The sequence below is a fragment of the Triticum urartu genome, chromosome 1A (genome assembly GCF_056163025.1).
Source record: "Triticum urartu cultivar PI428250 chromosome 1A, HENAU_Tu73, whole genome shotgun sequence".
In the NCBI taxonomy this organism is placed as follows: Eukaryota; Viridiplantae; Streptophyta; class Magnoliopsida; order Poales; family Poaceae; genus Triticum; species Triticum urartu.
Genome location: NC_141873.1, coordinates 230,222,440 through 230,294,528, shown reverse-complemented (window position 1 = coordinate 230,294,528; position 72,089 = coordinate 230,222,440). Strand labels below are relative to the sequence as shown.

Genomic DNA, 72,089 nt, shown 5'->3' with positions numbered 1-72,089 from the left:
TTCCAATGATCCAACTTCTATTCTTTCGTTCCGGAGGCAGTGTGTTGTTGACCTCATCAAGTATCCTCTCATCTTGTCAAATTCTTGTTAATTCCTTCCATTTACAGTCGAAGTTCTGTCCAAATTATATCATTCTAATTCCTTCTCTATCTTGTTTTAACAGGAGGGGTTTCAATATCTATCTTGGCACTTAACCTCAAGGTTTTTTGCAATGTTCTTTGTTCCTCTTTTCTAACGGAGTGTTTTGAACTTTGTTCATCTTCGTTGCTTTCTTCCTTTCAATTTGTTCAACCTCTCAAGGTTCATGGTTTCACTTGTTTGTCCAAGAAGCAACTTTGTTTTACCTCTTCCTTTTCCGCTTCTCTCCGGTGCCATCCCTAGGATCTCTGGTCGAGATCCTCTTGTAGTGGTGGAGTGTTGTGACGCCCCAAGACCGGAGCTTCAGACGCCTTCCATGTTTTCCGAGTTTTGTCGTGTGAGTTGTTGGTTTGTGGCATTCATCATTGCATCATTCGCATTGCATCATGTCATCATGTCTTTTAGTTTTGTAAAACTCAACTAAATAAAATGCATAGACCTTTGATCTATTTAAATCGAGGGAAGGGTGACTTCTCTTTATAACATATCCTCCCAATAGTAGGGAGCTATATTAAATATTTCTTTAATTTGAAATTCACCATAACACACTTGCAAAAATCCCAATGCCTTTGTTATCACAACTCTTGGCCTCTAACTTTTCCATATATCCTTTCGTCATTTTCCGGAGCTCCACCTAAATTCCCAACATTTTTGGGCACTTCGAAAAACCTGTCCTAGTTCGAACCTTTTTAATTAAATTCAAAGGAATTTGAATTTAATCTTTCAATCATGAACTTTTCTATTTTCTCGGAACAAGCACATTTTTGTGAGTCTGGGAAAATTATCCCCGTGCCCAAATTCCTTCTCCAACCTTTTTTTCTCGCATTTTCTTTGATATTTGTTGTTTTTGGCAAATAAAGAGAATTTAAGAGAGAGGGAGAGGAGTAGTGCAGCAGCCCAACTGGGCCTCCCTAGGCCAAATCCAACAAGGCCCATCCCTCTCCTAGGCTAGCCGCACCTTAAACCTAGCCCGATCCATCTCCCTCCCCGATCCCATCTCTTCCTCACCCGTCTCCCTCTCCCTCCCGTAGTGCCGCCAAAGAGAGAGTGTAGCAGCGCCTCCTGCCCGATTCCCCAACGCCGCCCGTGCGGGAGTTCCTCGTCTCCACCACCCGATCCGGCCTCCGCCGTCCTTGCCCGTTCCGGGCCGGATCCTGCCGGCAGGGCCTCGTTCCCGCCTCTGTTTTCCTCCACCACCATCGCCTCTGGGTGCTGCACTGGAGTTCCACCTTGTTGGAGCAGCCCAGTGGACCAGGACGCCCCTGCTGCACCTCTCCTTTCTTCCCCTGGTTCCCTTTCTCTTTGACTCTCTCTCTCTCCCGACTCAAATCGCTCCCTCTCTCGTCTCTGTAACAGGAAGCCCTGAGGAGCCTCCCTCGTCCCTGACGCTGGCAAGCTCGCTGATGTCCTTGCGCTGCAACGCTCCAGCGCCCACCTCCGCACACCTACCTCGTCGGACCCCTACCCCTGCTCCATCTCCATGCCAAGGCCGTATGCCTCTGCTCATGGCAAACCTCCTCCTGCAGCTCTGCATTGCTTGTGCCTCCTCCTCGGGCAGAGAAGCTCTTGTCTGAGCCGTCCCCTTCGGTCATCCCGGTTGCTACCGCCGCTGCCTTAAACTTCGTTGGTGCAGCTCGTTTCCAATGAATGGCAGCCTGAGGTTTACCTCCACGCCAAGTACCACGACCGGCAAGACCGAGAACGCCAAGCACCCCTTCGAGCTATCAAGACCGCAAGCGCCAAGTAACACGACGACCCTCAAAGACTTCGGATTCGACAAGTCCGATGACGCTCTTGTGCAACTATGTTGCCGAGACCGGGACCGGCAAGACCGACGACACGGAAACGCCAAGTACCCCTACGCGCGAAGACGCCTAAGACCGTTTCGGGTTTCATCAAGTACCGCTACCGATGACTCGAACACTTATGAAAACGTGTTCCACTACCACCACCGAGATTGCGAGAACCTCTACCGACAACCTCGGAGTGTGAACGACGATCGTTGTCGAAGACCCGTACCTCTACCGCTTCCCGGACATGAACGACTACCTCCACTACGAACATGGCGAGAACGTCTACTTCCTCTACTTTTCACCGAACGTGAATCGTCCCGTTTGCACTCTTCGAAGGTATAACCACCAAGACGACCTCCCGTGGACCGTATGCATGTGTTGTATGAGATGCATCCTATGTTTGCCCCATGTCCGAATGGTCACTCATTTCCATGCCACTAACCCATGGGAACCCAGTAGTCGGGAGCACCCCACCATCTTGCTCAACTCGCTCACGCCCTATCTTTTTCACCGGCATATCAATCGAATTACCGGAACCAGAACGTTGCCATGGCATCATTTTCGTTATCGTCGCCGTGGCACCCTTTCTTTCTGCCACGATGACAAAATGCTTCATAATATGCTTGTCAACATTTTCATAAAACTTGCACATGTCATTCGCATCATGATAACAACTTTTAAAATGTTCATTTTGTTGTTGCATTAAATTGCTAATGCACATGAGGACTTACCGGAATTATTGTTTGTTATATCCGGCCTCATTTAAACTTGTCTAGATAGGTAGTTTTCTTATGCTTCATCTCTTGCCATGTTTAATAACATTTAATATTGTTGGGTACATAAACGAGATCGAACTAAATAATCAAATGCGGTGTTTCATCAATATGCAACTCGTTGCATATTGAGCTCCACGTTACTTGTAGTGTTGTTTGTACACTTTGCCATGCCATGCATAATTAAACCGGACATGCATCATACTTGATTGTGCATCATGCCATGTTTATGTGATGGTTATTTACTTTGTTGCTTGCTTCTTTCCGGGTTGCTTCTCTCGTTAGCTTTGGTTTCGTTCCGGAGTTGTGAGGATCCGTTCGACTACGTCCGTTTGTCTTCTTCGTGGACTCGTTCTTCTTCCTTGCGGGATATCAGGCAAGATGACCATACCCTCGAAATCACTTCTGTCTTTGCTTGCTAGTTGCTCGCTCTATTGCTATGCCGCGACACCTTGCAGGATCACTTCATGGACTCGTTCTTCTTCCTTGCCGGATCTCAGGCATGATAACAACATTTAAAAATGGTTATATTTGTTGTTGCATTAAATTGCTAATGCACATGAGGATTTACCGGAATTGTTGTTTGATGTTTCCGGCCTAATTTAAAATGCCTAGCTGTGTATTTTACTCATGCTTCACCTCTTGCCATGCTTAACAACATTTAATATTGTTGGGTACCTAAACGAGAGTGAACTAAATAAGTCATGTGGTGTTCCTTCAATATGCAACTCGTTGCATATTGCGCTCCACTTAATTTGTAGTATTGTTTGTCCCTTTTGCCATGCCAAGCCTCATTAAACCGGACATGCATCATACTTGATTGTGCATCATGCAATGTTTATGTGATGGTTGTTTACTGTGTTGCTTGCTTCTTTCCGGGTAGCTTCTCTCATTTGCTTCGGTTTCGTTCCCGAGTTGTGAGGATCCGTTTGACTACATCCATTTGTCTTCTTCGTGGACTCGTTCTTCTTCCTTGCGGGATTTCAGGCAAGATGACCATACCCTTGAAATCACTTCTATCTTTGCTTGCTAGTTGATCGCTCTATTGCTATGCCACAACACCTACCACTTGCTTTATCATGCCTCCCATATTGCCAGGCCAAGCCTCTAACCCACCTTTCCTAGCAAACCGTTGTTTGGCTATGTTACCGCTTTGCTTAGCCCCTCTTATAGCTTTGTTAGTTGCAGGTGAAGATGGAGTTTGTTCCATGTTGGAACATGGTTATCGTTTGGGATATCATCATTATTATCTCTTGTTTACTTTAATGCACCTATATACTTGGTAAAGGGTGGAAGGCTCGGCCTTATGCCTGGTGTTTTGTTCCACTCTTGCCGCCCTAGTTTCCGTCATACCGGTGTTATGTTCCTTGATTTTGCGTTCTTTACGCGGTTGGGTGTTATGGAAACCCCTTGACAGTTCGCTTTGAATAAAAATCCTCCAGCAAGGCCCAACCTTGGTTTTACCATTTGCCTCACCACCACCTATACTTTTCCCTTGGGAGTCGCGCTCTCGAGGGTCATCTTTATTTTAAGCCCCCCGGGCCAGTGCTTCTCTAAGTGTTGGTCCTAACTAGAGTCCTTTGCAGCGCCACCTCAGGGAAACTTGAGGGATGGTTTTAGTTGTACGGAGTGCTCATCCGGTGTACCCCTGAGAACGAGATATGTGCAACTCCTATCGGGACTCGGCACATCGGGCGGTCTTGCTGGTCTTGTTTTACCATTGTCGAAATGTCTTATAACCGGGATTCCGAGACTGATCGGGTCTTCCCGGGAGAAGGAATATCCTTCGTTGACCATGAGAGCTTGTGATGGGCTAAGTTAGGACACCCATGCAGGGTTTTGAACTTTATAAAGCCGTGCCAGCGGTTATGGACAGATGGGAATTTGTTAATATCCGGTTGTAGAGAACTTGACGCTTAACTTAATTAAAATGAATCAACTGCGTGTGTAGACGTGATGGTCTCTTTTCGGCGGAGTCGAAGAAGAGAACACGTTCTTGTGTTATGCTTGAACGTAAGTAGCTTCAGAATCACTTCTTGATCACTTATAGCTTCTCGACTGTGCGTTGCTTCTCTTCTCGCTCTCTTTTGCGTATGTTAGCCACCATATATGCTAGTGCTTGCTGCAACTCCACCTCACTACCCTTTCCTACCCTTAAGCTTAAATAGTCTTGATCTCGCGGGTGTGAGATTGCTGAGTCCTCGTGGCTCATAGATACTGCCAAACAGTTGCAGGTGCTGATGATACCAGTGCAGGTGACGCAACCGAGCTCAAGTGGGATTTCGATGAAGATCTTTGTCATTGTTATTTGTCTTGTCTGGTTGATCAGTAGTGGAGCCCAGTTGGGACGATCGGGGATCTAGCATTTGGGGTTTTCTTCTTTTACTTTGGTTCGGTAGTCGGACCTTGATTGTAATCTGGATGATGTATGTTTAACTTGTATTTGTGTGAAGTGGCGATTGTAAGCCGACTCTTTACCCCTTTCTTATTCAGTACATGGGATGTGTGAAGATTACCCCTCTTGTGACAAGCCTACCATGCGGCTATGCCTCTAAGTCGTGCCCCGACACGTGGGAGATATAGCTGCATTGTGGGTGTTACATCCGTCCTGCTATCTATTGGGCCGGACTGATGGGCTGTGAAGACATGAAGGCCGAAGACAGTACCTGAGTCCGGATTGGACTCTCCTTGGCGTGGAAGGCAAGTTTGGCGACCGACTATAAAGATTCCTTCTTATGTAACCGAATCTATGTAAACCCTAGATCCCCCCCGGTGTCTATATAAACCGAAGGGGTTTGTCTAGAAAGGATACATTCATTACCATAGTCATACAGGCTAGGCTTCTAGGGTTTAGCCATTACGATCTCATGGTAGATAAACTCTTATAACACCCACATTCATTAATATCAATCAAGCAAGACATAGGGTATTACCTCCATAGAGAGGCCCCGAACCTGGGTAAACATTGTGTCCCCTGTCTCCTGTTACCATCGATCCTAGTGTGACGCCCCAAGACCGGAGCTTCATATGCCTTCCATGTTTTCCGGGTTTCGTCGTGTGTTTTGTTTTGCTTGTTGCATTCATCTTTGTATCATGTGCATTGCATCATGTCTTTTTGCACCTCTTCTTAAAACTCAACTAAATAAAATGCATAGATCTTTGATCTATTTAAATTGAGGGAACTCACCTGGTGATTTCTCTGTATAACTTATCCTCCCAATATATTAGGGAGCTATAAAAAATATTCCATTCTTTAGGAATCGACCATAACACACTAGAAAATTATCCCAATGCCTTTGTATCTCAAGTCTTGGTCTCCAACCTTGCCATATATCTCTTTCATCATTTTCCGGAGCTCCATCAAAAATCCGAACATTTTTGGACCTTCCCAACCCTCACTTCCTATTCAAACCATTTGAATTAAATCCAAATGTGTTTCAATTTAATTCCGCAATCTTGCCACTTCTATTTTTCTGTGATCATGCTTATTTTTATGAGTCCAGGAAATTTGTCATCCTGCTCAAATTCTTTCCCTAACCTCCCTCTTTCTTTTTCTTCCCCTTAAATTGTTTTCTACTAAAGAAAATAGGAAGAGGATAGAGAGATAGCTCCTGCCAAGCCGGCCCAACCATCCCCGCGGCCCACCTAGGTCGAGCCAGCCTGCTTAAGGCCCACCTGCATCGTGACCTAGCCGGCCCGAGGCCCAGCCGCTACACCCCCTCACCCCTTGATCCCAACTCTCTCCCTCCGCCGCCAGCGCCCGATCCCCTCGCTCATCTCTCCCCTTCCTCCTCCTCTGGCGCCACCCCTCTCCCTCACTCACTCATCTCCCTCGACAGCCCCTTCCTTCTCCCCCGCGCCTCCATCGCCACCCTCGGCCGCTGTGCCACCTCGCCGTCCTTCAGCTCATCGTCGCACCGTTGCCGTCTTCGGCTCCACGCGGGTGAGCGCCACTGCCAAGGCTGCTCCTTCTGCCGCGCGCTACCCCAAAGCCACGCCGGTCCTCCTGTCCCGCAGCAAAGCACCCCGGCGCCCATCTCCTGTGCCTCCCCGATCAGGAACTCCGCCTTCCCTGCGCCCGTGCTTTGCTGACCGGAGGCGTCATCCTCGACCGTCGCCAACACCGCTGCCCCGCCTATGTCCTTTGCTCCGACCGTCTCGTGCACTCCCTTCGTATGCGTGCCCAGGGTCGCGTCAGAGCCGTCTCCCAGGCCAAGCTGCTGCCATGCTCCGGCACTGCCCTCTGCTTCCGTCGAGCCGCGCCGCTCTGCTACACCCCCTCTCCTGCCTTGACTCCACCGCCTGGACGTGCTCTGCCATCTGCCATCTCCAGATTGCTCCCGCCTGCAGCTGCTTATGACCCGGCCACAAACCTCCAAGGCCATCGTTCAACGTTGAGACCTCTGCCCTGGAGTACCTCAAGTTCGTCTATATGAAACTGCAAAGTACCTCTACGCTCGGATACGCCAAGACCGTCCAGGATTTTCCAAGTACCGGTTCGAGTACGACTACCGCCGAAACCCCGAGGACATCGAGTATGACTACACAGGATGATGCATCAAGTTCCACGGCTGTCTACATGGAAGTACCACTACCGTCACCGTGGATTCGTCAAGACCCGTATACCACTACCGCCTCCGAAGAACCGTGTAACGATACGTCAAGTTTGACTACGACTCATGAACAACTTCGCGGGATTCCTCGGACGCCAAGTTCAACAATGCGTCAAGTTCCTCGTTGTGACCCCGAACATCTACGGACAAACTTGTGCGTCTAAGAACATGAACGCCTACCGATGACCCTCCAAGTTCGTCCACGATTGCTATGTACCACTACCATCGACGAGAACCACTACTTCCACTACGGCATGTACAACTACCATCGCGAGAACGTCTACTTCCACCACTTCCACTACGAACTTGTTCCGCTCTGTAATTGCACTTTTGGAAGGTATAACCGCCGGAACGATGCCCGTGAATGAATGAATGCATGTTGTATGAGATGCACCCTTGTTCGCCTCGAGTCCGAATTGTTGGTGCACGTTGCCCCTCTTTTGCCTTGTCATCGACATGTGGGAACCCGGTTACCGGGATCACCCCACCATCTTGCATGACACGCTCATGTCACTTTTCCTTTTGCACCGGTATCTCCATGAGCTACCGGAACCGGTATGTTGCCGTGGCACCATTTTCGGATTCATTGCCGTGACACCCCTTTCGTTTCCGCCACGATGACTAATGCTTCATAAAATGCTCTTATCAATATTTTCATAAAACTTGCATAAACTTGCATATGTCATCCACATCATGATAACAACATTTAAAAATGGTTATATTTGTTGTTGCATTAAATTGCTAATGCACATGAGGATTTACCGGAATTGTTGTTTGATGTTTCCGGCCTCATTTAAAATGCCTAGCTGTGTATTTTACTCGTGCTTCACCTCTTGCCATGCTTAACAACATTTAATATTGTTGGGTACCTAAACGAGAGTGAACTAAATAAGTCATGTGGTGTTCCGTCAATATGCAACTCGTTGCATATTAAGCTCCACTTAATTTGTAGTATTGTTTGTCCCTTTTTGCCATGCCATGCCTCATTAAACCGGACATGCATCATACTTGATTGTGCATCATGCCATGTTTATGTGATGGTTGTTTACTATGTTGCTTGGTTCTTTCCGGGTTGCTTCTCTCGTTTGCTTCCGTTCATGAGTTGTGAGGATCCGTTCAACTACGTCCATTTGTCTTCTTCGTGGACTCGTTCTTCTTCCTTGCGGGATTTCAGGCAAGATGACCATACCCTTGAAATCACTTCTATCTTTGCTTGCTAGTTGATCACTCTATTGCTATGCCGCGACACCTACCACTTGCTTTATCATGCCTCCCATATTCCCATGCCAAGCCTCTGACCCACCTTTCCTAGCAAACCGTTGTTTGGCTATGTTACCACTTTGCTTAGCCCCTCTTATAGCTTTGTTAGTTGCAGGTGAAGATGGAGTTTGTTCCATGTTGGAACATGGTTATCGTTTGGGATATCATCATTGTTATCTCTTGTCTACTTTAATGCACCTATATACTTGGTAAAGGGTGGAAGGCTCGGCCTTATGCCTGGTGTTTTGTTCCACTCTTGCCGCCCTAGTTTCCGTCATACCGGTGTTATGTTCCTTAATTTTGCGTTCCTTACGCGGTTGTGTGTTATGGGAACCCCTTGACAGTTTGCTTTACATAAAACTCCTCCAGCAAGGCCCAACCTTGGTTTTACCATTTGCCACCTAAGCCTTTTTCCCTTGGTTTCTGCAGACTCAAGGGTCATCTTTATTTAAACCCCCGGGCCAGTGCTCCTCTGAGTGTTGGTCAAAACTAGAGCACTGTGCAGGGCCGTCCCTTGGCAACTTGGGTTACGTTGGCTCCTGTACGCTTATCTTATCCGGTGTGCCCTGAGAACGAGATATGTGCAGCTCCTATCGGGATTTGTCGGCACAGCGGGTGGTCTTGCTGGTCTTGTTTTACCATTGTCGAGATGTCTTGTAACTGGGATTCCAAGTCTGATCGGGTCTTCCTGGGAGAAGGAATATCCTTCGTTGACCCTGAGAGCTTGTGATGGGCTAAGTTGGGACACCCCTGCAAGGTTTTGAACTTTCGAAAGCCGTGCCCGCGGTTATGGGCAGATGGGAATTTGTTAATGTTCGGTTGTAGAGAACTTGAAACTTAACTTAACTAAAATGCATTAACAGCGTGTGTAGCCGTGATGGTCTCTTTCCGGCGGAGTCCGGGAAGTGAACACGGTTCTTGTGTTATGTTTGAACGTAAGTAGTTTCAGGATCACTTCTTGATCACTTCTAGTCCATGACCATTGCTTTGCTTCTCTTCCCGCTCTCATTTGCGTATGTTAGCCACCATATATGCTAGTGCTTGCTGCAGCTCCACCTCACTACCCTATCCTACCTATATGCTTAAATAGTCTTGATCTCGCGGGTGTGAGATTGCTGAGTCCTTGTGGCTCACAGATACTTCCAAACAGTTTCAGGTGCCGATGATGCCAGTATAGGTGACGCAACCCATCTCAAGTGGGAGCTCGATAAACATCGTGTTCGTTGTGTTGTTTCGTTTCCAGTTGATCAGTAGTGGAGCCCAGTCAGGGCGATCGGGGATCTAGCATTAGGGGATGTCTTTCTTTATTTGGTTCCATAGTCAGACCTTGATTGTATTCTGGATGATGTAATGCTATATTTATGTATTGTGTGAAGTGGCGATTGTAAGCCGACTCTCTATCCCTTTCATATTCAGTACATGGGATGTGTAAAGATTACCCCTCTTGCGACATGCCTACTATGCGGTTATGCCTCTAAGTCGTGCTCCGACACGTGGGAGATATAGCCACATCCTGGGTGTTACACCTAGACGCACAGTTCGGGACCCCCTACCCGAGATCCGCCGGTTTTGACACCGACAGCAGTGCCACTATTTTTTCCAAAATTGATCTTAAAAGTGGTTGCTATCAAATCCGCATACAAGAGGGTGATGAATGGAAAACCGCTTTCAAAACAAAGTTTGGTTTGTATGAGTGGTTAGTCATGCCTATGGGTTTATCAGAAGCACCGGGTACTTTCATGCGTCTTATGAATTATGTGTTTCGCCCTTACATTGGTGAGTTTGTTGTGGTCTACTTCGACAATATCTTTGTTTATAGCAAATCTCTCAAAGATCTTGTCACCCATGTTTGAACCATTTTGCAAACTCTTCGAAAAGAGCGTCTCTATGCTAACATGGAAAATGCCTTTTTGGCATTGATAAGCTTGTTTTCTTGGGTTTTGTTGTGTCCTCTAAGGGTGTTCATGTTGATGACTCTAAGATCAATGCTATTAAAACTTGGCCACAACCAACCAACTTGCAACATGTGTGTAGATTCCGTGGTTTAGCTGGTTTCTACCGTAGATTTGTGAAGTACTTTAGCACCATTGCTTCACCTTTGCATGCTTTGAGCAAGAAGAATGCACCCTTTGTTTGGGGACCATCGCAAGATACCGCATTCAATGAGCTTAAGAATTTGCTTACTCATGCTCCCGTGCTTGCTTTACCCAATTTTGACAAACCCTTTGAGATTAATTGCGATGCTAGTGGTAATGGCATAGGAGGTGTGTTAATGCATGATAAGCGCCCAATATCTTTAGTGAGAAACTTTCCAGAGCGCAACTCGATTACCCCATCTATGACAAAGAGCTTTATGCTTTAGTGCGAGTTTTGCATGAATGGGAACATTATCTTCGCCCTCATGAATTTATCATTCATACCGATCATGAAACGCTTAAATATCTTAAGGGTCAAACTAAGTTGAACAAGCGTCATGCTAAATGGAGTTAATTCATTGAGTCTTTTCCTTATGTCATCAAGTACATTAAAGGTAAGGAAAATGTTGTGGCGGACGCTCTTTCCCGCATATGCATGCTTGTTACTCACCTTGAATTGGATGTCATTGGCTTTGAGCACATAAAAGACTTGTATGCACATGATCCTACTTTTGCTATTCCTTATGCCAAATGTCCGACGCATACCTCTTGGGATCATTATTACATCAAAGATGGATATCTTATGGGAGCTAACAAACTTTGCAACCCCAAGTCTTCTCTTCGTTTGTTGCTTTTGCAAGAATCTCATGGAGGAGGACTAATGGGACATTTTGGACGCGACAAGACTTTTGCTATGCTCTCAAAGAACTATTATTGGCCCAAGATGTTTCGTGATATCAACCGCTTCACCAACCGATGCTCTACATGTCGCAAAGCTAAGTCTAAAGCTCAATCCCATGGCCTTTATATGCCTCTCCCAATTCCATATCAACCATGGGAAGATATCAACATGGATTTTGTACTTTGATTGCCTAGAACTAAAAATGGAAAGGATTCGGTATTTGTTGTTGTGGATCGATTCTCTAAGATAGCACATTTCATTCCTTGCAACAAGATAGACGATGCTTCACATATTGCCAATCTCTTTTGTAGGGAAATACTTCATCTACATGGAGGGCCAAAGACGATAGTCTCGGACCTCGACGTCAAGTTCCTAAGCTACTTTTGGAAAACATTATGCGCCAAGCTTGGAATCAAGCTACTCTTCTCCACGACTTACCACCCACAAACCGATGGCCAAACGGAGGTGACCAACCGCACACTTGCCGCTCTACTTTGCGTGCTAATCAAGAAGAACATCAAGGAGTGGGAGTAGTGTCTACCTATCGCCGAGTTCGCCTACAACCGCGCAAGACACTCAACTACCGGCAAGTCCCCTTTCGAGGTCATCTACGGATTCAACCCATTGTCACCATTGGACATTCTTCCTCTACCACTCCAAGAGCCCATCAATATGGACACAAGTGCATGTGTGAACCATCTCAAGAAGGTGCATGAAGATACAAGGCACACCATCAAGCTCCAAGTACAACGACTTGCGACCAAGCTCAACATCAACAAGCACCCCATGGTATTCAACATTGGTGATCTGGTGTGGCTACACCTTCGCAAGGACCGCTTCCCTACCGAATGCAAGTCCAAACTCCTACCACGAGCGGATGGACCCTTCAAGGTGCTTGCACGCTACAACAACAACGCTTACAAGATCGACCTCCCACGCGACAAGTACAACGTGAGCGACGTCTTCAATGTCAAGGATCTCTCGCCCTACCATGGTGATGAAGAATTCGATCCGAGGTCGGATCTTTCCCAAGGGGGGGGAGATGATGTGGAGCATCCCAAGACCATCCCCATGGACCTATCTACGTCTCCCACGACACCACTTGGACCAATGACAAGAGCACGAGCAAAGGCTATCGAAGATAAGGTGAACTCGCTCATTTCCGAACTACCACCTTCGGCACATGATACATGGCTACTACCTCAAACGGATACACTATGTGTGCTCAGGTACTTGGAGGAAAGCCACGGAACATTTACATCCTACGGACAATACGACGAGGACACCGAGCGCGAAGGGCAAGAAGAAGAGCTGCCCGGAAGCTAAAGCCACCGGATGACCGGTCTAGCTCAAACGTCCGTCCCCTGAAGGTCACATCAGTCCAAGGAATCCAGGCCATCAAAGGGTACAGTGGCCGGACGTTCGACCAGGTCCGGACGATCGACACCTCCCAGGCCTCGGACAACCGAGCCTCTCCGGACGACCGTTGCCTCACCACCCGAGCGGAAACAATGGAAATCCGAGGAAGACCGGACGTCCGACGCCACGGCGACATAACCTAATCTGCGGAAGTCCGAAGATCTACGGACATACGGACCGTCCCGAGCCTCCGGACGTCCGACCCCTAGTTGTGTCCAGTTGCGGGCTGAGGCCCATGTAGCACCTCACTTCGCCCCCCCCCCCCCCCCCCCCCCGTCTGCACTAAGACTATAAATAGACCTCCTCCTCATCCTAGTTAGGGTTAGCATTGTGATAGCTCATATTAGAGATAGAGCCTCGCTCACCCACATTGGATCTACTCCACGAGAGAGACCGCGGCCCCTCTACGAAGAAGATCCCCTTGGATTCAAGACCTCCTTTTGGGTGGCCCCATCAAGACCTCCTTTGGAGAAGAACCGGTTACCGTGTATCGTCCCTTGTTGATCATGGATCATGTATCTCCTTTTGTGTTCATGGATCTAGCACATGTGTGATCATACTTGTTGGTTTGAGTGTTTCTCTTGTGTTCCCCTTTTGTGATTTCCCTTCGTGTTCCTCGCGGGATCCGCTCCTTTCATGAAAGATCGGCCACCTAGGATTCCTCCCTACATCATGTCACATACTCTAAGACTTCTCCCACTGCGTCCATGCCAAGATACTGACCTTATAACCCTAGGTACCCTACCTGGTGTGTGTATAAGCCATAGGGTTTAGCCTGTAGAGGGGATATCAAAACAATCTCATTCACCTACCCCTGGAGCTAGAACACATATGATGATCTTGAGGTAGATCAACTATTTACTCGATACATCTATATCAATATAAACAAGAGCAAAACGTACTGTTTTACCTCCATCAAGAGGGCCCAAACCCGGTAAACATTGTCTCCTTGTTCCTGTTACCATTTGTCCGAGATCCATAGCTCAGGACCACCTACCCCTTGGTCTACCAGTTTCCACACCGACACTGGTGCTTTCATTGAGAGTTATCTTGTGAGATCAACAAAAGGATCGATGGCTCATCCGCAGATGAACTACAACAACGACAATGGGAACATTTACGCCCCTCGCCAATACTTTGTGTTCGGCAGCATGATCTTCTGCGCCGACTCAGCTGGCCATTTGGCCTCCGTGGAGAACTACGCCTCAGGTCAGATCGTGACCTTTGGAGACCTAGAGTACACCGCGGATTCCCACGCCGAACTCATCTAGTCAGGCTAGACACCCGACCAAGTTGAGGACCTGTCCGGCACCGGAGGTACGTATCCGTTCTCCTTCGAGGTCATTGGATCTGACTCCCTGGCATCACTGGAAAATCCTAATGTAACGGCTCACGGCAATCTCCCCTTGACCACCCATCTGGGCTCAAACCCGGCCCCTATCTTTGAAACTGCGTCGGACATAGAACCGACCTTGGCGCGGGATCTATGATCACTCTCAGATCCTCTCCACGCCAAAAACATGCCAAGTTATATGCCACGCATACTTCAAGTCAGCCCCGCTTATAGTGAGTCCATGAACTCCGAAGAATTATCTCGCCTGAACGAGATGCTTGATCGTATCCAGAGCATGTCTATCTCGGATGACAGGCTTCGCTTTATGACAAGATCGGATTTAATGTCGTCAACGGGGAAATTTATATACCATCCTCCACCCACCTAGTTGCCACGATCGATGACTTAACCAATGTGTTGGACTACGAAGAGGCCACAAACATGGACGAAGATGTCGATGGCCCCATAGAACACACTTCGCCCTTGGTAAACACTGGCAAGTGGACTACAACATCCACCTATGATGTCTACATGGTTGACACTCCCAGATCCCCTCCAAGATGTTGGTGCAGATGCAGAAGGGGTACCAACAAAGAACCCAGTGGCAACAACGTCAACATTGATAATGGCGACGCAACAGCTGGCGACGCCGATAACCATGGAGAGGACTTTCAAGCCTCCCTAGTATGGATCAATAGTCCTGAAGGAAATCCCGAGGACTTGGATCCCGACGACCTCTTTTAAGGGGCCGGCGACAATTATATGTCGGAGTCCGAAGAAGACGAGAGCCTCGGCACCGAGGACTACATTGTCCCTAAAGACCCTTCAAACAAGTGGGCTTCTGGCGACACCTCATCACCACCGCTTGAAGCATGAGATGCAAGCAGCGGTTGTTACAAGACAATAAAGATCACTGAAGGAAAAGTGGGTCGAAGTACTCTTGGCCAAAAAAAATCTCAAAGACCGACGTCATAGCGCACCAAAATCATACCCTCGGCGGTGTCCACTGCCGGAGTTCAATGACGAACTAGTCGCTGATGTGCCTGGCCGACCACTAGAGGTCAGGATAGACCAGTGCGGGAAAACCTCAACACATGACCGGCTCCACGCCGTTATGGCAAGGACCCCGTGGATTACCTAGACCCTCATGATGTTCGACGTCACACTTAGGAAAATCGAGCACCTCCTCGGTCCATCTACGGGTGAAGGGGACGTGTGCCCATCGGGCCTGATGGCTATGATGCCTGGTTACATAGGAATGACCATGCCCGCGATCAAGCCTACACACGGCCCTCTCCCGACCTCCGATGAGATACTACTCGGTTCTGGGGTCTAGCCCACCTGATCTGTTTTATAGATAGGGTAATGGAACATCAATTTGAAGAAGGGTTTAAACCCATCAATATAGAATCATACGATGGCACTATAGACCCAGCAGTATGGATTGATGATTTCCTTCTCCATATATCCATGGCTAATAGAGATGACCTCCATGCCATCAAATACCTACCGCTTAGGTTAAAGGGACCGACTGGGCATTGGCTTAATAGCCTGCCTCCTCACTCTATTGGTAGCTGGGAAGCCCTTGAGGATGCCTTTCGGGAAAATTTCCAAGGCACTTGCGTCCGACCTCCGGACGATGATGATCTCAGCCGTGTCACTCAGCAGCTAGGGCTGAAAACGAGTCAAGTTTGAGCTAGTTGGATTAGGCTCACCTCAACTTATACTAAAACTCGCGTGAGCTCAAACCGAGCGAAGCTCAAGGTTGAGTTGTGGAAAGTGGCCCGTGCACAGCTCATAACAATCTCGAGTTGGTCACGAGCTAATTTTGAGCTAAATAAGATGATGTCTTTTAATAATCTAAGATAAATTTTTAAACAAGGTAGGAATAACACAACATAAGAAATCATTATATAACTCAACTTATTCTCTGTCAAATGAAGGTTAGTACTTAAAAGCAAGAGATCATGGATAAACTAGGAAGAGAAGAAACAAATGTGCATCTGGTCTCAATTTATTTTGCCAAATAACATGATATTTAACACATGGTTGATCACATGACATATTGGGCCTAAATTTTCTCCATAAGTAAGCTTCCATGTTTTGTAGTCGGTTAAATTGAGAAAAAACGTACACAACATATATGGTAATAATTTTTTTACTATCCATACTGTAATAAATTTTCCTGTTTCTTTTTAGTAGATATCAAAATTGTAATATCGAGTTAAAACTGAGCAAGCCAACATTTTCTCAGGATCAGCTCATTTCCTCATCGAGCTATATAAAGTGTTCATAATCAACATATTTCTTTTCGAGCTGATCTCGAGTTGAGCCAAAACACGAGTTGATCTCGAGCGGCTCGTGAATCTCAAGCTTTTCATGCAGCCCTATCAGCAGCCAGGTGAATCAGCCTAGAAGTTCTGGAATAGGTTGCTAACTGAAAAAATAGATCATAGACTGCTTTGACGTCGAACCACTTCTGCATTCATAAATAATATCCGAGCTGAATGGCTTTCCCGCCAGCTCGGCCAGGATAACCCGAGGACCATGTCAGCCCTTCCTTCGCTAATGAGCCGTGATAGAGGCTAAGGTGTCCCATCTTTCGATGAGATGGTGGCTATCGTTTTTAGTGGAGTAGACTTTGAAGATCCAACAATGAACATGCGAAGATGTTGCACCTTAGCCATCGCTAAACCAACTCCGAGAGGTTATTGACCATGCCGGAGGACGATCAACCTGACCACGAGGGTATGTTTCCTACGTGCAAACAAACAACAATCAAGAAACTAAAATTGCAATCTGGATATTGCGAATATAAGAGGAAAGCTTTATTAATGAAGGTGGGGTTCTGTGACGTCTTTGTCTGGTCGTAGAACACAAACAAAGTACGTGAAGTTGCAGCTATGGAAAACTCTAATCTAAACAAAACCCTAAGTCCAAACGGTGCCTTAATGGTTGTATTTGTAGGGGGAAAGAGAGGGGATTTCGTCCCCTAGGGCAAGGCATGACTAAAAGACCTCCCGAGTCGTTTCCACTACAATACGGACTCTAAAAAATAGCCTATATGTAGTATTTCGAAATTACATGGGCCTGGCCCAAAAATAAGGTGGCGCGGCACCTATATTAAGCTATAGACGAAATTTGTAAAAGGTCATCTTGTATATTTCATACATGCACTTGTATGTCATCATGGTGGCTCCAAAATGCTGAAAACTCCACCAGAAACTCTGTTTTTGTTCCCCTTGTGCATGCCATCATCTCCATGCTTGATCATACTCCAACGTTCATCCTTCTTGTCCATGCCAGGCCCTTCATTTGAAAGCAAAAGAAATGTATCCAATTTAGGCAGTATCATATTCTCATGAACATTTGAATCATTACCAAGAAACGAAAGTACCTGGTAATTTAGTTGTCATGCGCGAGCTCTAGTAATTGGTACCATGTATGTAACAGCAGGGGTGTGAGTGTAATTATGGAAGTGATGTCCTCATCATCCTCACCTTCTTGAAGTGAAGTTGTCCTCGATGGAATCTCATCTTCCTTACCCAAGTAAGGCTTCAAATCTGGGACTAACCCCAAAATCTGCAGGCAACTCAAGTTTATATGCATTATCATTTATTTTCTCTAACACCTTAAAAGGACCATCAAAACGTGGCATTAGCTTTGATTTACGCATCAGGAAACCTATCCTTACGCAAGTGTAACCGAACAAGATCTCCAGGTGCAAACGCAACATGTTTTCTTTCCTTGTCTCCAGCAAGTTTATATTTAGCATTCATACGCTCAATGTTTTCCTTAGTTAACTCATGCATTTTGAAGTTCAATTCAACACGTTGTTTAGCATCAAAATTAACCTTCTCTGAAGATGGAAGAGGCAACAAATCAATAAGTGCACGAGGTAGCAAACCATATAGAACTTTAGAGGGGCACATCTTAGTAGTAGAATGCAGCGATCGATTATAAGAAAATTCAGTATGAGGCAAACATTCTTCTCACATTTTCAAGTTATTCTTCAAAACAGCCCTAAGCATAGTAGACAATGTTCTATTGACTATTTCGGTTTGTCCACCAGTTTGGGGTGACATGTAGTACTAAAAAGCAGTTTAGTCCCCAACTTAGCCCATAAACATCTCCAAAAGTAGTTAAGAAACTTAGTATCATGATCTAAAACAATAGTATTTGGCACACCATGAAGCGAATAATTTCACGAAAGAACAAACCAGCAACATTAGCAGCATCATCGCTTTTATGACATGTTATGAAGTGTGGAATTTTCAAACATCTATCCATGACAAGAAATATACCATCCCTCCCCTTCTTTGTTTGAGGTAAACCTAAAATAAATTCCATAGATATATCCTCCCAAGGAACACTAGGTACAGGCAAATGCATATATAAACCAAGAGGATTGAGTCATGACTTAGCTTTTTGACATGTAGTGCAGCGAGCAACAAAACGCTCAACATCCCGTCTCATCTTTGGCCAAAAGAAATGTGTAGCAAGTATGTCCTCCGTCTTCTTCATGCCAAAGTGTCCCATTAATCCTCCTCCATGCGCCTCCTGCAACAACAAAAGATGAACGGAGCTAGCTGGAATGCATAGCTTGTTACTACGGAACACAAATCCATTGTTAACGACGAACTTGTTCCATGTTCTTCCTTCTTGACAATTCTGCATTACATATCTAAAATCAGCATCATGTACATATTGATCTATGATGGTTTACAAACCAAATATTTTAAAGTCAAGTTGTGAAATCATAGTATAGCGACGAGATAGTGCATCAACAATAACATTTTCTTTACCCTTCTTGTGCTTAATAAAATAAGGGAAAGTCTCAATGAATTCAACCATTTAGCATGTCTACGATTCATTTTAGCTTGACTTTTAATATGTTCAAAGATTCATGATCAGAATGTATAAAAAATTATTTGGGCCATAAATAATGTTGCCATGTTTCTAAAGTCCGAACAAGAGCATATAATTCGTTATCATAAGTAGAATAATTCAGACTAGGCCCACTCAATTTTTCAGAAAAGCATGCAACAGGTTTGCCATCTTGTAATAACACACCTCCTAATCCAATTGCACTAGCATCACATTCAAGATCAAAAGTCTTATTAAAATTAGGAAGTTGGAGTAATGGAGCATGTGTCAACTTATCTTTCAATACTGTGTAGGCTTCTTCCTGTGTGGTACCCCAAACAAAAGGCACATCCTTATTTCTAAGCTCATTGAGAGGAGCATCAATGGTACTGAAATCTCTCACAAAAATGACTATAGAAACCGGTGAGGCCAAGAAAACTCCTCACTTGTGTGACCGTTTTGGGCTGCGGCCAACTCTCAATAGCTTCAATCTTGGCTTTATCAACTCCAATTCTCTATGGAGTAACAACATAGGCTAGAAAAGGTACTCGCGCGGTGCAAAAGGTGCACTTCCCAAGGTTACCAAACAAACGTGCATCGCATAGAGCAATAAATATACCACACAAATGTTCCAAATGTTCCTCCAAAGATCTGCTGTAAATCAGTATATCATCAAAGTAAAGTACCACAAATCGTCCAATGAAAACATGTAAAAATTTGTTCATTAATCTCATGAAAGTACTAGGTGCATTAGTTAACCCAAAAGGCATGACTAACCACTCATATAATCCAAACTTAGTTTTAAATGTTGTTTTCCATTCATCTCCCAATTTCATACGAATTTGATGGTATCCACTACACAAGTCAACTTTGGAGAATATTGTAGAGCCACTCAATTCATCAAGCATATCATCTACCCTAGGAATAGGATGAGGATAGCGAATGGTAATATTGTTAATGCCTCTATAATCAACACACATACACGATGTACCATCCTTTTTGGCACTGGTGTAATAGGAACAACACAAGGACTAAGGGATTCACGTATATAACCTTTGTCGAGCATCTCCTGTACTTGACGCATAATCTCCTTCGTCTCCTCTGGATTGGTACTGTATGGTGCACAGTTTGGCAATGAAGCACCGGAAATTAAGTCAATATGATGTTCAATCCCTCGAATAGGCGGTAATCCCGGTGGTACGTCTTGTGGAAAGACGTCAGCGAACTCCTGCAAAATTTTAGTGACAGTAGGAGGCAAATAGGAAGGTGCATCCTTGAATGAAAATAACGCCTCTTTGCACACAAAAGCATAGCAAACATATTTGCTGAAATCTAGATCATCAATATTAGATTTGGTGGCAAGTAGACACCCACTTTTCAATTTAATTTCAGAGGCAACACTAGATGGTTTATTATTAGGCTTCATTTGTTGCTCAAATTCATTAGCCATAAGATGATTTTCACTCTTATTTTTCTCCTATTTTGCTTTACTAGCTCTATTAATATCATCTTTCAAAATGGAATCAGGAGACATAGGAAGCAAAGTAATATGTTTATCCTTATGAACAAGAGTATACTGATTGTTTCTAGTATGGTGTACATAATATTTATCTAATTTCCATGGTCTACCAAGTAATAACGAACATGCTTGCATGGGTACCACATCAAAATCAACATAATCAACATATGTACTGATATTAAAATGCACACGAACAGTACATGTTACCTTAACCTTGTCACTGTTGTTGAACCATTGGATGTACAAAGGACGTGGATGTGGTCTCGTGGTGAGAGACAGTTTCTCCACCGTGTACATGCTAGCCAAGTTGTTGCAGCTCCCTCCATCCATGATGACGCGAATAGAATGTTCCTTCACAACTCTCTTTGTATGGAACAAATTGTGCCTCTGATTTTGCTCAAGTTGTGTAACCCTCACACTCAAAACACGTTGAGCAACTAAACATTCATACCTGTCGGCATCTTCAGCAGCCATGTATTGCATCTCTTGTTCGGAATCATCTCCACCGTGTTCTTCACTTATAATAAGAGCCAAAGTCTCATCATAGTCAATAGCGGACTCATACCCACCATCCTCAGTAGCAATGATCACACGCTTAGATGGGCATTCTCTTGCATAATAACCTCCACCCTTGCAATGACGACAAATAATATCAAGTGTTTGCCCTGTTGATGCCATGGATGAAGAAGAGCTTTGTGCAGGCCCGGAAGGTGTGCTCTCCGCAGATAGTGGTGGTTGTGCCTGCTTTCTATTATCACGGATTGAGGTGGCAGATGACGGAGGTGCCGGTGTAGCAGAACATGTGGAAGTAGAGGATGGGCGCGATGTCCATGATGAAGGTTCACCTGAAGAAAAGTTAGTCCACGCCAATGCCTGTCGATCCTGCACTTCACGTTCAGCTTTGCAAGCAAGATGGAATAAACTAGTGATATTGTTATACTCCTGATACTCTAAAATGGTCTGAATCTCTCTATTTAACCCACCCATGAAACGTGCAAGCATAGCTTCATTTTCCTCAACAATACCACATCTAATCATGTCAGTTTGTAATTCCTGGTAATATTCTTCTACAGAATTTTCCATGTCTTTAACGCTACAATTTTTGTAGTAAATCACATTGATAATATGGTGGAACCCAACGAGTATGCATAGCAGCTTTTAAAGCAGCCCAAGTAGTTGGGGTATTATTCGAATATAATCTATGTTGTTCAGACCACCACACACAAGCAAAACTAGTGAAAGCACAAAGAGCAGCAGCAACACGTCTCTCCTCGGGCTATTGTAAACATGTAAAACATTGTTCAGTTTCTAACTCACAAGTAAGATATATATCATGAACATATCTACCCTCAAATGGTGGAATATTCAATTTTAGTTTAGGGAGATGGTTAGGATCTCGTACCTGAGGTGGTGGTGCAGCCCTACCGTTGCGATTATATTCATGTGGATGACCGGGTGGTGGTGCTGGTGGTTGCACATAGTTCTGATTTTGATCAGCCTCATCCTCATAACCGCTCTCATAAACGTCCTCCTCGGCAGTAGCAGTAACAGCGACGACACCAGAATTTTGTCCTTCCTCAAGAGGAACTCGCCTCGCTCGGTGGAGGTAGACGCGCAAGCAATTCAGTGAACTTGGCATCCAACTTGGTGTCAATTGTCTTCTCAATGTCATCAATCCTTGCTAATGCCTTGCCAAAACTGGTCATCACATCTTCTAGCTATTGACCCAACATTTCTTGGAATTTATCATGGAGCTCCTTGTTTGTCATGTTCTCCTAGTCCAACTCATCCGCCTATGATCCTAGCATGGTCAGGAGCAAGAGAAACACACAAGAATATGATCCTACAGACTACTAGGAAGTGGTGTGGTGGTGTTGTGGGGTCACAAATCCGTCAAGCGAATCTCAAATTATTACCAGTTCTTACCAAGCAGCATGTGGTGATCGGCAATCGTTGTAGTCAAAACTCTCAAAGCTTGGCTAGAGCGATTACCAAGTGGTGTCAATCGCACGATGTAGAATATGTGGAGCTGGGAAGGCTTAATATATGGTAGAAAAAAGGTCAGCAATAATCAATGCGGATATGCAAAGTTGAATAAACGCTCAACGACGGTACCGCGCTAGTCCTAGGCTAGACCATGCTAGAGACGCGAGCCTAGAACACTAACAAAATCACGGCGCTGCACGTAAACAAGCAAGGAGCACGTTCTGAATCTCTTATTTTCTCTCTTTTTTTGCTCCGCAACAATTTTTGCCGAAAAATTCTACAAATGGCCTAGCCAGAATCTTCCAGACTTAGTTTTTTTAGTTTGGAACTATTTTTCTTCTCCGGGCGGCAGGTAATGCAGAGCATCCCATGGTCATCCCCGTGGACGTATCGACGTCTCCCACGACACCACTTGGACCAATGACAAGAGCTCGAGCAAACGCTATCGAAGATAAGGTGAACTCGCTCCTCTCCGAACTACCACTTTCTACACATGCGACATGCCTACTACCTCAAGTGGAGACACTATGAGTGATCAGGTACTTGGAGGAAGGCCACGAAACAGCTACATCCAACGAACAAGACGGTGAGGACACCAAGTGTGAGGGACAAGAAGAAGAGCTGCAAGAAGAGCTACAACCACCGAACGACCGCTCCAGACTGGACGTCCGGTCCCTAAAGGCCACGCCAGCCAGAAGAAGCCAGGCTAGTGAACACTACAGCGGCCAGACATCTGTCCAGGACCGGACGACCGAAAACTCCAAGCGACCGGACGTCCGAGCTCCACCGGAAATCCGGCAGGTCCCCACCAGAATGATATCAGCGAAAGTCCGAAGCGACCGGACAACCGTCCGTCTCCGGAAATATGGTGCCACTTCAACTGAGCTTAAATGATGGAAGCCCGGTGACTTCCAGACATCCGGACACCCGCGAGCCACCGGACGACAGGAACCCACCAGACGTCCGGTACCTATCTGCGCACAGTTTCTGGCCCGAGGCCCATGTACAGCTTCACTTCGCCCCCATTTAGACTAAGACTATAAATAGACATCCTCCTCCTCCTCCTAGTTAGGGTTAGCGTTGTGATAGCTAATATGTGAGATAGAGCCTCGCTCATCCATCCGATCTACTCCACCGAGAGAGACCGTCCCCTCTTTGGAGAAGATCCATCTTGGATTCAAGACCCCTAACGGGAAGACCTTCAAGACATCCTCACGGAGAAGAACGTGCTACTTGTATCGTCCCTTGTTGATCGTGGATCGTGCATCTCTTTTGTGTTTCGAGGATCTAGCATATGTGTGACCGTATCTTATTGGTTGAGTGATTTATCTCGTGTTTTTCTCCTCGTGTTCTTCATGTTCTCCGTAGGATCCCCTCCTTTTCGTGAAAGATCGGCCATCTAGAGTTCTAACCTACATTAGCAGGGATGTTAGGGAGTCCAAATTGGTCACCACTCGTAGTATGGCATGATATGGAAATCTAAAAAAAGAAGAAAAAATACTTGGGCTGGGACTGGCGGCGGAAATGAATCTGGTGCAAACTCGGTAATGAGGACATCAATACCATTGTTACACCCACATCCCCCACTGCTACATATACTAGACCAATTACTAGAGATCGCGCACGCCAATTAAATTATTAGGTACTCTCGTTTCTTGGTAATGATTCTAATGTTCATGAGATTATGATGTTGCCTAAATTGGATGCAATTGTTTTGCTTACAAATGAAGGGCCTGGCATGGATAAGAGGGATGAACACTGGAGCAAGACCAAGCACGACGATGATGGCATGCACAAGGGGAACAAGAACAGAGTTACAAGTGATGATTTCAGGACTTTGAAGCCACCATAAGGAGTGCTTGAAGCCTTGGGCGAAATATACAAGATTCCACTTCATAAATTTCGTCCAGAGGCTATTCTAAGTGCTGCATCACCTTATTATTGGGCCAGGCCCATGTATTTTCGAAATACTTAAGTATAGGCTGATTTTAGGGTTCGCATGTGTGGGGAAGCAAGAGTTATGGTTGGTTTCGGACCCCTCCTACATGTGCCATGAAATTCTTCCCTCTTCCTCCATATATACAACCCTTAGGGCGTCGTTTAGACTTTGGGTTTTGTTTAGATTAAAAAGTTCGCCATAGCTACAACTTCGCGTACTTCGTTTGTGTTCAACGACCAGACCAAGACGTCACAAAACCCCACCTTGATCAATAAAGCTTTCATCTTATATTTGCAATATCCAGATTGCAATCTCAGTTTCTTGCTTGTTCTTCGTTTTGCTCACAGGAAATAGACCCTCGTGGTCAAGTTGATCATGCTCCGGCGTGGTCAATAACCCACGGAAGTTGGTTTAGCGATTGCTAAGGCGTGACGTCTTCGCACGTTCATAGTCAGATCGTCAAAGTCGACTCCCACAGAAAACGATAGCTATCTCATCGAAACATTGGGACACCTTGGCCTCTATCAAGTGGTATCAGATTTCCAGGTTGCTCGGTCAGATTTTATAGTTTTTCATAGTTTAGATCGAGTCTGTTCTTCATACCTATAGTCCACGAAAAAGCCACAGAAAAAATAGGTTAGTTCATCATATACGAACCAATCTGAGCCTTTGCATAATCTTTTTAGGGTCTCTTCTTTGTTGAATTTGCAGTTGCATCGTCGTGTCTAGTTGCTAGTCTTAGCATCCAGTCTTTTAGAGTTTTGAGTTCTGGTCATAAGTTGTCACGCCGCCGTCTCAACATCATCATCGCCCCTGCCATCTAGCACCACCGCTTATCCGCCATCGATCTGTATCCATATACCACCACTGATCTGTATCCATATACCACCACCGCTACCACCATCACTGCCATATCCAACCACCATATATCCACCACCAATCTGTGTTCCTTCCATAATAGGTTTGTTTTCGAGATCCATCTAACTTACGATTCGTGTTTCCTTGCCTGAGTAGGTTTCGGAAGAAAAAAAAGTCTAGAGACCCCCGGCCAGTTTAGGCCAAAATTTTCGTAGGAAAAAATATTTTCCCTATCCTATTTTTAGGCTTTTATGAGTCTTTCGAGCCACGTGCCATCATAGTGATTTTTTGTCGCACTTTTTCATCGTCGCTGCCCTGATTTCTGAAAAAACTAGTTGAAAAAATTCCGTGCCCATCCTATCATTTTGACCTGGGAAGAGTTTTAAGACACTTGCCATTATAGTGATTTTTCGCAAAAGAAGAGCGCAAAAAAAAGAAGAGCGCATAAAAAAGAGCGCCAAAAAAACAGAGCGAAAAAATTTCCAGAGTGTGCTTTTCCCTTGTTTATGTGTCGCACCGTGATTTTGTTCGTGTTCTAGGCTCACGTCTCTAGTACAGTCTAGCCTAGGACCAGCACAGTACCGTCGTTGAGCGTTTATTCAACTTTGCATCTCTAAATTGATTATTGCTGACCTTTTTTGCTATGTACTATAAGCCTTCCTAGCTCCATATACATCTACGTCGTGCGTTTGACTCTCCCTGGTAATCGCTCCATCCAAGCTTCGAGAGTTTGGACTACAGCGGTTGTCGATCACCACCTGCTGCTGGGTAAGAACTGGTAAGAATTTGATATTTGCTTGACAGATTTGTGACACCCACCACCACCTCTTGTTATTAGTCTATAGGATCATATTCTTGTGTGTTTCTATTGCTGCTAACCATGGCAGGATCACAAGCCGACGAGACTGACTGGGAGAACTTGACGAACAAGGAGCTTCATGATAAATTTCAGCAAATGATGAGTGGACAGGTGCAAGATGTGCTAAACAGATTTGAACAAGCCATGGAGAAGTTAGATGGCATGGAGAAGACGTTCGAAACAAAGCTCGATAATAAGTTTACTGGATTGCTTGCGCGTTTTCCACCACCACCGCCGGCTACACCTGTCGCACCTCTACAACCACGACAACAACAACAACAACAACAACAACAACATCACCTTCGAAATCAAGTGGGACGAGCACTACGCATTCCCCTTGAGTCTGGCCAAAATTCTGGTGCCGCTGTTGATGCTTTTGTAGCTCCTGCTACTACTATAGAGGTGGAGGGCCATTACGAGGATGAGGTTGATCAAAATCAGAACTACGTACTGACATAACCGACAATTTTCACCGGCCTTTGTCGGCTAAAGCATTCCAAGAATTTAAACAACTTCAATCTTTGCTGCGGATGATCAACCTTCAGGAGGAAGGGAAGGACGTTGGGAAATGGCCATCCAAGTCTGGAGAATATTAGTCTAGGATCTACTATGTGTCTTGCTTCTCACATATTGTGGTTGATCCTATATTTAAGTGGGTCTGGAAATGTTCATGCACCCTCAAATTCAAGGTTTTTGGCTGGCTTCTTCTGATGGATCGGCTAAACACCACAGACATGATGCAGCGATGACATTGGAATATTCAAGACGACACATGTGTAATGTGTAATTTTGACCGTCATGAAGACCGAGCCCACCTTTTCTTTGCATGCAACTTCAGTCAATGAGTTTGGAATTACCTTGGCATTTCATGGATCCTTCAACCAAACCAGACTACCTATGAGATGGCTTTATCTGCTAGGGAGGATTTTGGCTTTCCTTTTTCACAGAGGTTGTCTTCACTGCCACATGGAATATTTGGACTCAAAGGAATGGGAAGATCTTCAGGAATGAGCTGCCTTCCTTTAGATCTTGGAGGAGAAATTTTGTCCATGACATTTTCTCTATTAGCTCATATAATCAAATGTAAATATAGGAATAGCCTAACCTCTTGGATAGCTTCCCTCCCTTAGTTACTCTTTGTAAGTATCCCCTTTGTTCTTTTACTTGTAATTTGTAACCTTGTAACTTCTCTGGTTCTTTTTTTCAAATAAAGAACTGTGAGGCTGTTGCCTTGCAGTATATAGTCAAAAATCAGAACTACGTGCAACCACCAGCACCACCACCACCAGGTCGTCCTCATGCATATCATCACAACGGTAGGGCTGCACCACCACCTAAGGTACGAGATCATGACCATCTTCCTAAACTAAATTGAAAATTCCACCATTTGAGGGTAGATATGTTCCTGATATATATCTTACTTGGGAGTTAGAAACTGAACAACGTTTTACATGTTTACAATATCCCGAGGAGACACGTTGTCGGTGTCAAAACCGGCGGATCTCGGGTAGGGGGTCCCGAACTGTGCGTCTAAGGCGGATGGTAACACGAGGCAGGGGACACGATGTTTTACCCAGGTTCGGGCCCTCTTGATGGAGGTAAAAACCTACGTCCTGCTTGATTATTCTTGATAATATGAGTAGTACAAGAGTAGATCTACCACGAGATCGGAGAGGCTAAACCCTAGAAGCTAGCCTATGGTATGATTGTATGTTGTCCTGCGGACTAAAACCCTCCAGTTTATATAGACACCGGAGGAGGCTAGGGTTACACAAGGTCGGTTACAAAGGAGGAGATATGCATATCCGTATTGCCTAGCTTGCCTTCCACGCCAAGTAGAGTCCCATCCGACACAGGACGAAGTCTTCAATCTTGTATCTTCATAGTCCAACAGTCCGGCCAAAGGATATAGTCCGGCTGTCCGGAGACCCCCTAATCCAGGACTCCCTCACACGTGTTGCTGATGTTGTTTGTGCTTTCACTAGTTTTGCATGTGTTTGGTTGTCTGAACATTGTAGATTATATCCTATTCCAGCTACTTGGGCTGCTTAGAAAAATGCTATGCGTACTCGCTGGGTTCCACCATATTATCAAGGTGAATTGCTTCAAAAATTGTTGTGTTTAAGACAAGGAAAAATATGTAGAAGAATATTATCAGGAATTACAAACTGGTATGATTAGATGTGGTATTGTTGAGGATAATGAAGCTATGCTTGCATGTTTTATGGGTGGATTAAATAAAGAGATTCAGACCATTCTATAATATAAGGAATATAATAATAACACTCGTTTATTCCATCTTACTTGCAAAGCTGAACGTGAAGTGCAAGATCAACAGGCATTGGGGCGAACTAACTTTTCTGCAGGTCGACATTCATCATGGACACCGCGTGCATCCTCTACTTACACACGTTCTGTTGCAGGGGCACCGCCGTCAGCTGCCACCTCCAACAGTGATACAGGAAAGCAGGCACAACCACCACTATCTGCCAAGAGCACACCTTCTGGGCCTGCACAGAGCTCTTCTTTAACCATGGCATCAACAGGGCAAACACATGATATTATTTGTCATCGTTGCAAGGGTGGAGGTCATTATGCGAGAGAATGCCCATCTAAGAGTGTGATGATTGTTACTGGGGATGGTGGGTATAAGTCCGCCGGTGACTATGATGAGGAGACTTTGGCTCTTATTACAAGTGAAGAACACGGTGGAGATGATTCTGATCATGAGACGCAATACATGGTTGCTGAAGATGCTGACAGGCATGAATGTTTAGTTGCTTAACGTTTTTTGAGTGTGCAGGTTACACAAGCTGAGCAAAATTAGAGGCATAATTTGTTACATATAAAGGGAGTTGTGAAGGAACGTTTTGTTCGCGTCATCATAGATGGAGGGAGTTCTAACAACTTGGCTAGCATGGAGATGGTGGAGAAGCTATCTCTCACTACAAGACCACATCCACATCCTTACTACATCCAATGGTTCAACAACAGCGGCAAGGTTAAGGTAACACATACTGTTCGGGTGCATTTTAGTATCTCTACATATGCTGATTATGTTGATTGTGATGTGGTACCCATGAAAGCGTGTTCCCTGTTACTTGGTACACCATGGCAATTTGATAGAATTATGTACACCATGGTAGAAACAATCAATATACTCCGGTTCATAAGGATAAACATATTACTTTGCTTCTTATGTCTCCTGATTCCATTTTGAAAGATGATATTAATAGAGCTAATAAAGCAAAACAAGAGACAAATAAGAGTGAAAATCGGATTGTGGCAAAAGAATTTGAGCAACAAATGAAGCCTAATAATAAACCATCTAGTGTTGCTTCTGAAATTAAATTGAAAAGTGCATGTTTACTTGCCACCAAATCTAATATTGATGAACTAGATTTTAGCAACTTTGTTTGCTATGCTTTAGTGTGCAAGGAGGCATTATTTTCATTCAGTTCGTGCCTTCCTCTTTGCCTCCTGTTGTTACTAACATTTTGAAGGAGTTCGTTGACGTCTTTTGGCATTATTTTCATTTGAGGTCGTGCCTTCCTCTTTGCCTCCTATTGTTACTAAAATTTTGAAGGAGTTCACTGACGTCTTTCCACAAGATGTGCCACCGGGATTACCACCTATTCGAGGGATTGAGAATCAGATTGACTTAATTCCCGGTGTATCGCTACCCAACCGTGCACCATACCGTACCAATCCGGAGGAGACAAAGGATATTATGCGTCAAGTCCATGATCTGCTCGATAAAGGTTATATACGTGAATTCCTTAGTCCTTGTGTTGTTCCTATTATTCTAGTGCCGAAAAAGGATGATACATCGCGTATGTGTGTTGATTGTAGAGGCATTAATAATATTACTATTCGTTATCATCATCCTATTCCTAGGCTAGATGATATGCTTGATGAATTGAGTGGCATAGTGGGTACCATCAAATTCGTATGAAATTGGGAGATGAATGGAAAATAGCATTTAAAACTGAGTTTGGATTATATGAGTGGTTAGTCATGCCTTTTGGGTTAACTAATGCACCTAGTACTTTCATGAGATTAATGAACGAAGTTTTATGTGCTTTCATTGGACGACTTGAGGTAGTCTATTTTGATGATGTACTGATTTATAGCAGATCTTTGGAGGAGCATTTGGAACATTTACGTGTTTTTTTATTGCTTTACGTGATGCACGTTTGTTTGGTCACCTTGGGAAGTTGCACCATTTGCACTGACCGAGTATCTTTTCTTGGCTATGTTGTTACTCCACAGGGAATTAAAGTTGATAAAGCCAAGATTGAAGCTATTGAGAGTTGGCCGCAACCCAAAACGGTCATACAAGTGAGGAGTTTTCTTGGACTCGCTGGTTTCTATAGGCGCTTTGTGAGAGATTTCAGCACCATTGCTGCACCTCTCAATGAGCTTACAAAGAAGGATGTGCCTTTTGTTTGGGGTACCGCATAGGAAGAAGCCTTCACGATATTGAAGGATAAGTTGACACATGCTCCTTTACTCCAACTTCCTAATTTTAACAAGACTTTTGAGCTTGAATGTGATAGAGGCGAGGGTGTCCCAATGTTTCGATGAGATAGCTACCATTTTCTGTGGGAGTCGACCTTGACGATCTGACTACGAACGTGCGAGACGTCGCGCCTTAGCAATCGCTAAGCCAACTTCTGAGGGGTTATTGACCACGCCGGAGCACGATCAACCTGACCACGAGGGTCTATTTCCTGCAAGCAAACAAAGAACAAGCAAGAAACTAAGATTGCAATCTGGATATTACGAATATAAGATGAAAGCTTTATTGATCAAGGTGGGGTTCTATGATGTCTTTCTCTCGTCGGGGACCACAAATGAAGTATGCGAAGTTGCAGCTATGGCAAACTTTTAATCTAAACAAAACCCAAAGTATAAATGACGCCCTAAGGGCTATGTATGTGGAGGAAGAAGGGGAATTTCGTGGCCCTTGGAGGAGGGTTCCGAAACCAACCCTAACTCTTGTTTCCCCACACATACGAACTCTAAAAACAACCTATTCTTAAGTATTTAGAAATTACATGGGCCTGGCCCAATAATATGGTTACACAACACATAGAATAGCCTCTGAACGAAATTTATGAAGTGGCATCTTGTATATTTCGTCCAAGGCTTCATGCACTCCTTATTGTGGCTTCAAAGCCCTAAAATCATCACTTGTGACTCCGTTCTTGTTCCCCTTGTGCATGCCGTCATCTCCATGCTTGGTCTTGCTCCAGTGTTCATCCGTCTTATCCATGCCAGACCCTTCATTTGTAAGCAAAACAAATGTATCCAATTTAGGCAGCACCATATTCTCATGAATATTAGAATCATTACCAAGAAATGAAAGTACCTGATAATTTAATTGGCGTGTGCGAGCTCTAGTAGCTGGTCTAATATATGGTATTGATGTCCTCATCATCCTCCCCTTCTTGAAATTAAGTCATCCTCGATGGAGCTCATCTTCCTCACCCCAAAATCTGCAATGTTAAAAGTGGGACTAACCCCAAAATCTGTAGGCAGCTCAAGTTTATATGCATTATCATTTATTTTCTATAACACCTTAAATGGACCGTCAGCACGTGACATTAGCTTTGATTTGCACAGATTAGAAAATTTATCCTTACGCAAATGTAACCAAACAAGATCTCCAGGTGCAAAGACAACATGTTTTCTACCCTTATCTCCAGCAAGTTTATATTTAGCATTCATACGCTCAATGTTCTCCTTAGTTAGCTCATGCATTTTTAAGATCAATTCAGCTCATTGTTTAGCATCAATATTAACCTTCTCCGAATATTCAAGAGGCAACAAATCAATAGGTGCATGAGGTAGGAAACCATACACAATTTCAAAAGGGCACATCTTAGTAGTAGAATGCAATGAACGATTATAAGCAAATTCAATATGAGGCAAGCATTGTTCCCACATTTTCTTGTTATTCTTCAAAATAGCCCTAAGCATAGTAGACAAAGTTCTATTGACTACTTCAGTTTGTCCATCAGTATTGGGGTGACAAGTAGTACTAAAAAGCAGTTTAGTCCCCAACTTAGCCCATAAACATTTCCAAAACTGGCTACAAAATTTAGTATCACGATCCAAAAAAATAGTATTTGGCACACCATGCAAGTGAATAATTTCACGAAAGAACAAATCAGCAACATTAACAGCATCATCACTTTTATGACATGGTATAAAGTGTGCCATTTTCGAGAATCTATCCACGACAACAAATATGCTATCCCTCTCCTTCTTTGTTCGAGGTAAACATAAAATAAATTCCATAGATATATCCTCCCAAGGAACACTAGGTATAGGCAAAGGCATATATAAACCATGATGATTGAGTCATGACTTAGCTTTTTGACATGTAGTGCAGCGAGCAATAAAACACTCAACATCCCGTCTCATCTTTGGCCAAAAAATTGTGTAGCAAGTACGTCCTCCGTCTTCTTCATGCCAAAGTGTCCCATTAATCCTCCTCCATGTGCCTCCTGCAACAACAAAAGACAAACGGAGCTAGCTGGAATGCATAGCTTGTTAGCACGGAACACAGATCCATCATTAACGGCGAACTTGGTCCACGTTCTCCCTTCTTTATAATTCTGCATTACATCTTTAAAATCAGCATCATGCACATATTGATCTTTGATGGTCTCCAAACCAAATATTTTGAAGTCAAGTTGTGAAAGCATAGTATAGCGACGAGATAATGCATCAACAATAACATTTTCTTTACCCTTCTTGTGTTTATTGACATAAGGGAAAGTCTCAATGAATTCAACCCATTTAGCATGTCTATAATTCAGTTTAGCTTGACTTTTAATATGTTTCAACGATTCATGATCAGAATTTATAACTAATTCTTTGGGCCATAAATAATGTTTCCATGTTTCTAAAGTCCGAACAAGAGCATATAATTCGTTATCATAAGTAGAATAATTCAGACTAGGCCCACTCAATTTTTCAGAAAAGTATTGATGTAGGGTGGAACCCTAGTGGCCGATCTTTCACGAAAGGAGCGGATCCCGCGAAGAACACGAAGAACACGAGGAGGGAAACGAGGGGAAGATCACGAGGGGAGCACAAGAGAACACTCAAACCAACAAGAATGATCACACATGCGCTAGATCCATGAACACAAAGGGAGATACAAGATCCAAAGTCAACAACGGACGATACAAGAGGTAACGGTCTTCTCCGTGAGGAGGTCTTGATGGGGCCGCCTAAGAGGGGGTCTTGATGATCTTCTCCACAAGGAGGTCTTGAATCCAAAAGGATCTTCTCCGTAGAGGTCGCGGTCTCTCTCGTGGAGTAGATCCGATGTGGATGAGCAATGCTCTATCTCTAAAATGAGCTAAACCAATTTTTTTCTAACCCTAACTAGAAGGAGGTAGGGGAGTATATATAGTCTAAACCACGAAGGGGTAAGTGGGAAAGAGGGATACATGGGCCCTTGGCCTGTTCACTGTGCGCAGACAGGCGCCGGATTTCCGGGCTGGGGGCCGGATGTCCGGCCGTTCGCGGGTGGCCGGATGTCTGGGCACGGGCCGAATGTCTGGGCACGGGCCGGATGTCCGGGCTGGCGAGGTCGGTCTCGGTGCTCTCTGGATAGGGGGCGCCGGGTGTCCGGGGGTCGGCTGGATGTCCGGCCGCTGTAGAGTCGCCTAGCATCTGTCTCTCTCTGGTCTTCTTCTCGTTGGTGGCGCCGAATGTCCGGGCTCTTGTCGGATGTCCGGCCGCTGTAGCTCTGCGGCGACTCCACTTGAGGCACTTCTCGATCCGCTTCCGTGTGAACTTGTCCTATGCTTCGAGCATCTCCATGGTTGTCTCCTTGGTTCCTGAGCACAAGTAGTGTCTTTACATTAGGTAGCAACCATGTCTCGTACGAGTGGGAAGGGGAAGCATTTAGGAACGGGTTCACCTTGTGTCCAATGGTGTATGCTTGAGTGTACATGGGGATGATCGTAGGATGCTCCGCATCATCTCCCCTCCCTTGGGGAAGGTCCGACCTCAGATCGAAAACATCATAACCATGGAAACGGTTGTTGTGGACGGACTTGTAGTTGGACGAAGAGGAAGACATGGCGCAATCCAAGTACTCCAAACTGTCACCGGAGGAGTATACATGCAAAAAGAGCAAACACAAACAACACTTGGAAATACAATGGTTAGCGCACACAAAGGGTCCATCATGTAAGAATGAGTTCGTTCGGTAAGATTGTTCGTGACAAAGCGCATGAAGCTTATGAAGATGATATAGAATGATATGGAAAGCATTCATGGGAACAATAGGGTTTGTAGTATTCACAAAGGTGTGGTGAATGTGATCAAAGCAACCATTATGCAAAATGATATCATAATGGGATGGTTTATCAAAAGCATGAACATGGCAATTGATGCTCAATGTGATGTGATCATGCAATCAATGGTGGGCAATATTATCATCATGTATGAATATGCCATCAAGGAAGATCACAACAAATTTGCTAAGGAAATGCACAAGCTCATATATCATGGACGACATGGGAATACAAGATGCAACCAGGCAATCATAATGTGAGTCAATCCATGCATAAGATGCAAATTTGTCATGTGTATGATATGTCCATCGAGCATGACATGTGTGAACACAATCAACAAATATGGAGGTGTTGGTATACCAATGCTCGATGTCGTGGCATGAGTGGAGGTTCGAAGGTGCATCCAATAAATCCGAGCGCTCCTCAACTTGAAGGTCCATGGGTTCCATCTCCAATGTCGGTCCTCCATCCAATAGATGTAACATGTAGACAAGAAGAAGGAAACAACAATGAAAGAGTGACCCATCCAATATGCATATTTGAGGATGGCTCAAAGGGAAGGAGTTCACCTTTAGGAGCATGTTGAAAATGTTGGTGTTGTGCATCATGTACACCTTCACATGACCAATGTGTTTCATGACGGTGCCACCTTGTGAATCCTTCAAAATGAAAGAACATGACAAACACTCGGAAAAACAAATGAGGTTAGTGCAAATGCAACACCTATCATTCGAATGGTAAGATACCCAACAAGTGTATGCATCATGCTCATCATAAGAAAGGACAAGGGAGCATTTCATAGTATGGAGGCATATGATGCAAGAACAACCAAATACAATAGGCGCAATCAAGCAAGCATGCATCACAAATAAAGTGTCCAAATCTCCACGATCAATAAGCATAGATGCAACAATTGGAGGCAAGCGACAATGAACAAAATATATCATGTGAGAGGCATGAACATATACGTCATCAACCCAAGAAAGCAAGGAAGAATGGAACATGGGTGATGCGACAAAGCAAGCAATCATGTGAATCAAGGCAAGCAAGCTAGTATTGCAAAGATGCAATGTACTAGAAAGAATCATGTCAAGTATGTCATGTGTGCAAATGGTGGGCATGAATAATGCACAAGACATATCACAAGCATGAAAGGAGGATATGAGCAAAATAGCATCAATAGCATGAGGCACATGATAAACATGGCAAAAGCAACAAGGATCTCCACCAAGCATGCAATTACACATAGGAGTAGCATAATGGTGAATCATGGGTAGATGCATGCAAGGGTCACAATTGCATGGCAAAGGCATAGAAGTAAGCATAGCATGCAAAGTGAACACGGTAAAATGAGCATGAAGCGATAAGCGGTATATAGCCCATAGCTGTGTGAGAGCCAAGTGAGAGAGATGCGCGTAGTCGTTGCACGAAGAGAGCGATGGTAAGGATAGTTCACGGGATCCCAAGTCATCTTTTCTCTCAAGAGCTCGTTTCGTCAACTCTTGGGATTGAGAGGTTGATGAGTATACGTGAGTACCTACACAAAACAAAGACAAAGGGAAAATTGTGTGTGCGTGGAAGATGTACACATCATCCATCATGATGTGCACGTGCTTGTGTTGGTTAGCACAAAGTATCCAATGCTCAAATAAATGAGATGCGTGATATAGAAACATGTCATCCATCATGATAGGTTTGTTGTTATGTATAGCATAATGGAGACTCAAATTATGTAATGCATCATGGGAAATATCTAGAGCATTGTTATGCGTGGAATGCATATGGTGCAAGCAATTATGAGAATCATGCAAAGTATGGAATGCATCAAAATCTCCTAATATGGATGAGGAAACTATGGGGATCTCCTCATGATCATTAGTGGAAACATCACATGGAGAACATTGACAACATCCAAAACAATGCATAGTTGGAACAATGTGATCATGGCGTGGCATAGTAGATGAATTGCGCAAATCATGTAAAGGAAGCATGGCAATATCATCACATGAAAAACAAAAGCCAATGACCAGCATCTCATCATCTATGCCATAAGTGCAAATAGGATTTATTTTAATGGGGCATGCATAGTTACTATGTTGAGATTGAAATGATGCGATATGGGAGATCTCACTCACAGCATATGACAAGTTCAATGGATTGTCAAACATGATGTGCCCAATAGAATTTTCACATGATATCCTATGGAGCATAGCGTCACAACTAGGCAACTCAACATGCTCGTCATCATATTCATCATAAATAGGTAAGTCATGACATGAAGAAGTTGCACTAGCATGAAGCATGGGTATAGGTGTGTCAACATCATACAAGCAATCATTTGTAAAATAGTCCACTAGTGGGACAAGAGAAGCACCATCACCTATGTTACCATTGGAGCATCGCTCATGTGTTGTAGGTGAGGTGTCCAATACCAAGTCATGGTCATCTTCATCTTGATGGAACCATATGGGGGTGCATCATCGTCCACCATGGCCATCGTCATCTCCATTGGAGGTATGGACTCGTCGAGGATAGGCGTGTCGTCATGTAGGAGACCTAGCACCAAGGAAGAAAACACACTCAGAGTAGAGGTTAGGTCGTTAGAAATCATAGTGGCCTCACATGCCATGTCAACTACCTCACTCACTAAGTGTGGTGGCTCACTCACTCCCTCTTCGATGCTCTCACTCATATGGTTGGTGGAGTCACTCAAATGTCTCTCAACCTCACATAGGATGTGTGGCATGCTCTCGAGTGTGGGGCTAGTGGTGGTCACACTCATCCTCTCATAGGAAATGCTCTCAATGTCATGTATGGTGGAGTCACTCGTGTCACTCATGGTGGGGTGGCTCTCCTCACATGGGAATTGGGGCATCTCTTTATATGCGGGTGTCGGAGAGATGTTGGTGCAAATGTCTCCATGCTCAATCACGTCATAGTCGTAGCCGTGGATGAAGGCCGAAGATGGCACATCATCACTCTCCTCCAAGACCAAAGATAAGGTCTCATTTGCGGTCTCGTAGCTTGACTCGGAGTATGAGTCCAGTATGGGTGCCGTCTTCAAGTGGTTGAAGAGGTTTATGCTCATCGCCGTGGTCGAAGGGGATGGCCCTAGCTCGACCTTCTTGTCACCGTCTTGTTGTTGGAGGCCCATATGATGTGGCACCTTGTAGCTCGTCTCTATGACCGAAGGGAATTTCCCATGCTCGGCCATTTTCCTTGAGGGGCTTCCGAAGATGGAAGTGTCGCCCTCGCTCGTAGGTGGTCGCCTTGTATTTGATGACGTCGATGTAGGCGAACTCATGGGAAGTAGGCGAAGATGTCGTATGTCCAAAGGCGAAGATGCCTAGATAGCACTTGGCAAAGATGCCGAAGTGGTTATTGTGGCCGTAGCTCCGTCTTGGTGGTGCTCGTCTCGCGGTCTTCTCTTGTGCTCATGAAGTTTGGACTTGGCGTGAAGTAGGGCTTGTTGGGACTTGTAGGTAGGCACTTGTGGAGCATCATCATGATGATGGTGTTGTTGTTGTGCTTGAGCTCGTAGTAGATGTCGTTCGTCGTTGTCGTGCACATGTTGCTTGGAGGTGACTTGCCCTTCATGACGAGGTTGATCATGAACGTGATGGTGGTTGCCATGGAGATGTGGACGTGGACGACTTGCGCTTGTATCGCTTGGGCGCTCCAAGAGGATCGATGTGCTCGCCGCCGCCTTGAAGATGACAAAGGGGAAGTAGACTTGATCAAGGCCTGAATCTCCTCCATCCTTGCATCTTGCTCCTTCTTTTGTGTGGAAAGCTTGTTTTCGATGTAGTCCCTTTTCCTTGCTTCGGAGTGACGAATGTCGATGGAGAGGTTCTCGATGCGCTCTCGCAATCTTGATTATGCGCCTTGCATTTGTCGTTGTAGATCGAAGATTGAGGCTTTGGTGATGTAGTTGTTCACGCCATCGTTGTTGTGGAAGACCGGAGATGAAATGCCTTGCCTATCCATCACTCCAAGAGAAAAATATGAGTGGTAGAAAGAGAAGAACGAATACCAAATGTACCTTGACCGAAGTTGAAAGTGGATCAATGATCACTCCAATGTGGACAAGGAAATAGCACAATTGGTACCAATTCTTGTCGGTTTCTCACACCTACACAAATAAGGCTTATGGTGGAGCTCGCTGAGGATAGTGGCACAAAAATTTGATGTAAAATGTTAGCAAGAGTCAATAATGTTGAAAGAGATTCAAAAATTCGCAAGTGTAACAAGTAGACCAATAGAAATATGTGGCACACGGAAACACACACACGGATAGATAAATGGGGTCGTGCAACCAAGGAATGAGCTCAAAATGTGGAATCCATGGAAAATGCTCTTGTTGCACAACTCTAGAGAGACACTAGCACGATTGCTCAATAGGCGGATACGACACTTGTTCACAACCTATAGGAGACAAAAATGCAACGACTTCTATCCCAAGTATGCTATGTATATGATGTTCCGGTGGTATGATCCAAGATGATCGGATATGACAATCTTATGCAATGTGTTATGATGCTATGGCACTTGCTTACAAGCTATTTGTTCACTCTTTTTCTTTTGCTTAAAATCTTATTCTTTTTTTGTATATGGCCACTTTGCGAAATGCAGAACCAAGATAGCGATTGTGTATATGCGGGAACAAACTTGAGGCACACGAGATGGTATGATACCAATATGATATGGTATGTATGCAATGTATGGTGTAGATCACTAATGTGCACAAGTAACGTTGCCGGCAATACTCAAATGGCTAGTCTCGATAGGCAAGTGACGCAAAATGGGCTAGGGGTTATCAATGCAATGGCAAGGGAATGTACAATGGAGGAATACCACGATACCAAGATTATATGGAGGTTACCATCCGTGTCGATGATGAGTGGCGGTGATCTTGATGGAGATACCAAGATGATGGAGACTCATACCTAAGTAGCTGAAACACCTTAGGAAACAGAAAAACCGCGAACTCAAAATCTCAAACGTCAAATGTCAAAATGGTGGAAGCGGGAGCTCAATGGAATTGCGGAGTGGCAATGATGGGTTGAGGAGTACTCAATGCGGAAAAGGAGGGTAAGGTGGTGTACTATAAACGGTGTCGGAGTTGGAAGCACGGTCCCTAAGTAGCCGAAACACCTTAGGAGACACAACTCACAACACTAACAAAATTGGGTTAAGTTGGTGTGGTGGAAGTGTATGGTGGGCAAGCCTATGTGGGAGTTATGGTGGTGGTGGTGGTGGTTGATGAAGAAGCAATCGTCCCTAAGTAGCCTAGACACCTTAGGAGACTCAAATGACAACTCAAACAACCACAAATGCTATAAGGAACAAAATTGGTTAGGTTGCGGAAGTCGGTGGTGGTTATGCGGAGGTTGTGGTGGAAGCCATAGGCAAAGATGCCAAAGTTCTAAAAATTTGATGAAGTCAAATGGATATGGTAGTATTTTTGTTGGAAGGGGGATGTCAAGAGCTTTTCAACGAGCTAAAGAACGTGAAAATCGGACTCCGGCTGAATTAGTTATGGACAAAACGGTGAAACGGGGATGGCTGAGATGTCAGGGGCCGGACATCCGGGGTCGGGGCCGGAAATCCGGGACCTGATGTCCAGAACCGAGCAGATTTGGTGCTCCAGGAGCCGGACATCCGGCTTGGGGCCCGGATGTCCGGCCCGATGGCCCAGATGTCCGGCCCGACGATTCCAGATCTTGTTTGGGGTGGAAATTTTCGAATTGGGGGCGGAAATTGATGATTCCAATGGCAAAATTTGCTGGATTTCGTGGATGGAAAGTGGAGAAAATTGGGGATATGCTAGATCCACTCGAAACCAAGCAAATCCATGGATCAAAATCAACAAAACTTCGTCGAACCAACAAATCACAAAAAAATTGGGGCTATTTTTGGTGGGGATTTTCGAATTTGGGGAAGAACACAACAAAATTAGGCTAGAAAACAATGAGGGGAGGCTCCAAAATCGTGATCAACGTGGCTCATGATACCAAGATGATGTAGGGTAGAACCCTAGTGGCCGATCTTTCACGAAAGGAGCGGATCCCGCAAAGAACACGAAGAACACGAGGAGGTAAACAAGGGGAAAATCACGAGGGGAACACAAGAGAACACTCAAACCAACAAGCATGATCTTACATGCGCTAGATCCATGAACACAAAGGGAGATACAAGATCCAAAGTCAACAATGGGCGATACAAGAGGTAACGGTCTAATCCGTGAGGAGGTCTTGATGGGGCCGCCCAAGAGGGGGTCTTGATGATCTTCTCCGCAAGGAGGTCTTGAATCCAAAAGGATCTTCTCCGTAGAGGCCGCGGCCCCTCACGTGGAGTAGATCCGATGTGGATGAGCAATGCTCTATCTCTAAAATGAGCTAAACCAATGCTAACGCTAACTAGAAGGAGGTGGGGGAGTATATATAGTCTAAGCCACGAAGGGGTAAGTGGGAAAGAGGGATACATGGGCCCTTGGCCCGTTCACTTTGCGCAGACAGGCGCCGGATTTCTGGGCTGGGGGCCGGATGTCCGGCCGTTCGCGGGTGGCCGGATGTCCGGGCACGGACCGGATGTCCGGGCTGGCGTGGTCGGCATCGGTGCTCTCTGGATAGGGGGCACTGGATGTCCGGCCCGTTGCAGGGCGCCGGATGTCCAGGGGTCGGCCGGATGTCCGGCCGCTGTAGAGTCGCCTAGCGTCTATTTCTCTCTGGTCTTCTTCTGGTTGGTGGTGCCGGATGTGCGGGCTCTTGCCGGATGTCCAGCCGCTGTAGCTCTGCAGCGACTCCACTTGAGGCATTTCTCGATCAGCTTCCGTGTGAACTTGTCCTATGCTTCGAGCATCTCCATGGTTATCTCCTTGGTTCCTGAGCACAAGTAGTGTCTTTACATTAGGTAGCAACCATGTCTCGTATGAGTGGGAAGGGGAAGCATTTAGGAACGGGTTCACCTTGTGTCCAATGGTGTATGCTTGAGTGTATATGGGGATGATCGTTGGATGCTCCGCATCAAGTATGCAACGGTTTGCCATCTTGTAATAACACACCTCCTAATCCAATTTCACTAGCATCATATTCAACCTCAAAAGTCTTATTAAAATCAGAAAGTTGAAGTAAATGAGCATGTGTCATATTATCTTTCAATACTGTGAAGGCTTTTTCCTGTGCGGTACCATAAAACAAAAGGCACATCCTTCTTTGTAAGCGCATTGAGAGGTGCAGCAATGGTGTTGAAATCTCTCACAAAACGCCTATAGAATCCAGTGAGGCCAAGAAAACTGCTCACTTGTGTGACTGTTTTGGGCTGTGGCCAACTCCCAATAGTGTCAATCTTGGCTTTATCAACTTCAATTCCCTGTGGAGTAACAACATAGCCAAGAAAAGATACCCGGTCAATGCAGAAGATGCACTTCCCAAGGTTACCAAACAAACATGCATCACGTAGAGCAATAAAAACAACACGTAAATGTTCCAAATGTTCCTCCAAAGATGTATAATAAATCAGTATATCATCAAAATAGACTACCACAAATCGTCAAATGAAAGCACGTAAAACTTCATTCATTAATCTCATGAAAGAACTAGGTGCATTAGTTAACCCAAAAGGCATGATTAACCACTCTTATAAGCCAAACTTAGTTTTAAATGCTGTTTTCCATTCATCTCCCAATTTCATACGAATTTGATGGTATCCACTACGCAACTCAACTTTGGAGAATATCGTCGAGCCACTCAATTCATCAAGCATGTCATCTAGCTAAGGAATAGGATGACGATAACAAATAGTAATATTATTAATGCCTCTACAGTCAACACACCTGCGCGACGTACCATCCTTTTTGGGCACTAGTATAGTAGAAACAACACAAGGACTAAGAGATTCACGTATATAACCTTTGTCGAGCAGCTCCTGTACTTGACGCATAATATCTTTCGTCTCCTCTGGATTGGTACGGTATGGCGGACGGTTAGGCAGCGTAGCACTGGGAATTAAGTCAATCTGATGCTTAATCCCTTGAATATGTGGTAATACCGGTGGCACATCTTGTGGAAAGACGTCAGTGAACTCCTGCAAAATGTTAGTGACTGCAGGAGGCAAAAAGGAAGGTACATCCTCGAAAGAAAATAACGCCTCTTTGCACACAAAAGCATAGCAAACAGATTTGCTGAAATCTAGATCATCAATATCAGATTTGGTGGCAAGTAAACATGCACTTTTCAGTTTAATTTCAGAAGCAACACTAGATGATTTATTATTAGGATTCATTTGTTGCTGAAATTCTTTTGCCACAATCTGATTTTCGCTCTAATTTTTCTCCTATTTTGCTTTATTATCTCTATTAATATAATCTTTCAAAATGGAATCAGGAGTCATAGGAAGCAAAGTAATATTTTTAACCTTATGGACACGAGTATACTGATTGTTTCTACCTTGCTGTATAGAATTGTTATCAAATTGCCATGGTCTACCAAGTAATAAGGAACATGCTTGCATGGGTATCACATCACAATGTAACATCCCAAAATTCTAAATTTTGGAATGTTATAATAAATAGATAGAATTGATTGATTGTTTGATTGATTGCGTGAAATTGAGTGAAATTCGAATCCTTTTTGAAAGTTAAATGAGAGGGAATAAAAGGACTTTCCCAAACTTTCATATTTGCTTTCTGATCTCCATGAATTCAAATTCTTTTCAAATACAAAACCCTTGAGTGAAGATGATATGACTTCTTCCATTTAAATTAAATGAAAGGGTATTTGAAAATAATTGGATTTCATTTGGAAATATTTCAATTCATAAACTTCATGCAGCTCAATGATTTTCATGAGAGAAGATAAAAGGACTTCTTCAAATTATATGAAATATGAGTTGGGAGTTTCAAAGAATTAAATTCAAAGTTCTTTTGAATTTATTTTCAATTTGGAGTTATTTGAGTTTTATTCAAATTATTTTTCTCCAAAAATAAATACATGGAAATTAGGGTAACATGATTCCCTAAATTAGAAAATTGGAGAAAAATTTATTTGAAATCATTTTGGTATTTTTAAAATGTTTTTGTTGGATTTTAATAGACCAGTAGCACTCTTTGATTTATCTGAATTTGTGTGGATTTTATTTGAAGTTATAAAAATGTTCAGCGTGTAAAAAATCTTTTCCTGAAAATTTTGATATATTATATGCCTATATAATATTTCCATTTAATTTGTTTTATTATTTTATTTGTCTGGAAATGTTAAAAAAAATCCCCGACTGGGCCGGCCCAGCTCCTGCCAGGCCGCGGCCCAGCCCAGCAGCGCCGCCCCTCTCCCTCCCGAGCGAGAGACCCGCTCGGGCACGCCGCCGCGCCGCCATGGACGACGTGACCGCCCCGGCCTCTCCATGGCCCCTCGCCCAAGCCGCCCTCTCCTCCCCTTCCCTATAAAGCCGCCGCCGCCCCGGCTTCTCTCTCCTCGCCGCACTGCTTCTCGCCGCGCCGCCGCCACCACAGATCGCCGCCGCAGCCGCCGCCTCCCGCCTGCCTCTGCCCCTGTCTGCTTGCGCGCCGTCGCCGCCCTGCGCCGCCGCACCACTTGCCCGCGCCGCTGCCGCGTCACAGGAGCCGCCGCGCCGCCGATCCCATCCGCCGCCCGATCCGCGCCGCCGACGGTTTTTCTCCGCGAAACGGTAAAACCGCCGGTCCGGTTTATTTTTCATTTAGGGTTTAGGTTTACATCGGTTTTTCAAAAAAAAAACGGTTTATTATTTAGTTTAGTTTATTTTGTGAGCGTTCATTAGTTAGGGTTTTGTAACAAACGGTTTTCATCTCTTATGATTCTGTAGCGAACGTTCGTTCGGTAGGATTTTTCTTTTTCTTTTTATTTTCGGCCAGGGACCCATCTGTCAGTGTTTTATTTACAGTTTAGTCCCTGATCTTCAAACTATCACAACTTTTCAACCGTTTATCCAAATCCAACGAAACCAACGCCTACTTCTTCGTTATGATCTACTCTATCCAGTAATCCAACTCAAACATGTTTTTGAAAAGTTTAAAATTTGAATTAGATCAGATTTGAATTCAAACTTCGTTTGATCATAACTTGAGTTTCGTAGCTCCGTTTGAGTTGATTCTTTTTGCAAATCAAAGCTCTTGACCTAAACATTCTAATAAGGCCAAATTCACATAATTTTGGTACTGTTAGAAATAGTTTTATGTTGCAAGAGCTATTTGCTTGGTTTTGATGTTTTCCGAATTGTCTTCTTCGATCTTTTTGATCTTTTGAGTGATTGCTTATGTGTGGTTACTATTGCTTGCTTACGATAGATTGACCGGAGTGTGACGAGTAGATCTATCAAGAGTTTTGAGTGCGAATCATCTTCATCAACATTGCAGGCAAGTTCACACTTTGATCATATCCCCTTCCATACCCGGTTTTTTGCATTAGATCAATCTTCACACATTGCATGATTAGGATCTAATTAAACTGTGGGATGGGAAGTAGATGAGGTAGTACCTATTACCTGTTTATTATCAAACCTTTGGGAGTTACTTCTACGTTTGCTTATTATGCCATGCTATGCTAGTAGACGTGGATTGGGTTTTGAGAGTATCCATGACAGATGTGAGATTGTTAATTAATGGTTTACTTAAGGTGGCAACTTAAACACACATCTGGGTGGATTGAGGCACCTGGTTATTCTAGGATTGTCTGTCTAGGCACCTGGGTAATTCAGGACTTGCCTGTTTTCTTTTGGACCGCCACCCAGGCTCAAAGGGATCATGAGATTATTCATACTAGAAACTTCCGTGTGCAGCCACAGGCCATTATGGGCTCTGGCATAGTTGATTAAGTTGTGCGAACTCTTACAGTGGTAGACTAGCAGATGTAGGGGATGTAGGTGGTACGGTCTACCCGATCGTAAGGTGCTAGCGCTTCTGAAAGACTATGTCTCGGTCATCCGTTTCTCAAACACCATGTAGTGCAAGAAATCCAACGGAGGCGATCGAGTCTTGTGGGGAAAAGTGCACAAACCTCTGCAGAGTGTAATAAACTAATCATGATTAGCTGTGTCCCCGGTTATGGACATCTTGAGTATCTAGTTCTTGGATTATCCTGTTGATCTCATCAGTTTACTTTAAATGAATATTGTTGGGTTTAATGATGTTACTTAATTGGGATTGAGAATGCTGTCAACCATTCTCAATGTTCAACAACCACCATGATAGTTAATTAAAATGTATTCCTTTGTAGTAGGGAAAAATTGGCTTTACGCAAAAACCTTATACCCATAGAGCTTTTCCACCAGCCAAATATGCATGTAGTGATAGTCTTTATTCATTTTCTCTATGGTGTGAATTTGCCAGTACATTCAATGTACTGACCCATTTCGGGCTGCAACGTCTCATGTTGCAGGGTTCTTACGACGAGTAAGTGATACGTTAGGGTTACGATTTCTACACTCAATTTTGCCGTTGGTGTTGATGGGAATCCACAACCTTGTTACTTCCGCTATTTTGGATTTGAGGTAATAGTATTTACGTTACTTTTACATGTGATTTACCTCTGCTATAAATCCTCGGGTACTATGTGTGTCAGCATACCGATCCAGGGATGGCACTTAAGCATAGAGACTTGATCCATTCGGTTCAGGTCGCTACAAGATGGTATTAGAGCACATGTTGACTGTAGGACGTGACCCTAGAAACTGGCAAGCCCATAGGAAAAAATTTCTCTACAACTTCATTTTCAAAAGATCATTTACCTCTCTTCTCTTCTGAGCTTATTCAAATATTCCCTTTTAGTGAGACTATACCCCTTTCCCCTTTTAACCACACGAAGATTCGACTGATGAGACCACTCCAAGAAGTACAAGGTATCGGACAACTAAGACCACTTCAAAATGAAGAGTATTTTCCGTGCATCTGAATAATGGAATCTACAACGGTTGAAGGCCGAAGAAAAGTAGAATTTGAAGGCTCTGAAGAATTCCCAGATTTATATGACCTAGGAAGGCTACCCTTATGGAACTTGGCAGACTATGGAAGTTGTCAATACCCGAGATCAAGGTGTATTGGAGAAAGACCAAAACATGGAGAGTTGAGAACTCAAAGTTTTGTCAAGAAAACCCTAAGGCAGGAGATATCAACTGGCAAGATAGCTCATGGCAATGACAAGGGCAGAAACATGGTTATCCGTGATGTCATCACCATTGATACTGTGGTCACCGAGCTGAGCTAAGCATGCATTCCTTCGGAAGGATTGGATGGTAGAAGGCTGATGGAGCATCTATCAGCAAAGGATGCAGTTTTAAACTTAGCTGGTGTATCACCAAGATCTGGAGTAGTACATCAAGAAGTTTAAATGGAGCTCCAGGAAGTCGTATTAGACAAGGAAGTATTTCATGAGGAACTCAGGATCCTGAAGATGAGAGTAGCCAAGCTGGAGGAGCTACAACCTCGAGATACCGGAGAATTGTCAAGAACTGAAGGACAGTATGACCATGGTTCATGTGAAGGATGTTGAAACCAGAAGTTTGAAATGCAACTCCGGAATATTAAAGGATGTCACGAGAGATTTCACGTCAACAGAGAATGATCTGGCAAAAGAACTTGAGAAAGACAAGCATGATCGGAAGAAGCCATTGGAGGCATGAACAAGGCTTGAAGAGTTTGGAGACGTTGAAGATTTATTGACCTTAGAAGACCAAACCCAAGTTATACACTTACGTTAGATGCGACGTTTGTGAGCTGTCATCTGTTTGATGTTTTTCCGACAACCACAATAAAAATCTGTCTTTTCAAAACTTTTGTTTGTATTGTGTGTATCCCTCTTCCTCTCTCTTATCTTACCCCAAACCCACATGGACCCAATAGAGGATGAATGGAGATGAGCTTGTATTTTCTGGACCGATGAGTCAGTTGGAGGCAGACCAATGGATTCAGAACATGGAGGACACGCCTAAAGAAGACCCGAGTAAACCCTGCACTAAGTCTTGCTATTCATGTGGAGAAGAAGGACACATCTCCGAGAGTTGTATGAATGGGGATCTAGTAGAATTCCCGACAGAGGAAGTAGAATATGACCCACAGGAAATAGAAGCCATGATTGGCATGGAAAGGTCTAGGAAGAGAAGCAGATTGGATTCCAGGAAGGACCTGAGTCGTATCACCTGTTACAGGTGCAAGGAGTCAGGGCACTACCTCAACAGTTGCCCAAAAAGGAAACCTCGAGACTTGTCAGAAGTAATATGTTTTCGTTGTAATGGAGCAGGGCACTTTGCCAGAGAATGCCCCAAGGAGAAGGAAACTTGGGCTAGATAGTTGAGTTTGCAACAAAAGAAATGGAGTAGTAGAAGTGAGAACATTTTCTTTTATACTGAGGTGTTGAGTTGAGACATGTAATGGAAAAGCAAGAGATTGTAATCATTGGAGAATCAATAAAGTTAGCATCGTTGGTACTGATATGGATTTTATGAGTTGTTACTCTGTGAAGAAGAATTTTGGCCATTTTGAGGATATGAGAAATATGGTCTATGGAAGATTTGTGCATTTTAAGGGTGGTAGTACCCTGTAAGAACCGTTGACCCCTGGAAAAGATAAGGATACTCCACTGAGTGGATTTCAGACAAAATGAATACGAGTTTTGTCTCGATATGTGTGATACCCCAAGAGTATGTGGGATGAAGTTGGAGACCGTCAGTTGTTGGACCAAATGTGATGAAGGAGTCGAAAGAGAATGTTAAGTTGATTCGAGATAGACTGAAGGTAGCTCAGTCCAAGCAGAAGAGTTATGTAGACTCAAAAAAACTCAAGGAGGTAGCCTATGAAATTGGAGACAGAGCATGTCTTCATGTGTCCCCTCTGCGAGGAGTTAAATGATTTGGAGTTAAGGGACAGTTAGCCCCGAGATTTGTAGGACCATACCGAGTTTTGGAGCGTATGGGAGAAGTGGCCAACAAGTTGGAGTCACCCGAAGGACTGTCAGGAGTTCAGGATGTGTTTCACGGTTCCCAGTTGAAGAAGTGCCATGCAGAGATGGCCAATATTCCCGTGTAAGGACACTTGACCACAAAAAGGATAATGATGTTCCACGAAGTGGAATATGGACTTCATAAGTATAAGTTTTTATCTCGGTATGTGGGATATCCCACGAGGATGAAGAGATGAATTACTATTGGATATAAAGGAGGTATGATGTTGGAAATATGGATCAATGGAAATTCCATGATGAGTCTGAGTAATCATGTCCTAGTTTGGTGCCAATAGAAGGAAGGAAGACAGTACAATTGGATGGATTTAAGAATACTAGGAAGAAGGAAGTTGGAATAATGATCAGTTGCCCGATGATAAGTTCAAGGACTACAAGTGATGAGGTGTGCCATAACCCACAGGCCCCAGGACCTGCCAAGAAGCAAGCACATTCTTGCTGAAGGAAAAACCCTGGAAGTGGATATACCTTTGTCGACAGACAATTTTATAGGAGTTTATGCAAAACCTGAGAGTTGTGAAGGAACGATAGATATTTGTCTGGCTTGCAGAATCAATGGATTATCCCGAACTTGGTTCGTCGACGAGAGAAATTCTGCAATGCTTGTGAGGATGACCGAGTGTTACAATGCGAGATTCGCTAAACCGTATACAAGGTAATGATTTGGGTGCGGGATGGATTGATCACCATACCGACTTACTCTTATTATTCGCCTTGCTATATGGGATGGTAAATCTGAGTGACTTACCTATAGTGGAGAGACGACGATCAAAACCTTGTTTAAGCCTTAGAATGGTATAGGTATTTTTTCCCCTTGTACAAGGCAGCTTTGCCAACCGTAGGTTATACGATGAGGATCACCCAGACCCATTTCCTGCAGGAGAAACCACAAATTGTTGACCACCATGAGATATCGATAGTTGTTTAGTTTTGGCGCCAGACCTGTCAGCTAAGAAGACCCAATCTCGGAATAACCTTACCAAGAGGAAAGGACAGAAGAATTGAGGAAAAGGTTAGGCCACTACCGGAAGAGCCAGAGAAGGAATTTTTCGAGGATTTGAGAAGACCGACACTGTTAACAATATGGATGAAGTATATGAGTTTCGATGGAGCTGTAACCATGCTTCTAAGGGTGGTAGCACCCCAGACCCCTGTGATGATTGATGGATTTTGAGAAGACCCCAAACCCTAACCTATTTCTTTCTAGCCTCTCCGAATCTCGAGGACGAGATTCATTTTAAGGGTGGTAGGTTTGTAACATCCCAAAATTCTAAATTTTGGAATGTTATAATAGATAGATAGAATTGATTGATTATTTGATTGATTGCGTGAAATTGAGTGAAATTCGAATCCTTTTTGAAAGTTAAATGAGAGGGAATAAAAGGGCTTTCCCAAACTTTCATATTTGCTTTCTGATCTCCATGAATTCAAATTCTTTTCAAATACAAAACCCTTGAGTGAAGATGATATGACTTCTTCCATTTAAATTAAATGAAAGGGTATTTGAAAATAATTGGATTTCATTTGGAAATATTTCAATTCATAAACTTCATGCAGCTCAATGATTTTCATGAGAGAAGATAAAAGGACTTCTTCAAATTATATGAAATATGAGTTGGGAGTTTCAAAGAATTAAATTCAAAGTTTTTTTGAATTTATTTTCAATTTGGAGTTATTTGAGTTTTATTCAAATTATTTTTCTCCAAAACTAAATACATGGAAATTAGGGTAACATGATTCCCTACATTAGAAAATTGGAGAAAGATTTATTTGAAATCATTTTGGTATTTTTAAAATGTTTTTGTTGGATTTTAATAGACCAGTAGCACTCTTTGATTTATCTGAATTTGTGTGGATTTTATTTGAAGTTATAAAAATGTTCAGTGTGTAGGAAATCTTTTCCTGAAAATTTTGATATATTATATTCCTATATAATGTTTCCATTTAATTTGTTTTATTATTTTATTTGTCTGGAAATGTTAAAAAACGGTTTATTATTTAGTTTAGTTTATTTTGTGAGCGTTCATTAGTTAGGGTTTTGTAACAAACGGTTTTCATCTCTTATGATTCTGTAGCGAACGTTCGTTCGGTAGGATTTTTCTTTTTCTTTTTATTTTCGGCCAGGGACCCATCTGTCAGTGTTTTATTTACAGTTTAGTCCCTGATCTTCAAACTATCACAACTTTTCAACCGTTTATCCAAATCCAACGAAACCAACGCCTACTTCTTCGTTATGATCTACTCTATCCAGTAATCCAACTCAAACATGTTTTTGAAAAGTTTAAAATTTGAATTAGATCAGATTTGAATTCAAACTTCGTTTGATCATAACTTGAGTTTCGTAGCTCCGTTTGAGTTGATTCTTTTTGCAAATCAAAGCTCTTGACCTAAACATTCTAATAAGGCCAAATTCACATAATTTTGGTACTGTTAGAAATAGTTTTATGTTGCAAGAGCTATTTGCTTGGTTTTGATGTTTTCCGAATTGTCTTCTTCGATCTTTTTGATCTTTTGAGTGATTGCTTATGTGTGGTTACTATTGCTTGCTTACGATAGATTGACCGGAGTGTGACGAGTAGATCTATCAAGAGTTTTGAGTGCGAATCATCTTCATCAACATTGCAGGCAAGTTCACACTTTGATCATATCCCCTTCCATACCCGGTTTTTTGCATTAGATCAATCTTCACACATTGCATGATTAGGATCTAATTAAACTGTGGGATGGGAAGTAGATGAGGTAGTACCTATTACCTGTTTATTATCAAACCTTTGGGAGTTACTTCTACGTTTGCTTATTATGCCATGCTATGCTAGTAGACGTGGATTGGGTTTTGAGAGTATCCATGACAGATGTGAGATTGTTAATTAATGGTTTACTTAAGGTGGCAATTTAAACACACATCTGGGTGGATTGAGGCACCTGGTTATTCTAGGATTGCCTGTCTAGGCATCTGGGTAATTCAGGACTTGCCTGTTTTCTTTTGGACCGCCACACAGGCTCAAAGGGATCATGAGATTATTCATACTAGAAACTTCCGTGTGCAGCCACAAGCCATTATGGGCTCTGGCATAGTTGATTAAGTTGTGCGAACTCTTACAGTGGTAGACTAGCAGATGTAGGGGATGTAGGTGGTACGGTATACCCGATCGTAAGGTGCTAGCGCTTCTGAAAGACTATGTCTCGGTCATCCGTTTCTCAAACACCATGTAGTGCAAGAAATCCAACGGAGGCGATCGAGTCTTGTGGGGAAAAGTGCACAAACCTCTGCAGAGTGTAATAAACTAATCATGATTAGCTGTGTCCCCGGTTATGGACATCTTGAGTATATAGTTCTTGGATTATCCTGTTGATCTCATCAGTTTACTTTAAATGAATATTGTTGGGTTTAATGATGTTACTTAATTGGTATTGAGAATGCTGTCAACCATTCTCAATGTTCAACAACCACCATGATAGTTAATTAAAATGTATTCCTTTGTAGTAGGGAAAAATTGGCTTTACGCAAAAACCTTATACCCATAGAGCTTTTCCACCAGCCAAATATGCATGTAGTGATAGTCTTTATTCATTTTCTCTATGGTGTGAATTTGCCAGTACATTCAATGTACTGACCCGTTTCGGGCTGCAACGTCTCATATTACAGGTTTCTTACGACGAGTAAGTGATACGTTAGGGTTATGATTTCTACACTCAATTTTGCCGTTGGTGTTGATGGGAATCCACAACCTTGTTACTTCCGCTATTTTGGATTTGAGGTAATAGTATTTACGTTATTTTTACATGTGATTTACCTCTGCTATAAATCCTCGAGTACTGTGTGTGTCAGCATACCGATCCAGGGATGGCACTTAAGCACAGGGACTTGATCCATTCGGGTCAGGTCGCTACACACAATCAACATAATTAGCATATGTAGAGATATTAAATGCACACGAATAGTACGTGTTACCTTAACCTTGCCGCTGTTTTTGAACCATTGGATGTAGTAAGAATATGGATGTGGTCTTGTGGTGAGATATAGCTTCTCCACCATCTCCATGGTAGCCAAGTTGTTGCAGCTCCCTCCATCTACGATGACGCGAACAGAACGTTCCTTCACAACTCCCTTTGTATGGAACAAATTATGCCTCTGATTTTGCTCAGCTTGTGTAACCTGCACACTCAAAACACGTTGAGCAACTAAACATTCATACCTGTCAGCATCTTCAGTAGCCATGTATTGCATCTCATGATCAGAATCATCTCCACTGTGTTCTTAAGTTGTAATAAGAACCAAAGTCTTCTCATCATAGTCACTAGCTGTAATGCCCATGACGCAACTATATCTCCCACGTGTCGAGGCACGACTTTGAGGCATAACCGCATTGTAGTTTTGTCGCAAGAAGGGTCATCTTCACACAATCCCATGTAATGAACAAGAAAGGGATAAATAGAGTTGGCTTACACTCACCACATCACACAATATTCAAATAAGTTCATGCATCATCAGAGTACACTCATAGTCCGAATACGGACAACCAAATGAAAAAGAATATAAACCCAACTGCTAGATCCCTGATCGTCCCAACTGGGCTCCACTACTAATCATCAGGAAACGAAAACATAATAACAACCAAGTTCCTCGTCGAACTCCCACTTGAGTTCGGTAGCATCACCTGCACTGGTATCATCGGCACTTGCAACTATTTTCGAAGTATCTGTGAGTCACGAGAACTCGGCAATCTGACACCCGCGAGATCAAGACTTTTTAAGCTTATGGGTAGGACAAGGTTGTGAGGTGGAGTTGCAGCAAGCGCTAAGAAAATATGGTGGCTAACATGCGCAAATAAGAGTAAGATGAGAAACTACGCAACGGTCGTGAAGTTAGAAGTGATCAAGAAGTGATCCTGAAACTACTTACGTTCAAGCATAACCCAAAACCATGTTCACTTCCCAGACTCCGCCAAAAAGAGACCATCACGGCTACACACGCGGTTGATTCATTTTAATTAAGTCAAGTGTCAAGTTCTCTACAACCGGATATTAACAATTTCCCATCTGCCACATAACCGCGGGCACGACTCTCAAAAGTTTATACCCTACAGGGGTGTAACACCCATGATGCGACTATATCTCCCACGTGTCGAAGCATGACTTAGAGTCATAGCCGCATAGTAGGCATGTCGCAAGAGGGGTAATCTTTACACATCCCATGTACTGAATAAGAAAGGGATAAAGAGTTGGCTTACAATCGCCACTTCACACAATACATAAATATAGCATTACATCATCCAGAATACTATCAGGGAATGACTACGGAACTAAATAAAGAAAGACAACCCCTAATGCATAGATCCCCGATCGCCCCGACTGGGCTCCACTACTGATCAACTGGAAACGAAACAAGACTACGATCAAGATCTTCATCGAGCTCCTCCTTGAGCTCGGTTGCGTCACCTTCACAGTTATCATCAGCACCTCCAGCTGTTTGAAGTAATCTGTGAGTCACGGGGACTCAGCAATCTCACACCCTCGCGATCAAGACTATTTAAGCTTATGGGTAGGGAAAAGGTAGTGAGGTGGAGCTGCAGCGAGCACTAAGCATATATGGTGGCTAACTTACGCAAATGAAAGCGAGAAGAGAAACAAAGCACGGTCATGAACTAGAAGTGATCAAGAAGTGATCCTGCAACTACTTACGTTCAAGCATAACACAAGAACCGTGTTCACTTCCCGGACTCCGCCGAGAAGAGACCATCACGGCTACACACGCGGTTGATGCATAGATCCCTGATTGCCCCAACTGGGCTCCTCTACTGATCATCCGGAAAAGAAACATAGTAATGGCCCGAATCCTCGTCGAACTCCTACTTGAGTTCGGTAGCGTCCCCTGCACTGGCATCATTGGCACCTACATCTGTTTTGGAAGTATCTGTGAGTCACGGGGACTCAGCAATCTCACACCCTCGCGATCAAGGCTATTTAAGCTTATTGGTAGGGAAAAGGTAGTGAGGTGGAGCTGCAGCAAGCACTAAGCATATATGGTGGCTAACTTACGCAAATGAGAGTGAGAAGAGAAGCAAAGCACGGTCGTGAACTAGAAGTGATCCTACAACTACTTACGTTCAAGCATAACACAAGAACCGTGTTCACTTCCCGGACTCCGCCGAGAAGAGACCATCACGGCTACACACGCGGTTGATGCATTTTAATTAAGTTAAGTGTCAAGTTCTCTACAACCGGACATTAACAAATTCCCATCTGCCCATAACCGCAGGCACGGCATTCGAAAGTTCAAACCCTGCGGGGGTGTCCCAACTCAGCCCATCACAAGCTCTCACGATCAACGAAGGACATTCCTTATCCCAGGAACACCCGATCAGACTCGGAATCCCGGTTACAAGACATTTCGAGAATGGTAAAACAAGACCAGCAAAGCCGCCCGAATGTGCCGACAAATCCTGATAGGAGCTGCACATATCTCGTTCTCAGGGCACACCGGATGAGACAACCTACGAGTAAAACCAAACCTCAAGTTTCCCCGAGGTGGCCCCGCAGTCTACTCGGTTCAAACCAACACTTAGACAAGCACTGGCCCGGGGGGGCTTAAAATAAAGATGTCCCTCGGGTTGGCCGACCCGAGGGAAGGGTAGGTGGTGGTGAGGCAAATGGTAAAACCATGGTTGGGCCTTGCTGGAGAAGTTTTATTCAAAGCGAACTGCCAAGGGGTCCCCATAACACCCAACCGTGTAAGGAACGCAAAATCAAGGAACATAACACCGGTATGACGGAAACTAGGGCGACAAGAGTGGAACAAAACACCAGGCATAAGGCCGAGCCTTCCACCCTTTACCAAGTATATAGGTGCATTAAAGTAAATAAGAGATATTGTGATATCCCAACAATAAACATGTTCCAACAAGGAACAAACTCCATCTTCACCTGCAACTAGCAACGCTATAAGAGGGGCTAAGCAAAGCGGTAATATAGCCAAACAACGGTTTTCTAGGAAACGTGGGTTAAAGGCTTGACATGTCAATATGGGAGGCATGATATAGTAAGTGGTAGGTATCGCAGCATAGCCATAGAGTGAGCAACTAGCAAGCAAAGATAAAGTGATTTCGAGGGTATGGTCATCTTGCCTGAGATCCCGCAAGGAAGAAGAACGATTCCATGAAGAAGATAAACGGACGTAGTCGAACGAAACCTCAGTACTCCAGAATGAAACCGAAGCTAACGAGAGAAGCAACCCTGAAAGAAGCAAGCAACATGGTAAACAACCATCACATATACATGGCATGATGCATAATCAAGTATGATGCATGTCCGGTTTAATGAAGCATGGCATGGCAAAATGCACAAACAATCCTACAAATTAAGTGGAGCACAATATGCAACGAGTTGCATATTGACGGAATACCACATGACTTATTTAGTTCTCTCTCGTTTAGGTACCCAACAATATTAAAAGTTGTTAAACATGGCAAGAGATGAAGCATAATAAAACTACCTAACTAGGCAAGTTTAAATGAGGCCGGAAACAACAAGCAACAAGTCCGAAAAAATCCTCATGAGCATATATTATATTTGGTACTGTTCTGTCCTGAAGTATATTTTAAAGTTGTTAAACATGCAAAGTAAATCCACCATGTTAAACTAGGCATTTTTCTACCCCATTTACATATAAAGTTTGTTAAGTTTGGAGCTACGGTTATTTAGTTATGAATTAAATCATTTTAACATGGCATTTAAGCAAAATTAGACAAACATCATTTTAAACATGCATGAAAGCGGAATATTATTAATCTACACATAATTCTAAGCATTTTTCATATATAAAACATCTCCATCCGATGCACGATTTGCGAGTTAGGATATGCATGAACATGAGGGTTTATTCTGCAAAACTGTAACACACTGGAAAAATGGGGGAAATCACAGAACCTAAAAAAACTACATGGGCCAAATAGTGCACTGCTAGGCCAACAGTGAAGAAAGAAAAAAAATACAAAGGAGGCGCTGGGCGCGTCCTCACCTCGCTGGGCCGGAACTAGCCCGTTCGGTGCAGGAGATAGCTGGAGCCGGCTGGGTGATGAAGCCCACGCAACTGATGCGTGCACTGCTTGGTGTGGTCTGGTCAACATGAAGTGGCAGCGCTCGCTCGAGGAGCAGAGGATGGCGCCATGGCCGCATGGCAGCGGGAGCGAGGATCGGTGGGGAAGCAGGTAATAGCGGCAGCGGCGGATCCGGCCGAGATGTCAAGGACGAAGGTGAAGAGGAGGCAGGAGCACTAGCAGGGGTTCGCGAGGCAGACCATGAGCGGCGGCGCAGGAACTTGGCAGCGGGCACTGCATAACGGGACGGCACAAGGCGAGCCAGGCGGACGGTTCTGGGCGAGGGGCGAGGCAGGGGGCGGCGCGTGGTGGCTCAAGGGAGTTGCAGCGAAGAGGGACTCCGGCAAGAAGGGCTCGTGGAGGAGGCAGATCCGGCGGGGATCCGAAGGGCAGCGACGAGGACAAACGGCGGCCATGGCAGACTCCTGGTCATGGTCGAGGCAAAGCAGAGGCTGGGCGCTGGCCTTGGCGATTGGCGCGGTCAACGCGAGCAGGACCCTGTCGAGCGAGGCGCTCGCTGCTGCTGCTCGATGCAGGGAAGCAGAGAACGCAGCGACAGCGGACTTGGCGAAGGTCATGAGGAGCTCGGGGTGCAGAGAAGGCACTGCTCGTCGTCCTCCCGCTCGGTGCAGAGGAGGCGACTGCGCAGGACTGCGTGGCTCTTGCGGGAGAGGCTTGAGGCGCAGTGGTGGCGGGCTCGAGCAAATCCGACGGGGATGGGGCATCGGAGAAGGAACAGCAACGGCTTGGCGTGGACGGAGGAGCTTGGGCACGGCGACGCAACCCCGGTTGCCTGTGGAGATTCCTCCTTGCAGTAAGAAACGAGAACACGTGAGAGAGGAACAGAGAGAGAAGGGGATTAGAGGGGCTTCGGTGGGGTACTGGCCTGGCAGTCTTGGTCCGACGACGACGCTCACCAGCGACGAGGTAAGGAGGAGGATGGGGAGGCTGGGGATCGAACCCCTCTAGATCTGGATCAAGGAGGGAGCTGGAGGCGCGGCTGCGGCTTGCGGTGGAGATCGGGCAGAGAAGGCATGGCCTCGGGCTCGAGGGGGAGGAGGTGAAGGTGTTGTGGTTGGTGGATCGTGGTGGATCAGGAGGGATGCACTGGTTGGTCCGGGAGGGATCCGAGGAGGATTTGGTGGAGTGGCGGCGGCGAGGGACAAACCTCCTAAAATTTAGGGTTGGACCTCATGTGTATATACTCATGTATACATAGTAGGGGATTAGGGTAGGGGTAAGACTATATCGTCCCTCCGATCGTAATCGGACGGTTGAGAAAAAATGCTTTGGGAGACCAAACAAATAATCGCAGATGTTTTAGGGATGTTAGGGGATGATCCGGATCCAACGGTGATGACTGTCCGTGTCGGGTCCGGGACAGCTTTTCGGACGCGCGCGCGAGGAGGGCCGCGGGCTGACGAGAGAGGTTAGGTTGTGCCTGGTGGACTGTGAAGAAGGGTCTTGGGCTGAGAGGATAGGAAAAAAGGCAGCCCAGCAACCGTTTCCGGAGACCGAAAACGTCCGACAATTGACCGGCTATACCGCCGCTATAGTTAATCGTTGGGGCATCAAACGAACTCCGAATGCGATGAAACTTGGCACGCGTTCTACTGACAACATAAGAACACCGCACACCAACTTTCAACCCACTCCGAGAACATTTTCCGACCACTTATAAAATAATATTTCAGAGGTGCCACAGGTGCATGCAAGTGTGTCTGGGCTCAGAACGGACAACGGAAGGAACGGGGAGACCCGGACGGAAGCAAGTTTCAAAAACATGATGATGCAATGCACATGATGACATGATGAAATACAACATGCAAGCAAATGACATGGCAACAACAGCGAATAACTGGAAGACACCTGGCGCATCGGTCTCGGAGCGTCACAACACTCCACCACTACAAGAGGATCTCGTCCCGAGATCTAGGATGGCACCGGAGAGAAACGGAAGAGGAAGGGGAAGAGGTAAAACTAAGTTGCTTCTTTGACAAATGAGTGAAACCAAAGAACCTTGCGGAGTTGAACAAATAGAAAGACAGAATATAATGAAGATGAACAAAGTTGAAACACTCCGTTAGAAAAGAGGAACAAGGAACATTACTAGGACCTTGTAGGTAGAAAGACATAAGAAAAGGGTTGCAATGGACAAAAAGTACATGCAAGCACTCCGGTAGAAACGAGAAGTACAAGGAACGATAAGGATCAATTACGACCATACTCCGGTTAAAACAAGATACAGAGGGAAAAATAATGATATAATTTGGGCAACACTCCGATTGAAAATGGAAGGAATTAACAAGAACTTGACAAGATGAGAAAATACTTGATGAAATCAACAACACACTGCCTCCGAAACTATTGAAAGAATGGCAAAAGGGGTAAGAACAATTTCAAACAACACTCCGGTTGAGAAGGGATGGAAAACTTGATAATATGAGAGGACTTGAATAGAGGGCACGACACTCCGGTTAACTGTATAAGCACGAAAAGAACACGATCCTCACCATTCGAGAAGATGAGAGAAAAGAGAAACATCATAATGCCTCCAGATGAAAGAATAGAAGGTAGGTCGTCGGAAGAAAAGAACGATGAAGAAAACGGCAACTCCTCCCACAATTGAATTTGAAAGAAACATCCCTACGAAGAAGGCTTGAACGGAATTGTTGAAATATCAACAACAAAACAATAAGCTGTTTCTGGGCTTATGAAAACATCTCAAAACTTGAGGTGAAATTCTGCCACAAACGAAAACAATAGATTGGATAGATGTCAACAAGGAGACGAGAAGCTTATTTCACCGGGATGATAAATGAAGAACTTGGATCATTTATGAGCACCATAAATAGCAACAATCCTTAGGGAAAGCTTTAGGTGAAATATAACCCAAGATAATTCCAACAAAGAGATTAATGGATTTAAATACCTCATTCTTGACAATAAGTGAATTGTGAAACACGAAAGAAAATTGTCAAAATGACATAACACCACCTCAAAAGATAAGATATAAATAATTGCACTTCGGAATGCAAGATGAAGAATACTTGAGCTCCTTTGAAAAGAATCTCGATGAGCACTTCGAGAAGGAATTAAATCCTTGATGAACCATCATGTAGAGCCTCCATGAAGAACTCCGGTAACAAAAGAATGATCAAACGAAAGAAAACTTGAAAAGGACTCCGGGAGAAGCCTAGCAATGATTAAATGGAGCTTCTTGATGATATAATTGAGAGAGCTTGGGACTCCGGGAAAAGAAAAGGTGAAACAATTGAAACCAAGAATTTGATGAGCCTCCTAAATAAAGAATTAATCATTTGGGTGAATCAAGGATAAGAATTATGTTATGCTCATCCATCACCAATTTAAATTGATGACAAGCAATGGATTTGGCATACTACTTATTCTCGTAGAAAGGATTAAGATAGATAAAGCATCAACTTGGGAAGGTCTTCAACAAACCACCCGTGGGATTGAAACAACGAATGAATTGATATGATAACCAGGGAAGAGAACTCTTGAACGAACCAACATAAGAATTGCAAATGAAAGTAGCAAAGGCACAAGTCACCGGGAAGAATATGAAGAACGAATGAAGATACTTGAGGGAATTTAGATACAAATGAACGAAGAGATCAAGAACTGATTAGAGGACATTTGAATGATGCACCTGTAAGATTTGGAGAATGATAGCTGAAAGCTGAGAATGAATAAATCTTCTGAAATGATGGACTCTGGAGAATCAAACTAAAAAGACTCCTGAATTGCACCGGATGGGTGAAAAGAATTCTCACAATCGAAAACAATTATGAGAGGATGGCATCAAGCTTGAACTACGCATCTCTGAGAGAACGGATAAGATTTGGAGGAAAAACTCTTCTTCGGTCTTCAAAATCCGAGAAAGACGACGAGAAACACCACCATAAATTGTTGAGATACTCTGGGATGAAGAATAGAAAGGTTTGGCCAATAGTGATAAGAATTATAAGATCTTGGAGAAACCATCTGACTGATGATAATTCATTCTTATGTCAAACTTGGAAAATAATTTGAGAGTAACTCCGGGAAAATTAGAAGAGTCAGGTAAGATCCTGGGAAAATACCTATGGGTTAGGGCCCACTCAAAAGAAACACCGTTGAATGATTTAAGAGGAAGATTGCGCCGGTTGAATTAAATGACTTGAATGAGATAACATCCTCAAAAGAACTTGAACGAATCTTGAATGACAAGACGAGCCTTCTGAGATATATTCAGCACTCCCGAACAAATGAATAGCGAGAAGTGAATGATTATGAGGTGCACCGGTATGAGAAGGTATTTGAAACGAGGAAAAGGGATATGATCAACACCAAAAAGCTTTATTTGAATCCACCGGAGAAGATAAAAGAATGAAGAATAATACACTTGAAGCTCCTGAGAATCACTGGATAAGAACATTGACGGAAAAGAATGGAGAGACTTCCCATCCATAAAATAGATACTTGATTGAGAAATCTGAGTCCTTAAAGAAAAAGGGTGGGAGGGTGGGAAATACAAAGGCAATTTGGGGACGGATGAAATGAACAATGTTGGGAAAACCGAGAGGTGACTTGCGGATGTTGAAATGATCAGATCCACTTGAAGAGAAAACACACCGGTTGAAAAGGATTGACATGACTATCTCAATTATCATGAAGGATTGGTATTCACATAGTAGTATGAGAACACCGCTTAGGAAAGGTATGGAATCAACACATGACATTGAAGCAACTCGAATACCACAACTCAAAACAAAACAAAGGATTGGCTTGCAGAATAAGCCGGAAACAAACATATGATAGATCCCATACTGTATCATGTGTCTGTTGGAAAGATATCCTACGAGATACTTGAATTCCCACTTATAAACTCCCGAAACTTTCTAGTTATGCAATCAGGTGTTGGGGATATAGGGGAAGCATGATATCTCACCCAAACTAACAATTCCTACATCCAGCTGTATCCATCCTTCAACACATAACCAAGAAACCTTCGAAAATCATTTACCTCAACCTTCGAAAAGCATCCGTTATACGAGTTATGGCAATACTCCCAAACTCCCTCCCCAGTACTGGGTGGCGTCGAGGTTATCTCACCAACAAATGCATAAAAGAGATTTTCGATGTCGGCGAACTCAGGTATTCCAGAACTGCAATAATAAAATGGTGATGACAACACCTCGGAGCTCAACTCCCCAGGACACTGCCACAACCCCTATATGTCAGGAGGCACCAAGAACAATGTTCTCGTCACAAAACCATCGGAACGATTCCAAGATACCCGCGTGATCCTAAAAAAATTCGTGAAATTTGAGGAGAGAAGAGTCAAAACTTCTACGATAGGAGGCGTCACCAGAGCGACGAAGGGACTGAGGAGTAAAAAGAATCCTACTCTCCGATATATATAATCCTAAGACTCAAAACATTTTCTTCTAGACTCAACAACATCAGCGATTCGATCAAGCAGGGGGCTCCTAAGTCGGGGATGGCTCTGATTACCAACTTGTAACACCCACGATGCGGCTATATCTCCCACGTGTCGGAGCACGACAGAGGCATAGCCGCATAGTAGGCATGTCGCAAGAGGGGTAATCTTTACACATCCCATGTACTGAATAAGAAAGGGATAAAGAGTTGGCTTACAATCGCCACTTCACACAATACATAAATATAGCATTACATCATCCAGAATACAATCAGGGTCCGACTACGGAACCAAATAAAGAAAGACAACCCCTAATGCATAGATCCCCGATCGCCCCGACTGGGCTCCACTACTGATCAACTGGAAACGAAACAAGACTACGATCAAGATCTTCATCGAGCTCCTCCTTGAGCTCGGTTGCGTCACCTTCACAGTTATCATCAGCACCTCCAGCTGTTTGAAGTAATCTGTGAGTCACGGGGACTCAGCAATCTCACACCCTCGCGATCAAGACTATTTAAGCTTATGGGTAGGGAAAAGGTAGTGAGGTGGAGCTGCAATGAGCACTAAGCATATATGGTGGCTAACTTACGCAAATGAAAGCGAGAAGAGAAAAAAAGCACGGTCATGAACTAGAAGTGATCAAGAAGTGATCCTGCAACTACTTACGTTCAAGCATAACACAAGAACCGTGTTCACTTCCCGGACTCCGCCGAGAAGAGACCATCACGGCTACACACGCGGTTGATGCATTTTAATTAAGTTAAGTGTCAAGTTCTCTTGTAACACCCTGAGACGGATGTGCCAGGTGTCTTCCTATTATTCGCTGCTGTTGCCATGTCATTCACTTGCATGTTGCATCTTGCCATGTCATCATGTGCATTGCATCATCATGTTTTAAAACTTGCATTCGTCCTGGTTCTCCGAGTTCTCTCCGTTGTCCGTTCTGAGCCCAACCACACTTGCACGCGCCCGCGGCATGTCCGAAATAGCATTTTTATAAGTGGCCAGAAAATGTTCTTGGGATGGGATGAGAGTTGACGTGTGGTCTTATTATAGTGTAGATAGACCTCCTGTCAAGTTTCGTCGCATTCGGAGATCGTTTGATGCCCCAACGGATAACTATAGCGGCATTATAGCCGGTCTAACGTCGGACGTTTTCGGTATCCGGAAACCGTGCCGGGCTGCATCTCTCCCCTCTTCTCTCAGACCAGCCCACTCTCTACAGTCCACCTAGGCCCAGCCTACCCCTCTTTGCGCAGTGCTCAAACCTCCCGCGTGTGCGTCCGAAAGTTGTCCCGAACCCGAGCCACTCTGTCGTTACCAATGGATTCGGATCATCCCCAAACATCTATAAAACATCTCCATTTTATTATTTGGACTCCCTACCTATTTATTTCTCAGCCGTCCGATTATGATCGGAGGGGCTAGATAGCCCCTAAACTAACCCCTTCCTATAAATATCCACCTAACCCTAAATTTTAGGAGCAATGTCCCATCCATCCCCACGTCGCCGCCACTCTACCGAATCCCCCTCGAGATCTCCCCTGCCCGATTCACCCAACTAGCATTCTCCACTGCTCCTCCTAGTTCTAGATGCCCGAGCCCCCGATCCAAAAATTCCTCTCAGCCTCCACCCTGTAGCCTCCGACCACCTCCCTCGTCGTGCACGCCCATCCACGAGCAGCCCAAGCCGCATTCAGCCAGCCGCAGCGCCTCCCTGCTCGATCTTTTGCTCGAGGCGCTCGAGTACATCGCCGGAGATGAGTGCCCCGACAGCCCGCTCCTTTCCCCCTCCTGCTTCTCTACCTCTCTTTCTCACGATCTCCCCCTCCCTCTCTCTGTTTTCGCTAACAGGAGACCACCATGGCCGCTTCATCAAGCTCCGTCATTGTCGTTTCATGCCGGGCATGGATGGATTGATGCTCCGCGCGCCCGGATCTGCCACCGCCGCATCAGGCGCTCAAGCCCCGCCGTGCCGCACCTCTGCTTCGTCCAAGAAGAGACGAGACATCCACGTCCCGCTTCTTCCTAGGTCGCTGGGAGACCATGGCCTCCACCCGCGCTCCTCTGCACCTAGGCGAACCGCGCTCGGCCTCCTTCTGCCGCGCCAAGACCGCTTCCCCGTCATCCCCTTCTACTTCATCATCGCACACGAGGAGCACGACCCCAGCGCCAAGTCCCGCTCGCCGGAGCTCGTTGACTCCGCCGTTCCCACGCGAAACCCACCTCGCCAAGTCCCTCACCGCGCCACCTCCCTGCTTCGCTCCTGCGCGAGCAGAGGACGAGGCGCCCGCTCGCCCGCGCTTCGCGTTGACCGCAGCCATCGTCCCTGCTTCACGAACGAGGCCTGCCCCTCATTGACTTGGTCCAGCGCCAGCGTGGCCGGCCTCCAAGTCCCAGCGCCGCGACAAGTCTAGCTCCCCGCTGGCCTGCTGCTTCACCGACTGGGCCTCAGCTCATGGGTGAGCTCCCCACAGCCCTCTGCCCTGTTGTGGCCCAGCCAGTTTCGGCCCGTATCATGTTTTTTCCCGGATCTATGAATTTAGCTATTTATCCAGAGTTCGCAGTTTTACAGAAAAACCCTCAACATCATGCATATAATAATTCCAGAACCATGCATCATATTAAAATGTTTTCAACATGTAAAGTGCTTAGAATTTCATCTAGTTTCATAATATGCCACTTTCATCCATGTTTAAAATGTTTAAATTGTTGTTTTCATTAATTTGCTTAAATGTCATGCTAAAATGATTTATTTCATAACTAAATAACCATAGCTCAGTTTCTAATAAACTTTATATGTAAATGGGGTAGAAAAATGCCTAGTTTATCATGGTGACCTTACCTTGCGTGTTTAACAACTTTAAAATTGTGTTTAGGGCAGAATAGTACCAAATCCATAAATATGCACATGAGGATTTTATGGACTTGTTGCTTGTTGTTCCGGCCTCATTTAAACTTGCCTAGTTAGGTAGTTTTGTTGTGCTTCACCCCTTGCCATGTTAATCAACATTTAATATTGTTGGGTACATAAACGAGATCGAACTAAATAACTTGAATGTGGTGTTTCTTCAACATGCAACTCGGTGCAAGTTGAGCTCCACTTAATTTGTAGCATTGTTTGTGCACTTTGCCATGCCATGCTTCATTATACCGGACATGCATCATACTTGATTATGCATCATGCCATGTTATGTGGTGGTTGTTTACTATGTTGGTTGCTTCTTTCCGGTGTTGCTTGTTCAGTTTGGTTCCATAACGTTGCGTTTGTGAGGATCCGTTCGACTACGTCCGTTTGTCTTCTTCATGGACTCGTTCTTCTTCCTTGCGGGATTTCAGGCAAGATGACCATACCCTCGAAATCACTTCTATCTTTGCTTGCTAGATGCTCGCTCTTTTGCTATGCCTATGTTGCGATACCTACCACTTGCTTATCATGCCTCCTATATTGTTGAACCAAGCCTCTAACACACCTTGTCCTAGCAAACTGTTGTTTGGCTATGTTACCGCTTTGCTCAGCCCCTCTTATAGCGTTGTTAGTTGCAGGTGAAGATTGGAGCTTGATCCATGTTGGAACATGGATATTTTGTTGGGATATCACAATATCTCTTGTTTAATTAATGCATCTATATACTTGGTAAAGGGTGGAAGGCTCGGCCTTATGCCTGGTGTTTTGTTCCACTCTTGCCGCCCTAGTTTCCGTCATATCGGTGTTATGTTCCCGGATTTTGCTTTCCTTATGCGGTTGGGTTATAATGGGAACCCCTTGACAGTTCGCCTTGAATAAAACTCCTCCAGCAAGGCCCGACCTTGGTTTTACCATTCGCCACCTACCCTTTTTCCCTTGGGTTTCACGGACTCAAGGGTCATCTTTATTTTAAACCCCCGGGCCAGAGCTTCTCTAAGTGTTGGTCCAACCCAGAGCACCGTGCGGGGCCGTCCCTTGGCAACTTGGGTTACGTTGGCTCCCGTACGCTTAGCTTATCCGGTGTTCCCCGAGAACGAGATATGTGCAGCTCCTATCGGGATTTGTCGGCACAGCGGGTGGTCTTGCTGGACTTGTTTTACCATTGTCGAGGATGTCTTGTAATGGGATTCCGAGTCTGATCCGGTCTTCCCGCTAGAAGGAATATCCTTCGTGGACCGTGAGAGCTTGTGATGGGCTAAGTTGGGACACCCCTGCAGGGATTTGAACTTTCGAAAGCCGTGCCCGCGGTTACGGGCATATGGGAATTTGTTAATGTCCGGTTGTAGAAAACCTGAAGTTGACCTTAATTAAAATACATTAACCGCGTGTGTAACCGTGATGGTCTCTTCTCGGCGGAGTCCGGGAAGTGAACACGGTGTTGGAGTTATGCTTGACCTAGGTTGTTCTAGGATCACTTCTTGATCATAGTTTCTCGATCGTGCTTTGCCTCCTCTTCTCGCTCTCATTTACGTATGTTAGCCACCATATATGCTAGTCGCTTGCTGAAGCTCCACCTCATACCTTTTACCCTTCCGATAAGCTTAAATAGTCTTGATCGCGAGGGTGTGAGATTGCTGAGTCCCCGTGGCTCACAGATACTTCCAAAACCAGTTTGCAGGTGCCGATGTTATCAAGCAGGTGACGCAACCAAGCTTAAGGAGGAGCTCGATGAAGATCTTGTCCTTTGTGTTGTTCCGTCCTAGTCGATCAGTAGTGGAGCCCAGTTGGGGTCGATCGGGGATCTGTGTAGCATTTGGGGTAGTCTTCTTTTATTTTGGTTCCGTAGCCGGACCTTGATTGTATCTGGTTGATGTAATGCTTTATTCATGTAATTGTGTGAAGTGGCGATTGTAAGCCAACTATGTATCTCTTTCCCTTATGTATTACATGGGTTGTGTGAAGATTACCTCACTTGCGACATTGCTTTCAATGCGGTTATGCCTCTAAGTCGTGCTTCGACATGTGGGAGATATAGCCGCATCAAGGGCGTTTCAAGTTGGTAATCAGAGCCTTCCCCGACCTTAGGAGCCCCCTGCTTGATCGAATCGCTGGCGTTATTGAGTCTAGAAATGTTTTGAGTCATTTAGGATTTATATATATTGGAGAGTTAGGACTTCTTTTTACTCCCCAGTCCCTTCATCGCTCTGGTGAGGCATCCTGACGTAGAGTTTTGACTCTTCTCTTCTCAAATTTCACTAAAAAAAATTAGGATCACGCGGGTATCTTGGAATCGTTCTGATGGTTTTGTGATGAGAACATTGTTCTTGGTGCCTCCTGATATTTAGGGGTTGTGGAGTGTCCCGGGGAGTTGAGCTCCGAGGTGTTTTCGTCACAATTTTATCGTTGCAGTTCTGGAATACCTGAGTTTAGTTTCGCCGACATCAAAAATCTCTTTTATGCAGTTGTTGGTGAGATAACCTCGACGCCACCCAGTACTGGGGAGGGAGTTCAGGAGTATTGCCATAACATGTATAACGAATGCTTTTCGAAGGTTGAGGTAGATGATTTCCGAAGGTTTCTTGGTTATGTGTTGAAGGATGGATACAGTTGGATGTAGGATTTGCTAGATTTGGGTGAGATATTATGCTTCCCCTGTATCCCCAACACCTGATTGCATAACCGGAAAGTTTCGGGAGTTTATAAGTGGGAATTCAAGTAGCTCCTAGGATATCTTTCCGACAGATGTATGATATGAAATTGGGGTTCGACGTCTAGTGGTCCGCCTATCCACGGTTGGTTTTACAGTGGTCTCGTTGTGTCTTAAAGAGTCCTTGGCTATGCCGACTCGGGGACGCTCCGTATGTCATGTGCACTGCCTTGTACATGATGGTGCTGTGCGATCGAGCCCGTGTAGGCCCCACCACGAAAACTTCGGATGAAATCTCTATCATATGTTTGTTCCGGCTTATTCTGCAAGCTAATCCTTTGTTTTTGTTTTGAGTTGTGGTATTCGAGTTGCTTCGAAGTCAAATGTTGATTCCATCTGCCTAAGTGATGTTCTCATATTCCTATGTGAAAACTAATCCTTCATGATAATCGAGATTGTCATGTCAATCATTTTCAACCGGTGCGATTCTCTTCAAGATGATCCTATCATTTTTCCTATTTGCAAGATCCAATCTCAGTTCTTCCCAACGGTGTTGTTTTCATCCATCCCAAGTTTCCTTTGTTTTTCATGCCCTCCCACCCTTGTTTCTTCAAGGACTCATATTTCTTAATCAAGTATCCATTTTATTGATGGGAAGCTTCTCCATTCCTTTTCCGTCAATATTCTTACCCGGTGATTCTCATGAATATTCTAATGGAGCTTCAAGTTCATCATTCTTCGTACTTTTTCTTCTCCGGTGGACCAATTCACGCTTTGTTGATCACATCCTTTCCTCGTTTCTATGCTTTCTCTTGCCTGTGCACCTCATAATCATTCACTTCTCGCTACTTATTTGTTCCGGAGTGCTCAAGATATCTTGAAGATTTGTGTTTCCACTCTGCATTTGTTCAAGCTCTTTCGAGGATGTTCTCTCATTCAAGTCTTTTAATTCAACCGGTGTAATCTATCTTCCAAGCGACCTTTTCAACGTTGTTTCTTTGAGTGGGCCCTAACCCACAAGTATTTTCCCAGGATCTTACCTGACTCTTCTTATTTTCCCGGAGCTATCCTCAAATTTCTTTTCGAAGTTTGACGTAAGAATGATTTATCATCAGTCAAATGCCTTTCTCCAAGATCGGTTAAATTCCTTTCATCGTTGGCTCAACCTTTCCATTCTTCATTCTGGAGTGCCTCAACAATTTGGTGGTGTGTCCCGTCGTAATCTCAGAATTTGAAGACCGAAGAAGAGTTTTACATCCATATCTTACCCGTTCTCTCAGAGATTCATGGTTTTAGCTTGATGTTCTTCCTCTCATAATTGTTTTCATTGTGACTATTCTTTTCACCCATCCGGAGTAATTCAGGAGTCTTTTTCAGTTTGATCATTCGGAGGCCATCATCTCAGAAGTATTCATTCTCAGCTTTCAGCTCTCATTCTCCAAATCTTACCGGTGCATCATTCAAATATTCTCTATAAAGTTCGTGAACTATTCATCCTCTTGTATCTAAATTCTCTCAAGTATCTTCGTTCATTTCATAATTCTTCCCAGTGTTTCTTTATTTTTTCTTTGGACATTTTAATTCTAACGGTGTTTCATTCAGGATTCTCTTCCTTCGTTTATCATATCAATTCATTCGTTCTTTCCAATCCCGGCCGGTGATTCGTTGAAGACCTTCCCAAGTTGGCGCCATATCTCTCTTAATCTTTTCTACGAGAATAAGTAATATGTCAAATCCGTTGATTGTCATCAATTTAATTGGTTATGGATAAGCATAACATAATTCTTATTATTGTTTCATCCAAGTGATTTAATTTCTTTTCCGGAGTGGTTCATCATATCACATTCTCAGGTCGAGATGCTTTATCTTTTCTTTTCCGGAGTTCCAAGTCTCCACTTTATCTCGTCGCAAAGCTTCATCTAATCATTGCAAGGCTTCAACCTTATTCTTTTCATCTTTCTTTTCATGTGATCATTCTTTTGTTACCGGAGTTCTTCACGGAGGTTCTACATGATGGTTCATCTATGATTTAATTCATTCTAGAAGTGTTCATTGAGATTCTTTTCTAAGGAGCTCAAGCATTCTTCATCTTGCAATATGGAGTGCTATTCTTTCTACCTTATCATTGGAGGTGGTATTATGTCATTCTTGATAATTTGAGTTCATGTTTCATGATTCACATGTTATTAAGAATGAGGTATTTTAAATCCATCAACCAACTAGTTGGAGCTATCTTGTGTCATGTTTCACCTAAAGCCTTCCCTAAGGATTGTTGCTATCTATGGTGCTTATAGATGACACAAGTTCTTCATTTATCCTCCCGGTGAAATAAGTTTCTCGTCTCCTTGTGATATCAATCCAATCTATTATTTTTCGTTAGTGGTAGAATTTCACCTCATAGCTTTGAGATGTTTTCTATAAGTACACTACAACGTTGTTCTTTTCGTTGTTGGTTTTCCAACAATTCCGTTCAACCTTCTCCTAAAGATGCCTTTTCAAGCTCTTTTGTAGCAGAAGTTGGCATTGTCTTCTACATTCTTTTGTCTCAATTATCTTTATTCTATTCTTTCTCCTGGAGGTCTATTAATGTTGCTCTTTTCACTCCTCATCTCGTTTTGTCAAGATCATGTTCAATTTCTTCCACTTACAGTCGAAGTGCTGTCCAAATTATATCAGTCTTATTCCTTCTCTATCTTGTTTAACCGGAGTGTCGTGTCCTCTGCTCAAGTTCTTTTCATCGTATCAAGTCTTGCATATCTTCCCAACCGGAGTGCTGTTCAAATTTGTTCTTCCTTGTTACTCTTCCCTACCGGAGTGCTTTCAACTTTGTTCTTCTTCGTTGCATTCTTTATTTCAATTGATCAACCTCTCAAGGTTTGTGGTTTCACTCATTGGTCAAAGAAGCAACTTAGTTTTACCTCTTCTCTTTCTCTTCCGTTTTCCCTCCGGTGCCAATCTAGATCTCGGGACGAGATCCTCTCGTAGTGGTGGAGTGTTGTAACGCCCAGAGACCGATGTGACAGGTGTCTTCCTGTTATTCGCTGTTGTTGCCATGTCATTCGCTTGTGTGTTGCATCTTGCCATGTCATCAAGTGCATTGCATCATCATGTTTTAAAACTTGCATTCGTCCGGGTTCTCCGAGTTCTCTCCATTGTCCGTTCTGAGCCCAGCCACACTTGCACGCGCCCGTGGCATGTCCGAAATAGCATTTTTATAAGTGGCCGGAAAATGTTCTCGGAATGGGATGAGAGTTGACGTGTGGTCTTATTATAGTGTAGATAGACCTCCTGTCAAGTTTCGTCCCATTCGGAGATCGTTTGATGCCCCAACGGATAACTATAGCGGCATTATAGCCGGTCTAGCGTCAGACGTTTTCGGTATCCGGAAACCGTGCCGGGCTGCATCTCTCCCCTCTTCTCTCGGACCAACCCACTCTCCACAGTCCACCTAGGCCTAGCCTACCCCTCTTTGCGCAGTGCTCAAACCTCCCTCGTGTGCGTCCGAAAGTTGTCCCGAACCCGACCCGCTCTGTCGTTACCAATGGATTCGGATCATCCCCAAACATCTATAAAACATCTCTGTTTTCTTATTTGGAGTCCCTACCTATTTATTTCTCCGCCGTCTGATTATGATCGGAGGGGCTAGATAGCCCCTAAACTAACCCCTTCCTATAAATAGACACCTAACCCTAAATTTTAGGAGCAATGCCCCATCCATCCCCACGCCGCCGCCACTCTACCGAATCCCCCTCGGGATCTCCCCTACCCGATTCACCCAACCAGCGTTCTCCACTGCTCCTCCTAGTTCCAGATGCCCGAGCCCCCGATCCAAAAATTCCTCTCGGCCTCCACCCTGTAGCCTCCGACCACCTCCCTCATCGTGCGCGCCCATCCATGAGCAGCCCAAGCCGCATTCAGCAAGCCGCAGTGCCTCCCTGCTCGAGGCGCTCGAGTACATCGCCGGAGATGAGTGCCCCGACAGCCGCGCTCCTTTCCCCCTCCTGCTTCTCTACCTCTCTTTCTCACGATCTCCCCATCCATCTCTCTGTTTTCGCTCACAGGAGACCACCATGTCCGCTTCATCAAGCTCCGTCGTCGTCGTTTCGTGCCAGGCATGGATGGATCGATGCTCCGCGCACCCGGATCTGCCACCGCCGCATCAGGCGCTCAAGCCCCGCCGTGCCGCACCTCTGCTTCGTCCAAGAAGAGACGAGACGTCCACGCCCCGCTTCTTCCTAGGTCGCTGGGAAACCATGGCCTCCACCCGCGCCCCTCTGCACCCAGGCGAACCGCGCTCGGCCTCCTTCTACTGCGCCAAGACCGCTTCCCCATTGTCCCCTTCTGCTTCATCATCGCACGCGAGGAGCACGACCCCAGCGCCAAGTCCCACTCGCCGGAGCTCGTTGACTCTGCCGTTCCCGCGCGGAACCCTCCTCGCCAAGTCTCTCGCCGCGCCACCTCCCTGCTTCGCTCCTACGCGAGCAGAGGACGAGGCGCCCGCTCTCCC

The 72,089-nt window shown here is 44.5% G+C and overlaps 1 protein-coding gene across 11 annotated transcripts; it reads right to left on the bottom strand.

Annotated features, from left to right (window-relative positions):
• Positions 1-40,635: 40,635 nt before the first annotated feature.
• LOC125543875 (uncharacterized) lies at positions 40,636-57,755 on the bottom strand. 11 transcript variants are annotated; one of them, XR_015600158.1, is made up of 5 exons: positions 56,500-57,755; positions 52,435-55,715; positions 52,277-52,369; positions 42,408-49,356; positions 40,636-41,868 (listed from the first exon to the last, which is right to left on the bottom strand). XR_015600158.1 is itself a non-coding variant. In XM_087517564.1 (5 exons), the coding sequence occupies exons 2-5, from the start codon at positions 55,637-55,639 to the stop codon at positions 41,861-41,863; spliced, it is 420 nt and encodes a 139-aa protein (XP_087373690.1). In that variant the 5' UTR covers positions 55,640-55,715; positions 56,500-57,755; the 3' UTR covers positions 40,636-41,860. The 11 variants fall into 11 exon arrangements, 1 of the variants encoding a protein (XP_087373690.1); XR_015600168.1 differs by having other exon boundaries at positions 42,408-42,582; XM_087517564.1 differs by lacking the exon at positions 52,277-52,369 and having other exon boundaries at positions 42,408-42,582; positions 52,435-52,638; positions 55,607-55,715.
• Between the last annotated feature and the right edge of the window lie 14,334 nt (positions 57,756-72,089).

Bases quoted from the DNA above. Each gene is read 5' to 3' on its own strand.
- LOC125543875 (XM_087517564.1), bottom strand. From the start codon at position 55,639: ATGGAATCGTTCTTCTTCCTTGCGGGATCTCAG. The intron at 52,639-55,606 runs GCAAGATGACCA...TTGAGTGTGCAG, and splicing joins TCTTCCTTGCGGGATCTCAG to GTTACACAAGCTGAGCAAAA. The intron at 42,583-52,434 runs GTAACACGTACT...AACATTTTGCAG, and splicing joins AAAACAGCGGCAAGGTTAAG to GAGTTCACTGACGTCTTTCC.